The 59,357-nt window shown below is 39.3% G+C and overlaps 1 protein-coding gene across 1 annotated transcript; it reads right to left on the bottom strand.

Moving 5' to 3' along the window:
• Positions 1-323: 323 nt before the first annotated feature.
• LOC149807911 (E3 ubiquitin-protein ligase TRIM56-like) lies at positions 324-25,830 on the bottom strand. The gene is made up of 3 exons (XM_089971911.1): positions 25,682-25,830; positions 12,055-14,708; positions 324-8,865 (listed from the first exon to the last, which is right to left on the bottom strand). Exons 2-3 carry the CDS (start codon positions 14,666-14,668, stop codon positions 8,621-8,623), a joined length of 2,859 nt encoding a protein of 952 aa, XP_089828037.1. The 5' UTR covers positions 14,669-14,708; positions 25,682-25,830; the 3' UTR covers positions 324-8,620.
• Between the last annotated feature and the right edge of the window lie 33,527 nt (positions 25,831-59,357).

Here is a 59,357-nt window from a genome sequence, read left to right as displayed (position 1 = left end):
TCATGAAAAATATAACAGTAAGTTTGCCATCCAATGAAAGTGTCAACCTACATGTACATGAATCTGCCAGTGATGAATAAAAATCATTATGATGTTAAAACGTCCTTTCTCAATTAGCTAGATGATGATGTCAACAATTAAAGCACCCAATGCCACCTTTACATGCAAAAAAGTTGTCTATGCCAAATCATCTGAATAATACTGAATCTTGAAATATGTTGGTCTTAAACATCGTTGAGTCCCATAAAAATCTCGAAGTCCTATTTTACTATTCATCCATTCAGACTTGCTGAGAATAAAGAGGGTAAATGACGAGACACCAATCTTTATATCAAAGTTTTATTCTAAATGGAATGAGAGGTCAGACAGTTACTCAGTTATGGAGGGAACAAATTACAAGAGCCAATGAACTATATACTAATAAATTATTAAACATTTCAATTTCATGAAGATATTAGTTACAGAAACTTTTCATTGACATGATTGTCAGCTTGAATTCCAAAATGTGACAGCAGGGTTCCATGTTTAGCATCCAGTCTGCCTGACTGTATGTGTGTATAAGTCTGTATGAATTTATGCATGTAAGTATATATGAATGGATGCATGCATCAAGGTAGATGGGTTGCTATGCATGTGTTTATGTATACAAGGCAGAGATCTCGGAAACGCTTAATTACGCGTATTTGGATGCCAATTTTTGATCTGGGACGCAGAAAATCACTGAGGCGGGAGTCCTCCATACGCATGTAATAGGTGTGCGGTAAAATTCAAACACTTGCCAGTCCTGCTTCAGCCACCTGCTTTGTGGGAAAATGTGTTGATCAATTAGCTGTGCTGATATTTACAATGACAGAATTCAGTGACAGAAAGACCCCTTGATACATACATGTTGCCATTTTATAAGAGTACATAAAAAAGAACATGATGCAATAGCTGGCGGTAAGTTCAAAGGCTTTGACTGGCGACCGGGTGGGAAAATGCACTGATATTTACAGTAATTGAATTCAGAGGCAGAAAGGCCCAGAGATGTACGTGTGGTCATTTATAAAAGTACATCAAATTAACAACATTAGCATTCGTTATTGTGTTCATTTCCGAATGTAGCGGAATAAGCAGTGCACGTGACCTCAGAATCAGGACATGTTGAGACTTAGACAAAATGCCATTCGTAAGTGGGTGGCAAGTCGCTAGAAAACGTAAACTTCGCCCTCTTCTGTTAGGAAAGCGATAACGACTTCGCCCTGTGATTATTTAAGCGGTACATTGACTGACCATACCATTTTTTTTTTAAATGCCCCTTGCCTTAGCCTGGTTAGTTCCAGTGTTGTTGCGAAATGTATTCATCAAGGTATCAGTAGTTAGGCCTAGTTTTTATATCAATTATGTTGACAAACAAACTCTAGCCCATTCACAAGTATATGTTTTGATAGTTGATTGTCCATTAACCCTTTTCTGAGTAAGGTAGCAACCATCAATTTCCTGCATGATATCCTTTGATGATAAGACATACAAACTTGTGTTTTAAGATCAGAATAGGTGATCTGGATATATATTAACTGCCTCTTGCACACTATTTCGTCATAAAATTAGTTTTAAACTTAAGTGAATCAATAGGCCTAACGGGAAATAATGGCGGACTTCTCTAAGTCTAGAATGTACCAGTTTATTAGATCGTCTGTTTTCTTAAATCATGGGGCAAATATATTCAGGAAAAAAAATAAAATCATTGAAACCAAAGCCTAGATATTATTTTATTAAAGATTTAACTTTAAAATGCAAATTATGTAGGTCAAAAACGTATGGGACAATGCTATGTTGTGGAATTCGCGAGATGCGCTTTAAAGTCTAAGATGTTTTGTGACTTTACACGTATTTGCGAAAATACGGGAAAAGACCGCAAATCAAATACTATTTATCTGCCTAAAATTACTACAAGAACGTATACAAATAAACCATAAGTTTGCGATCATGTCAACGGACTGTTGTAATGAAGCTACATTATAGTGAGTGATTACATTACGAAAACCTCTCCATCTAAAAATAGATGCACTCCGTCTGTGTTGATTCTACAGGTAAGAAGGTACTGCAACTTTTGATGGTGGGACTACTTTTTTTACCAAAATGGGAGTCATGGACTCCTAGTTTTAAAATCCTATCCAGATCTCTGCAAGGGGAAACCATGGTATCTCACTTGTTACAGTTTCAGACACTCGTAATCGAAGGGTTGTGGGTTTAATACTCAACCAGGTCAGCCTGGTGTATTTATCAAATTTATCCCCCTTTGAAAGTTTCCCCAGGGAAAGAATGGGCTAGCCATTTCCCAGGAGGGAAAGAATCAGCTAGCAAATTCTTTCCCTGGGGAAACTTTTGGCCGGAGGTAAAGAATTCGCTGTTACACCGGATTGGCTGCCTCTGCCTCTTTGGGAAAGGCAACACGCTCCCATTTCCTCTGTATGATACGACCAATAATGTGTCATAAAACCCACTAAAACAAAACCATACATGTATGTACAACTGTATGGATGTATACATATTTCAACAGACTGATGCACAGCATGGAACGTGTAATGTTTTAGCCACTAATAAACATGAAGATTGACAAACTGAGAGATAAATTTAAAGATTGTGAGAAATATTAAGGCATCTTGTAAACTGACATATTAATATTGAGCATTTACCATAGTTATAACATAGTTATATCAATACCATAATGGTCATTAGTTTTACTGCTGCTATCACAATGACAACCTTCTGGGCTACCTCTGTTCAAGGACCAGCCCACCTACCAACCAACCTATCTGCTTTGTATTTTATGTGCATGTATGTCAGAGATGAGAGAGAGAGAGAGAGAGAGAGAGAGTGTAGTAAGCACAAATAAGTAAACCACACCCGGCTGACATCTGCCTAATAACCAAATGCAGAACAGTTATCCATAAAATGCAGGATGCTTTTTACTTAATTTTCTTCCAAGACTACCGATTTCTTATTTTATAAAGACACAAGTTTCATGGTTTCTGTTTTTTGGGCATCTTCATTATTTCAGTGCATATCAGCATCATTTGTCCCATACTAAAAGGCCTTTATGCCAAGATACTTTCTGTTTAAATTGGTCAAATGTTACTGAGAGGTTTTTGAACAGAAGGATTTCCTGAAAATTGAACAAGCCAAACTGGATGATATAGTGGAGTAAAGGTGCTACAAAGAACAAGCTTGTAAGATTTGCTATAAATTGATTTTGGAATGTGTGTGTGTGTGATTTAGATTTTTAATGGACCTTTAAAAAAATTCCAGTAATATTGCTAGGATATCTGCAGTGTGTCAGTTTATAGTAATGTCTAGCACTGGGGCATCATGCCGCAGACATTTAGCACGATATCTCACCCAATCCGATTATCCTGACACCAGGCTGACCAGTCCTAACATTAACCACTTAATGCTGAGCGCCAAGTAAGGTAGCTGATAGTATCATTTTATAAGCTTTTCGTATGACTTGGCCGGAATTCGAAACCGTTACCTCCCGCAACCGAGGCAGTCACTCTAACCACTTAGTCAACCGGCGTGGTCTGGTTTTTAGATAGTGTTTTAAATGTTTGTCTATTCTTAGTTACATGACCAAATTTGAAGGAGGATTGGCATAATTTGTATAAAATTTGAAGCCCTTAGTGAGTTCTGTATAATTTCCTGAAGTCCTGTTCAGCACATTTTGAAAAGAAGCCCTTAAATTATCTTTTATTTTCAATAAGTCACCATATTTGACTGTGGATTGGAAATGTGAATAAATGTGAAAGACTTCATGCCAGGATGCTTTTTGTCAAATTTGATAGAATTTTCTAAAGAAGCTTTTTTAAAAGGTTGTTTTCAATTTTTCTATTTATGGCTACAGCATAATTTATACAAACCTTAAATATTTCATGTCAAAATACATTCCGTATAATTTGGTCAGTTTCTGTTAAGCAGAAGAAATTATTTAAAGATTTTATATTTTGAGGGACTGTAGCCATACCTGATGGCAGAGTGGTATCATTGGTAATAATCTGAAAGAACTCTATGCCATGATTTTAAAATGTGACAGTAGTTTTTGAGTTGTTTGAATCTTTTTCTATTTTTAATACTAGCAGCCATATTGAATGGCAGATTGGCATAATTTTTATTAACCTGGAATGCTTTTATGCCTCGATGCTGCCTGCAAAATCTGGCTGAAGCTGGCTAAATGGTGAGAAGTTGAAATTATCAATTAATGATAGACTGACAACACAAAATAAATGACGGATGATGCACTATGGGTGCAGGCTATATCATTACCTCATATGTGAGCTGAGTTTAAAAAAAGAAAGGAAGGAAAAAAAGCAACAATTTTCATGGATTTCACAACTATTTCAAAGCATTAATTTAAATACCTAAAGTAATTATGTCCTATTCATATCTACAAATTTACATACCATAAGCACACACTTGTAAGTTGGGTCCAACTGCAAACACCAGAGACCCTGTCACATAATGTAGTGATAAATTTGAGTCATATACAGATCAGTCTAGCATAGAGCTAGATTTCTTGGTGCAATATATAATGGCAAATCTGGGCCTATGCAATTTGTAGTTGGATCCAACTAATAAGTGTGTATGATAAGTGAGTAAATACATTATCGATAAAAAATTCAACATTTTTTGCTAAACCATGAATTTGATGTTGGCAACAAATAAATTCAAAGTACATTAATAACTTGATTCAAGCACTAAATGTATTCTTGATGGCATCCAAGCATTTACTATAAATAATAATTCTCATTACAGTCTCCTGGATACAATTTGCAAAAGTTACATGCTCATGAGTTTTTAACTTTTAACCTATCCCCCATTTTCAAACAATTTACCTCTTTCATATTATAGCAAATGTATAATAAATAATATATGTAATTAGCATATTATAATTCTTGTTTGGATACTGGAATTGATTATAAGCGAGTTGGCATGGCAAAAGAATAGACAAATTTTAAAAACTGATGGCATCAAGGATTTAAAAATAAAATGCACAAATTTCATTCACTGATTTACAAGTTCTAATCCGATTCCTGCCAGGGGTTCCCAAACTTTATACTGAATAACAAGCAAATCATGTACAATATCTTAATGTTCAGTAACAGAAACAATAAGCACATATCATATAAAGCCAATATGATACTCACTAAATCATAAAATATATAAATTGACAGGTGCACATTTTACTTTCCATATTCTTTTAGTAACCGATGTACATGTACATGAGTAAAAAGCACCTACTGTTAAGCAATTCAAGACACCTATGGCACAGGCTGAGATCTCTGGACAAATATACACGATGTTGAATTTGGACAAATATACACAATATATACTTTTAATTTAAATGACAATGAAATTATCTCACAATCTATCACATAAAGACCCCATTATGTTCTTTCACAACAAAGTAAATACATTTGATACCAATTAGCTGAATACACAATTGGCTGAATACACATTTATCCATAGCTAGCTTAGAAGGCAATTCATATTGTAAAATGGTTTTGTTTTTGCCAGATAGAAATGCTACATGGGTCTAATCCGATATGACTTTCAGTACAGTATCGGAGTAGGAGTAATAATGACATGATTTTCAGACAGCTGAGCTGCCATCGTGGCCATATCAGACATCAGGCTAGTACCATTTCCATTGTGGACCAACTAGACATCATAATAAGTTTTCTTCTGAAAACAAAATGTCAATATGATCAGTCATCTAGGAAAAGTAGCAGTGATAAGAGTAGTTTCCTAATGTCAATGTGGTCAGGTAAAGTATTTGTTGGAGAAACAATTGTGGGACAATGGAGTCACATAGTGTATAGGCAATCAATATATTGCCATCCCCATGTGCTTTCCTTGGTATAGTGCCCATCAGAGTACCATGTTTTTACAATTTGTACAAACAAGTTTAATGTCGCTAATTCATCGCTTGTTCACCAATCTTTTATCCCTATCCCCCATTTCAAAACAATTTACCTCTTTCATATTCTAGCAAATGTATAATAAACAATATATGTAATTAGCATATTATAATTCTTGCTTGGATACTGGAATTGATTATAAGCGAGTTGGCATGGCAAAAGAATAGACAAATTTTAAAAACTGATGGCATCAAGGATTTGAAAATAAAATGCACAAATTTCATTCACAGATTTACAAGTTCTAATCCTATTGTTGCCAGGGGTTCCCAAACGCTGTCAACTTGTTGGTGTCTCTTTAGCAACACTGTTGCCACATTTACTTGGGCCAGTCTGTTCTGAAGCAGCCATGTCTGCTGTTATCCACTGTCTTTGAAAATATTAATAATACCATAAATTTAGGATTTATGTCTCTTTGAATACATGTATACAATAGTTCCTCTTATTTATTCGTTCAATGTTTTAGAAATGTTAAAACCAGTCACTGAAAATATTAGATTATGACAATACAATTTTTACTGAAGCAGTCTATTCTAGAAGCCAGAAATCATGAACAGTATGTTTGCTTGCTTACAATGGGAGCTTCCGTTTGCACTGAAATGCCAATAATTTGACAGTATTGGGGACCCCTTGCGAGACAGGTTAGAAATTACAAACCAATGAATGAAATGAAAATTTTTTGTACTTGTTTATACCCTTGAATCTTTTCATTTTTAAAATCGGTAGAGGTGTACAAACAAACTGGAAGGCATGCAAATACTATTTTTGAATGATCATTTCATCAATTACTCACTAAGGAACAAGTGGATGATAACGTTAATATAGACAGAGCAACTAAAAACTTAACACTAATTCACACTGGGTATATGTCAAATAAAATACTTTGATTTAGACATGCTAGTGAGAAGGGTAAGCTCTGGTGATAGGTCAAATGTCAAGGAGAAAAATTATGAAACACCAGTTACAAATTTGGTAATGTTGTTGGTGTTATTGTTATTATTATTATTTCAGTTTCACAAGGAATTAATTTGGTATACTTGCACCACTGTCACAATAGCCCCTTTCACCTATTTGCAGTCCCTTTCCAGATGCAATGTTTACATAATTATACGGTATAGTTTACTACAAATTGCTAACTATGTAAACCATATTGTACCTGGTTTTGCAGAAAGGGTGTGGTTCAGGTTCCAACAGATATTTACACAATCAACTAGTATCATGATCCTAGCATAACACAACCTAGAAATTAATGTAAGACACTTAATGTTACCAATTTTAGTGAAGAATGAAATGTTTAAGTTACAGTGACCTACTTTTATGAGAAAGATGTGGTACTCATCAAGATTCATCCCCTCACCAAGTGTCATGAATCTAGGTATAACACTGTAAAAAACCCATCTGGTTATGAGCTAAATGCAAAACCTCAACCCAAGCCAGTAAAATGTGAAATGCATGCCACGCTGACCTTCTTTTGTGCCGAGGGTGTGATTCAACCATATAGTTTCATGATTCTGTGATGAACAGAGATTGAGAAAGAAATATTAAACCTCAAAAACCCATGCAAGCACTTAAACAAGAATGTACAACTAATGTACACGTATATACAAGTTAGGGGCCATCCATTTAGTATGCACACAAAAATCTGGCAAAGCTTGACCCCTACCCCCTCCCTGTACACATGCATACTTTTTTACACACCCCACCTGTGTACATATGCTTGATGCAAACCCCCCAATTCTATAGACTGGCCTATATTTAGTCCATGCAGAAATGATATGGGATTAATAATATTAACATGTTTAATAAAACAGTCCACCAATGTTGAATGTCTGGCTGCATCAAAGAAATAAGCTGTGTAACTTTAAAAAGTTTGTCTAGTGTCCACTAAAATTCAAACGATGAATTAACCCAGGTGAACAGGATAATTAGACAAATTATTATCAAAGTTTAACCTCCCATTTTCTATGCATACGTACATTATCAGTAGCCCCCCACCCATATGCAAGCATATGCATTTGGGTTACCCCCTTCCATGTATATGTACTAAATGGATGTCCTCTAAGCCCTCTCCCCTCTATGAAATCTTCTCCAAACTGTTGCCTTGGACTGTGACAGAAAGAACAGCAGACACTCAATGTGGATGTACATTATGCTTTATCTGTGTCAATGAAGATGCCAATGTAGGGTGTAATACAACAACTTGCCTCTACGAAGCTGAGCTAAACATTGCCAAATTGTTTAGAAGAAAAACACTTGAAAAAAAATGTGAACATGTAGTCTTATAAGATAAAGATGCAAGGTAACTTTCAGCACACTTTTACTCATGTTCTTCCTAAAACAGGCAAATGAAATGGCACTTTTATGCAATTTGCTTCACATGTTGACATAGTCTGCTTGAAATATCCTAAACAATTGGAGAGTTATACTCCAGAAATGAAAACGTTTACAGACAGACGGACAAAAGATAGTTATACTCCACTGTAATACATAACGGGATAGTAACTGAGACAAAAAAGAAGCCAAAGCACCAGCATTTGAACAGGCCTCAAACTATAAAGCTTAAGAAGTATATCAGAACAGTGAGCTGAAATCATTAAGAAGTAAAGGATGATAAACTAATTCAATTCTGCTGGAATGTAGAGCGTCCAGGCTGCAGAATACATAGCTCATTGGAAAGAATACTGGTACAAATTGAGTCTCCCTTTCCCACTGACAAGCAAATTCCCTTTGTTATTGCAGGTGATGCAGCTGATGCATTCGAGAAGAGTTGTCCACTCTTGGATATGTTCGCCTCGGTGGTTGCACATTAGGATCTTGTTATGCAATGTGTCAGTGACAAAAACGTTGTTCTTTGGATCAACGCACACATCACCAGGTAACCAGTCAGAAGCTCCAGGGGGTAAGTATTCTCCTGTACAAAGAATGTGAAGATTTTAAACTACTGTACCAAAATCAGCATAATCCGTTAAATCGGCTTCATATTTTATACATATTTTCAACACATAAAAATGAAATGAAAAATTATGTGCAGTATCATTATATCACTGTTAGGGAATGACAATAAAAAAAGCATGATAAGACAATCTCTGTTGTGCATAGGTGAGAAAACTCCAACTGTGACAAATGCTGTGTTTTACTTGGCTTAAATGAAGCATTAAAGTTAATCACTATACTGGGTGTGATCATTGAGCTGTAATCAAACCAGTGCTGACTGCTTCTGTTTATTTTACCAACAGAATTCTTGGACTTGTGTAATTAAATGCCATTTGGAAGCAGTGAACGAACCAGATATGAGATCATATTATGAACATCTTTCGAAAATCGTATGACTGGGACAACGATTTCCAAACAAAACTAGCCCAAACAACTAAAATCAGTTAGACAAGTGAAATTTCATTCAAGTAGCCAAATGTTTCCATGACACAGAAAGAAAAATTCTGATTTTTAAATCATTTGCACCAAATCATCTTTGCTAGGTTACTAGGTCAAAATGGGAACTGCCACACCTATTAATGAATTTCACAAGTAAAAATTAAATTTTTGAAAATATTATAGTGCTTTTAATTAATTTCTGTTTTCCAACTGCACAATGTATGAAAAATAAAATGCACTGCAAAATTGAAGTGAGCAAAATATCTAAGTTAAAAATTTGTGCAAGCCAAAATAGCTCAGTAAAAATATTAATATTTAAATTATATTATGATAAGATCGGCAATTATTCTCTGTCCTTGTAGTAACTGACATTTACTTGAGATTTAATACTACTACTTCTACTACCAATACTAATAATAATGGCCTCTTTAACTAAAGTCATTATTGTTATCAAATCTACTGTAAATGCCAATTACTACATGACAAAGAATTGCGGAAAATTCTAACCAAAGTTAGACATCAGTATCTACTGTTTCACAAATGATACATTTTTCATAGAATGCTTGTTAACTCATGAAATGATGATACGAAAAAAGATCGGATGGACCTTTAAATGTTGTGTACTGAAATACCATACCTGACATTTTTGTGATTTATATTTATAAAACATCCCTCACCAACTTCTTCAATTTATTCTTTTGATCTCCAATAGTTAAAGCTGTCAAAAGTTTTAGGAAACTTTTACTAGTGACCCATCGATCCTGACCAATGGTTACCTGGATACCCAATCAAAGGGAAATTGTATTAAATGTGAAGCTGAACTGCTTTGCTGTAGGTTCCAACATGCCAAGAGAGGTAAAAGCACAATTTTTCTTATATGATTTGTCCTTTTCCTGATGCAATATTTTTTAAAGTTTAACAAAATACCTCTCTGCTAACATTAATCAGTCATATAACATTATGAGTTACAATGATAAAGCCCATTTCTCTTAATATCTGGCGACATTTTTTTGTAATTTAGACTGGTCCACTACGTATGTGTGTATCAAAATATAATGAATCTGTGACATGTGGTTTCACATTCAAGAAACCCGTCAGTTTTCCTGGAACTGTCTTATGTACAGTTACTTTAAATAGAAAATAAGGAAATTAGACGGATGTCAAACAACAGATAAATGTGCAGCAGCCAATAGTCACATGACATGAATCTTGAACTGTAATCATTGTTCTGTGTCTCACTTGCTTCTGGTATCTTTGATCTGAACTTGGCAACACGTCTTTGTATTTATTTAATTTTTAATGGGTACTGGTTGCTCATTTTATTACCTGGATTATTATCAACGGGCATGTACCAGAATATCTGGGTACCTGTTTACAGCTTTACTGATAAGACCTTGTATTGGCGGAATTCTGTCACACAATACATGGTCATCATTAGCTTTTTCCTATGAATGATCTTGACCTTGGAATGAGTGACTTCATTATATGTGGACCTGGGTAAGGGGGTTAAAAAGTGAGTGTAGATTAAAGGGTTAACAAGTGAGTGTAGATATAGAAATAGGGCATTGACTAGCATTATCCCTTGTTGTGATAAAAGTTTTTGATGCAGACAATATGACTGAATAATAAAAGAAACTGTCAAATCAAAACATATAGGCTAAAGTTTCATTAAAATATCTTCTTTGAACAAGTTATAGCCCATGGATTCAAAAATATATGTCTGAAAATTAAACGTATCCATTCCATGACCCTGAACTTGTGTTGGAAGAAGGGGGCATGGTAATAATATGCAAAACATAATTTCTGAGACACAAATATTCACGCTATAAGTTTGGTTTCATTAAAATTTCTTGTATGGTTTAAAAGTTATACTCTGGACGAAGATACAAGTCACAGAAACATATTTCCCTTCCTGCGACATTGATCTCAAGACAGAATGGTACACAGGACAAACCATCTGGTTATGATAAACACTAAGGCAAAGTTTCATGAAAATCTCTCCATTAAAAACATGTACGTAACGAGCAAAATGTTTCCCAATAAATGACTAGAATACGCAACCTTTATTGCTTTTGTATACATCAAGCATCAAACTTTTTCTTTGGCACCATACAAAAAAATGTTCATGAAAAATAAAACAGCACAAGTCCCAAAAACGCAAATAAAGAAATCAACAACACCCAATTAAAAAATGCAAAAAATCTCTTAAACAGCACAAGGTTCTACCCTGATTATCAGCAAAACCCAGCTCTCAATGCCATATGGACATACAAGTGAAAGCCATAAAAAATGGATATAAAGATAATAATGGTATAAAAATGTTGACAGCCAAATAATGAAATGAGCAAATATTAGTTTGCATCAATCAATACTCACAAGAATATGTAACAATTAAATCCATTAAAAATTCAATTAATCAAATAATTACTAAAATTAATCAAACATTTCAACTTAACAAAGCTGGAAATGGGCTTGTATAACACATATGTCCCTCGAACACTGTCCAAACCCTGACAGAAATTTGCAAGGTTAACATAACCTTGACTGCAAACTTTTATGACAAATTGGTAAAAATCAAACTAAAAAGAAAGCTGGTTTACATACTCCATGAAGTCCTTTTAAAAGTTGTGGAATGAAGAAAAAAAATGTATGGCTGGCAGATTAACTGGCTAGATGCCAGATCACAACCCTATCATATCTACAGCAAAAGTATCCAAGATTTACCCACCTAAATGCATACCATCCATATTAGTGATTATCACTCTCTTCAAATGTGTGTCAGCCAGAGCAACTAGGTTGTTATTGCTGGTTGCAATGCTGATGACATGCTGCAGGTTTAGTCCACCAGATGTAGTTGGAACAAAATCTGAAACTTTTCTTCCTTCCACATCATATCTTGCAACCATGTTCTTCTTCACATTGGCTATAAGAATGAATTGATTTTTGTAACAGGCTATCGGGTGTGGAATGCTAGCCTGAAACTGAAGTCGTTTAACCTGTGGATTAGTGTGCTCTTTGATGTAAACATTGGCATTATCACTGTTCCAAGCTATGCAATCATTCCATCCTGTCAATGACATTGGTGCAGGATCATGAAAAAAATCAACAAAAGCGCCATCTATCCTGAACATCTTTATTTTTTTGTTTCCATTATCACTTAGGAGGAATGTGTCATTATTGATAAAAGCAATACCAGAAATTGCAGGTTCCTTGACATCCGAGGTCATCTTTACATCCAGGCATGTGACAAGCCGAAGAGCTACATTTTTTTGAACCGATTTCTTCATTCCATGAGCTAAACTTAGTTCTGGCTGTGGCTTTTGGGGCTCAAAAGCTGAACTTTGTTCAGGGAGAAAACTTGCAGCTTGATTAAACAAAGCACTTGTATACTGCTGAGCTTGATGTTTATTAAGACTTGCACTGTTTTGTTGTCCTTCATCTACTCCAATCTTCTGCTGAAAAGGGACTCTCGTATAACACTGCTGTCGTCCTCTATGTGCATAATCACCACCCACTGCCTCAACACTTCGTTTCTGTATTGTTCCTGGAAGTGACTGAACCAAAGTTGGTGGTATGTCTGAGCCACTACTGTAATATTCCATAAACATCGGCACCGAGTAGGCTGAATAAAAGTCCTGATATTGATCCAGCATACCTGAAGGAAGAGTTTTCTTTCTTTTTTGTTTAGAAATTTTCTTCTCCTGACCCTGCTTGTCTGATGTTTTCTCTGCTTTGCTTTTTTTTCCTTGATCTTTCTTTGCTGCTTTCTTTTTGGGGGGGCTGGAAATGCTAAATGGTGACCATTTTTCAAAATCAATGCCATCAGTATTGACTATTACAAATGGACAAGGGCAGTTTCTGGGAGATGCAGGGGAAACATTTTTCTCCTTTAACTCCGCCAGACTGGATTCTATTACTGGATGCAAAGTTAAAATGTCCACATCTAACCCTTCATTGAGGAAAAAATTCACAATGCTGGATCTTTCTTCAATTCTTAAAGCTATTCCTTTAGCATTTGCTTTCCTATCTTTAGCCAATTTTCTCTGAGCTCGAAACATTTTCCTCAAAAGTTTTACTGCATCATCTCTTTTTTTCTTGATGACTTGGACATACTGCTCAACAACTTTCTCCATAATTTCTATTTGCTTCTTCTCCTCTTTATCCAGGTCAACCAGAAAACCATCCATATCATCATCATCTATTTGTGCATGCTTTTTCTCAAGGTCATTCAGAAGGGACTGTATCACCGACCGTCTTGAATCTATAGCTTCTGTGAAAATAATACAGTGATGCTTGGAATGACCCAATAATATACAGTCACGACAAACCAGCTCATTACAATTTTCACAGAAAAATTTTAAATCTTCACCTGTGTGCTGCTCACAGCGTACTCCTTTTACAGGAATTAACTGCTGTTTTCCTACCAATTTCAAATCATCTTTGGACACAACTCTATGGTGTACAGTTTGACTAGAGAAAGTGTGCTTAGCAAAACAGTCATTGCACAATATATCCCCACAGTCTATACACTTCCCATACCCTTCATTAGTTTGGTCGTGTAGTAGACAAACAGCACAGTTAAAAACAGGATCAAAATCACCCTTCTGAGCCGCTATTAAATTCATGACAAGCTTGTTGGAAACAAACCCATCTTTTCCTTTACTTGGAATGGTGTGCCTACCCTTACATTTTGGACACCTGATCTTGTTCTTTTTCACATGAAGGCTGTCAAGACAAACATAACAGACAGAATGTAGACAAGGAAGCAGCCGTGGATCAGAAAGAGAGTTCTCACATGCTGGACAAATCAATGGATCCTGGGATTGTGAATTTGCCCTCTTGACCCCTGACATATCAGAATCATTGGTATCAGATTTGGAAACATGATCTTCACTGTCCTTCTCCTGCCTTTCCTTGCCAGTGTCCCCATTGCCCACCTCCTCTTCACCTTCCTCCTCTTTATTCTCCTCCTCCTCTTGTTCCTCCTCACTTGTAGAAGTCCAATCTGATGAATCAACCTGGCTGATGGAGGCAGATTTCCCAGTCTCTCCAAAAGTCTGATCTTTACATGTTTCAAAAACCGTATCTTCATCTACAGCTTCTGCTCCAATTGAAATTAGACCATGATCTTTCAAACCTGCACCTACTCCTGTACCACCTGCATTTTCACTATGAACGGGTAGAATTCCTGGAATTTCTTCATTACTGTAACCATCCAAAGGATTATCAGGGCTTGATACTAAAGGATCTGTGGTTTGAAATTCTGTCACATTCTGATGGTTCACACCAACATCTGATGATTGTTGCTCTGTCTCTGTTACTGCACCCTCCACGGATTCCATCTTTGCACTTTTTTGGCAAAGTAAAAATTATTGTGTTTCTCTGAAATAAAAATGACAACAGTTTCAATTTTTTGAGCTGGAAATCATAATCTACTTAAGCGTTTACAAATAGTACTTTACCAATATAACACTGACATAAGGCGTTTCAAGAGAAAAGATAATCTGATTGCAAATGCACTTTCACATGTGTAGAAGTACTATATATTGTTGTGCATATTTAATTCAATTGTTTGTTTGTTAGTTTTAATTTTTTTATTTCATTACATGCTATTGTAATGTAACATTGTATGCTGGACTTGACCTTGTCCAAAACTCAGTTAATTTCTGCTTGACCTGTTTGACCTATTTTTTTCTTCATTTTGTGTAAACAACTAATACATGGCTAAATTATTCTCTCTGTGTATGACCTTAATATCAGGATCATTATTAATAGAAGTAAATATTTTTATTTGGGTCAAAGTTTTGGAATTTCCTAAGTGAATTATACATAATTGAGGTTATTGTTTTGTATACATCAGGATAATTCTAGAAGGTTATTATCCATTAAGTAATGGGTTTTTTTATTACAGAAAATGCTAATTGTGACCAGATGTCAAGAAGAGAACTATATATTGTAACTGTGTGGACTTGGTCATTTATGCTTTAACATCTATCACTTTCAAGTTGTATTATGTTGTGTCTAGTTGGGATGAATCTTTGTCTTCAAATTATTGAATTCAAGTGATTATTTTCTCTGGAAATACAAATGTACTCTGATAAAATTCTTTGATAAAGACATTCAATGGAGTTTATACTAAATTCAAACCTGGAATTATATTACTGTGATTCAACAAAAGACTGTTGACACATCAACACTCTATAAGCTATAACTGATATGTCATTACCTTCAGTTCTTGGATTTATTTAGGACTTTAAATTTCTAGGACTTGTCTGTAATTCTTGGACCAGTTTTGGATTTAATTCGCAATAACCTAAGTTCTTTTTTCTCACTTTCACTTTGCATTCTAGGGAAATAAATTATGTTAAATTTTACAAAGCTTGCTTATTTTAAGAGCACTGACATGTAACAACTTATCAAAAGCCTCTTAACCAATGAAATTTGGTTTTCTTGCTTAACAAATTTGTCAGAGGTTCAGCAATTATGGAAAAATTGGAACAAAATTTTCGATAGTATCCAGCCATACCCAAAAATCACATCAGTCACTTTTAGACAATTGTCAAATCTGCATCAGTGCATCAGTGAGTCAGTGGAATTTGCCAAAATACTTTCAGAGGGTCTCGGATTCGGCCAATGTGGGTATGACAGAAAGCTTGCCAGTAGCTTCTCGTGGGTCGGTGGTTCTTTCTGGGGTTTTCCCTCCACCATTAATACTGGCCACCATGTATAGCCTATTGTGTGCTGAAAAATGGCGTTAAACCCCACAACAACAACAACTTTCAGAGAGTCAAATTTGGTGACATACTTTGCATTTCCAATTTTATCAATGCAGTCATCGTTTCTTGGTAAAATAAATGAATCTGTTTTAGTCACACTGCTCAACTTTCTATAATCAGTACACATGTGGAAAGTATTATCTGGTTTCGGAACAAGTATACATGGAGAACTCCAGTCACTTTTACTTGGTTCTATAAAATCATTCTCCAACAATACTGGATTTCTTTTTTCAAACATTCCTGTTTGAGAAAGGTCATCCTGTATGAGTGTTGTTTCACAGGTGTGGAATTTACAATTTCAGCATCATGGTAGATTTTATTTGTTCTTGTAGGAGCATCTGTAAATAAGTGCTCATATTCAAGTAATAACTGTTTTAGTTCATTCTTTTTGTTGTTGCTGCAGATGTGAAAGTTTCTGGTCCAGATTGTTCATAATTTCTGAATTTTGAAGATTTGTTACTCCAAAATCAATACAGTCCAATTGCATTCCTTCACTTATATCTGCAGTGTGTGGGACAGGTACAACTAAATTAACTGCATGATTAACCTGGCTATCTCTCTCAACATACTCCATTAACATATTTATATGGTAAAGTTTTTTTTGCTTATGCCTTCCATGAGTATTTATGATATAATTAAAAATCATGTACTTTCTTTTCCACTGTGTAAGGACCATAATACTTGGCCAGAAGAGGATTTTGTGGTATGATCATGAGAGCCAGAACTCTATCACCAGGCTGAAAACTCCTTTTCTTTGTATTTTTTCATACCTTAATATCATTTTTGACAGAGTAGAGTGCAGATTAGTTCTTGCAACCTCACAAGCCTTTGACAACTTATACTTAAAATTTGAAACAAAATCAAGAAGATTAATTTTGGTATCTTCATTAGAAAGAAGTTTCTCTTTTAACAATTTCAATGGTCCATGCACAGTATGTCCAAAAACTAGATCAAAGGGACTGAATCCTTCAGATTCTTGAACTGATTTCCTAACAGCAAACAATAGTACATGAAAGCCTTCATCGCAATCTTTACTCGTATCAAAATAATATGACCAAATCATATTTTTCAAAGTTTGATGAAATCTTTCTCCTTTGCTCTCAGGTCGATAGAAGACTTGAATTGTTGGATGCCTAATTCGTACATAACTTGCTGGAAAATTCCAGACATAAAATCTGACCCTTGATCAGACTGAACTGATTTGTAAAGACCAAATTGAGTAAAAAAAAACATTATCAAAGCTTTTATTATTTTTTTAGACAATAGTTTTAATATTCCTCAAAGGAATTGCCTCTGGGAATCTTGTTGATGCACACGTTATGGTCAACAAGTTTTGGTTACCTAACTTGGTCTTAGCTAAGGTTATATTCCATTAGGTATTTTTTTAATATAGAAAATGCTAATTATAACCTCAGGCCAAACAGAGAACTATATATATATTGCAGCTGTGAGGATTTTATGATTCGTGCTTTGACATCGAGCACTTTTAAGACTTATTATATGTTGTGACCAGGAATTTTGGACTGGAATCTTTTTTTGTTCAAATTATTGAATTCAAGCAATTATTTTCTATGGAAATACAAATGTGCTCTGATAAAATTCTTGGATAGAGACATTCACTGGAATTTATAGTCTATTCAAACCTGGAATTATATTTCTGTGATTCAACAAAAGACTGTAGACACATCAACAACTACCACAGACATGTCACTGACTTCCGTTTGGTATATTTTCTGGACTTTTACTGAATAGTGATAAGATTTCCAATGTTTCTGATGTGGCAGGCAATACTGAATGAATGGCCCCATTAGGACCAGCTATACAAGAAGTTGTTTAGTACAAACCCGATGTTGCCATCCATTCAGGAGTAGTGGCGATGACAATTTTGGGCCAAATACACATTATGACAAAGTCTTCTGGTGAGAACCCCTTGGCAATATTATTTACATTCAGTATTAACGATATTACTTTTCATTTGGGAGGTATAGCAGTAAAAAGATTTTCAAGATGGACCCTCTGGTGGCCATATCAGACAAAAAATAAGCACTATTTTCACCAGACATCACCAGCCAGTAAGACTTTCCATTCGGGAGGGGTAGCAATAACAAGATTTTGAAGATGGCTGCTATTAGGAACAATCTGACATCACAAGAAGTCTTTTAGTGAAAAGCCCATGCTAATAACAACATTCAATATGGAAGAGTAATGATAACAAGATTTTCAAGATGGCAACTAAGGAGGCCTTATCAGATTGACACCTTTCATCATAAAGGACCAACTGGAAAAAGTCTTCGTGAAAACCCCATATTGAGAAGTGATAACAAGATTTTAAAGATGGCTACCAAGGCTTCTGGGTCAAATACATGTATAATTCTTAAAGAACATATCGTTTCTCCCCAGAGACCATTCTCAGAATGTATTCATTTGACCCTGGGTCAACAAATCCAGAATGAGGCTAAGCTAGGCACCAGCTTCATTTTACCTCGCAACCATGGCTGCTACAATTGATACTGGCAAGGGAAATAATCATGATGAATATTGCTGTGTTCCGTTGTGCAATGGCAATGCTAGAATTCATGTAGATTTAAGCTTCTGCCATATTCCTTCAGTGAAGATGGAGCTTGGTAGAAAATGGATTTTTGCAATATGCTGTGATGAGGGGCCAAATTTTAAGATAAGAAACTGGATGATTATTGGTGTGCTTGTAACATATAAAGAGAAAATCCAAACGCAACATAAGTTCAGTCGATGTGTGTATGTGTGTTTTATAATGGTCGGTTTCTAAAAATGTTACCCCTAGTCACAATCCACAAAATGGGGTCATCAAAATCTCCGAGTACCTCCATGCAGCGCATTCATATCAGCAATTATGAATTGATGTACAAGTAGTAATTACAAAAATAGTGAACTTTACTATCTCGTTGAAAAAATGAAAGGAAACAGTAGAATGAACATTACCATGATAGAGAAGAGAGGTAGAACCAGTAAAATGAAAATGATGGGAGGACAAGTTGAATGAAATTACGAGATAGAGAGTATATGTGTGTTTGTGTGTGCATGATTTGGATTTTTAACATAGCTTTAACAATTTTTCAGTCATATCGCTACGATGTCTGCATAGAGAGAGAGAGAGAGAGAGAGAGAGAGAGAGAATGCGACTCGATACGAATTAATGAAACTTTTGATAAAACCTATTGATGTGTGTAAACGTAAGGAAAAATGCACACTTAAATCACAGGCCATTGAAATTCTATCATTGTAGTAAGTTAATGTCAGAGAATTCCCCCCGAAAGGGAAGTATATATATATATATATATATATATATATATATATATATATATATGATTTTTACCTCCCTTTTTTCTTGCATATTCTGGGTTTTTTAAAACTATAGTGATATAATTTCAATGGCCTGCACTGAAATAATTTTGATTTTTTTTTGACAACTAATTATTGCAACTAACTCATGTTTTTTTTTTTTTTTTGGAGACACCCGTGATGAAATTCACAATGAATGCAAAATAAATATCTGGCAAACAGCTCAGATCGTTACTCGATGTACAGTAGGACGCCATATTTTTTCTTGATCTGCCTAGCTTAGCCTCGTTTTCATGATACATTAATATTCATGAGGCTATCATTAAGAATGATCTATAGCACCTCATTTCCCCCAAGGATGCTCCCCTTTTCTTTATTTTGATCAGCCATGGCTTATCTGTACTAAAGCTAAAGGCCAGACTAAGTAAATGGACATGAAGCCAATGTGACCAATTAACAGTTAATCCTTATCATTGTTATTTTTATGTTGAAAAATCTTGTCCCCTCACCCCAAGGCCACTTAGATCTATGGTGTATGTTAGCACCTGTGAATGACTGACAAATAAATGATGCCCTGTTCTGCTGCTATGGTCAATATATCAATACAAATATAAATCATAAAAGTAATCAAAGTTTCCTCAGAGTTTAGTTTGGACAATATGTTAAATCATCATATGCCATAATAACTGCTATTTAAGTATGTATGATTTCTAAAGGCACTATAGTATCAGTTGATAGTTTTTAAAGAAGTGCAGAAAAGTATACTGTCTTGTTTTTATGGTAAAATCTGTTTTCATTTTTCTGGAAATGGACTTGTGATAATGATGATGACATTGCCAACAAAAGAATAAAAGCAAAATTTCCACTAAACTGATGAGATTTGAGTTTCAGTACCTAAAGCTTGTGTGAATTCATTCTAACAGTTAAATTCTGGGTTGTCAAGCTATTATGTATTTAGGTACTGTACATGTACCAAGCTATAAGTATTTAGGTATACTGTATGTACCAAGCTACATGTATTTAGGTATATTGTACATGTACCAAGCTATATGTATTTAGGTACTGTAAATGTACCAAGCTATATGTATTTAGGTATACTGCAAATGTACCAAGCTATATGTATTTAGGTGTTGTACATGTACCAAGCTATATGTATTTAGGGTATTGTACATTTACCAAGCTATATGTATTTAGGTATTGTAAATGTACCAAGCTACATGTATTTAGGTATTGTAAATGTACCAAGCTACATGTCTTTAGGTTTTGTAAATGTACGATGTTTAATTCATCTTTCCTATAGAGTCCACATTAATTATAAGTTAATTCCTCTCAGCTAAATGTTAGGATATTTAACACAGTTTACGAACATTTATTTTGAATTTGTTTCGTTTTTGCTGCTTGATATATTTGTTTATTCCTTCATTTCATTTAATGTTGGCAATTTTATGTTTACATATATGGTAGTGTAATGCCAGCTGTTTACTCATGTTAGTTCCCTTGGTTAAAATGGAGATGATATTCTACTTGCAGAGAAACCTATACAGCATTATAAATGATTATTCTTGGGACTGAAACTAACTAGTGCTGATTTTATTGTTGTGGTTTATGTCTTATGTTTTAGTTTTATTGTAGAGACACAATTTAAAAAAAATAAATGTAACATGTATCACGTTTAAATTTGGCATTCTATTTACTGAAAATTTTCTTTTTAAGAGTAATATAAATGGCTAAGAAATCGATCTTGATATAATTTAAAATAATGATCATGTAGTTTTTCAGTTTCCTTTATATTCTTCTTAAAATGAGGTACTTATGTGTTTTATGCAAGGGACTTTCAGAAATAGGATGGAGACTCCTAGTTACGTGAGTGAAGAGTCCAGGACTTCTCATTCTGAAATTCTGCTGTGAGCCTTGGCTGCCATACTAGATGTCAAAGTGGCACTATTTTCATTTAGCTGCTATGTTTAGGGTATTTTGAAATATTTGTCTCCCAAGAGTAATGTATATGTTTTGGGATTTATTGCAGCCTTATCTTTTGCATATGTATTTCATATGTATTTCACACACACACACCCATATCCTTTAGCACATTAAAGCAAAAAGAACCCCAAATTTACATATGAAGTTTTCTCATTTGCAATGGGGCAATTTCAAACAACTCTAATATAAAAACATTTTTAAAAAAATACACTGTACCTTAAAAAAAAGAATGTATGTGATATTTGAAATGTGCATTAAAAGTTAACAAAATGGTTTCTCCTATGTAAAGCCATTCGTTCTCAGTTGTAAATAAGAGTCAGTAACATTACTCCAATACATAAGCATACTTCAAAAGAATTAAAATCTTAAAACATGTTGCAATGTTAACTGTTACAATTATAAGTGTTACCACCCCCAATTATAAGTGTTACCACCCCTGCAAACAGCATACTAAATTAAAAATGGCAAAAATACTCCACAGCACTTGCTGAAAATGGCACATGGGTGATTCTATATTCGAAAAACATTGTAGTTGACACTAGCAATCTTAAAATTTGCCAATGTAAGCAGCCAAAACATTTACCATTATTAAGCGGCAAATTATATCTATCAAAACAATGTATTTGGCAACCCAAAAGTTGTGAATGTGTACTGTTGTCTTTCATGTGAAGTCTGAGATTTGACCAACCTTTCTCTTGCTGCCAATGCTGTGTGCCATAAGAAGAAATGACCCACTTAATCCAAAGCTTAACTTCAGGCAAGGTACATCAGTTGGAATTTTAAAAAATATCTTAAAAAAGGTTCCCAATGGTTCCCTTTCTAAACATGTGTCTTCTGAACACATATTTTGCAGATTAAGAGGAACAGTTATAATTTGGACACATCATCTTACCTTTACTTAACTAAAAATGATGCTCAAATTACAAGGCCAGATACACAATTTTTTGGAGTTTTCACTTTGCATATACATGTATATCCATAATTTCATGAAAGAAGTGATTTTATGACTACAAACTATGGTTCATTTCCAATTTCTAGCCATTGCAAATACTGGATGCTGACAAAACAGTCTGTACTGAAATAAACAATTCTCAAAACCACAAATGGACACCGAGCAGTCAATTTGCTTGCTTACACTGATTGGACAGCAAGCAGTCATTTTGCTTGCTTACACTGGTTGGACAGCGAGCAGTTTGTTTGCTTACATTGGTATCTTCTATTTGCATTGAAATGCCCATAATTTGACAGTGTTAGGAACCCCTATGTGACAACCAGGTTAGAAATGATAATTCAATGATTGAATTCACTAGATTTTGTGCATTTTTTGTTATATCCCTGACGCTTTTCAATTTTTAAATTGGTCGGGAGTACGAGAAAGTGATATAATGATGTGTGATCTCCCACTCCTTATGATGCTTTGGTTATTGTTATCGAGGAGATGATCAAAAACAGTGTCATTGCCCAGACTGAATAAACAATAACACAGAATATGAAAATAATAGATGGAATAACTGAGATCTGAGCAGAGATAAAACAGAACAACAAGAGCCCCGTATGTAAAATATTAAATTTAATCAATTTACATAAACAAAATGAAACTGAACATGAAATTTGAATGATTTATTTTCTCTTGAAAATAAATATACCAAATTTATACGAAATTCAATTAGCCATTATCTTACACCAATAAAAAAATTTCATCGAGTGACAGACTCAACTCAAATTGACAGGATGTTAGCATCATCTAATTGCTTCCTGTCTTTAAAAATCACATTGCCATATTTTTTAGCCATTTCTCTTTCTGGCCTACTTGGGTCATCAGCTGTCTTGTTTGAAGACTATCCTCTTTTTCAATGTGCAGTACAGGTAAGGGGCTATTTTGTTCAAATACAATATAATAACCAACCTAAATATGTGTCAAGTTTTTTCTTCTCCTTGGATCAAATCATATTTTCACTCTTTTTATGTCAGATACTATCTATAATAATTCAACACAATTAACCTAAGGTCAGTTTACAACCTAATACTAATACACAATCCTCCGAACTGGAATTAATGTATTTTTAGCTGTTACATTCCTACTGGAACCATGACATAATTAGACCTCTTAGATACCACTACACCCCACTATGATGCTGTAAATTAATAGCTATGTCAGTAGGCACATGTTCCTGATGCTAACACCACTGATTCCAGTTTGAAAAGAATTCACAACTTAATTACACAAATGAATTGATGGACTTCACTCCTTTTCCTAGCCATGTTACTTAGCTAATTAATGATTCACTGACAAACATTTCCAGACATAGAAAAATCAATTCTTAGCATACATGATACAAATCATTCAAGACAGGTAATTTAATTTTCACAACCTGTAACACTAACAGAAGAAATGCATGAAGTTTTAATTATACACGACTGCTATTAAACACAAAACCAATAAATCTGAACTCATTCATACCAATGAAATATTGTATGACATTCTTACAATACATGGATCATATAACATTCCAGACCATGAATGCATGATTATTTTCTGCACTCAAGGAAAAAATGAAGTATGAATTTAAAATGAATAAATTCAACAAATACATCAATGAACATATTGTATGTGAATGAGACTATACCTTTGTGCTTATTGAGATCTGCCCTTACAATGCAGCTAAGTCTCTATCTATATATTTGACTGTCCGAGACAAGTTTCATGGACAATCACAAGAGGAGAAAAAACCTCCCAATTTTTGGGGTTGTTGCACACCTACTTCCCGATTATTAAATTATGTCTGTTAATTTTCATTTAATACCTACATAAATACATCTTATGCAATCCAAAGAAGCCATTTTCTATTTTATCACCCATGAATATTGTTGTGATAAAATAATTATTATCACACTACAAAGAATTTTTTCTTCAGTAAATAGAATGTTAAGTTCAAACATTATACTCATCAATTTACATTTTTTGTAACCCTACAATACAAAATCAGAAAATAAACCACAAAAAAACATAAACCGCACCAATAAAATTGTGAGTGTCAATCCTAAGAATGATCACTGTGAATGCTGCGGCATCTCCATTCCCATCAAAGAAATTTACACAAATGAACCATAGGTGCTTGACGCGAGCTTGATGTTTAAAATAAAAGCAATAATCTGAAGGAAAAAAATCATACTGAGTGACAAACATACCTCAGATTACCCCCCATGACTTGTTCCGACAGAATAAGAAAATAAGTTGGAATACCAAACGTTAGAAAAATAGTTGCTACATGTACGGTAGCTTCAAACTGCATATTTACAACAAAGTAGGGCATTGTTTCTTCCCCAATAAATTGCTGGTGCTTACAAAAGCACATACTGTAGAACATGGTTTCTTTTAATTATGTCTGAAGGCCAGTCCTTATCACATGATAATTGCAATGATAAGAATTAACTGTTAATTAGGCACACTAGCTTTCTTGCTTGTTTATTAAAGACTAACCTTAACTATTGTGCAGTTTGGCCACAGGTGACCAGAATACAAAACGAGGGCACATCCTGGGGATAGAAAATAAGGGGCATTATGGTGAAACAACAACTGTTTTAAGAGTTTTACATGTAAATGACCCAGAAGATCCATCAATATTTAGTGAAAACGAGGATTAAAAATGCAGTGAAAAACCTCAGGATTTCAGGTCCCATTCCCCCTTTTGTTTAAAATCTGTCTCATTACTTGGATTTTGCAAAATTGACAGGTATGACAAACACCCTTGTTTTGCTTATCCAATCATGATTACAATCTCTAACCACCCAAAAATGTTAACAGTCCAATCGAAGTCAGAATCTGGTGGTTAAAGAATCTTATAATGTTCAGTGAAATTAATGACCAGAATGGGCGTGAGATTCTATTGTTCTATTTGTCTGATGAATTTTCGCCGCCAGTCAAAAAAAAAAAAAAAAAGGTGGAGAACAACTTGTTGGTCTAGCACACAATCATGACCGCAGACGGCGCAGTATTGTAAATTTGTAATGTAGAATGACAAATTCTGGAACGGCCCTAGGGCAAAGCGAACGAGGCAGCCGCCTTGGGCCCTACGCTTTCAGGAAATCGACTCCGAATGCATTTTGTCTTTGCTGGGGGCCCCGCGCTCATCGCTTGCTAAGTTGCTGCCTTGGCTTGGGACCCCCACATCCTAGGGCCGGGCCTGGACCAATTTACATTTCCAGCCTAGAGAAAGTATTAATATTCAAAACGTCAAATAGTGAACATAAAGCGATTTTAACAAGAATAAACAGATTTACCAGATATATAGCAATATTCTCCAAAATGCCACTTTTTACGCAAGAAAATGAAATGAAACTGACGTCCTAGCGTCAAGCGGAAGTGATATATTAGACCCTGAGGCTGGTTCACGGTTCCCATATTACACACAGTGCGTTATCTCCCTTGGTTACGATAACTTGATGTAAATAATTTGTTAATATAATGCCACCTTAAAAAAACAAAAATTGTACGCTATGATAAATACGCATCCCTGCATTAAATTGGATTTGATGCGATTGCTTTCTTTATAATGACTTTAGTTCACAATGCGCAGATCTTGCCGAGTACATAGAAGGGAAATGTAAATAACTGTTTTACTCGTGGTAATGGAGTACAGGGTTGCGATCTTCATAATGTAGCGGAGACTCCCTCGGTTGCACCACACCGAGTCTCGCAGTTCCGGGTTCTTTAGGACATGTCTTTGTATTTGGAGTGATACCCCACTGTAACAGTCTGAGCAACAGATTTCTACCCCAGCGGGATTCCATCTTATTCCTGGCTTCTTGTCGCCGACTGAGACCACTGAATCGTCCTCCTGGGTCGCCGAATGGGTCGTCCTCTGGGTCACTGAGTCGTCGACGGTGTTTTCGACAAGGTCGTGGTCGCGTCGTTACTCGCTCAAGATCGAGATCTAGAGAGGAAAACTGCGAAATGATGATAGAAGAGAGATCTTCAGTTAAAACGTGCATTGTCGCAAGGTCGTGATTACAAGATTTTCGCGCTTCTTGGACTAGCTTTGTAGCGTCAGTATTTTGGTAACGAAAACCCTAGGCCCTACACTTGTTAAATTCCCCGGCCTGGCTCCTTTCCTGTTCGGCAAACCATAACCAAATGAGCTTGCTTCGGCGGGTGGTTGTGCCCTCCTTTTTTTATACTAAAACTACTGGCGACGACCATAGAACGGAAGAAGGTGAAATTATACCTTTCTTCTACATGCCGTTCATATGCTTCTCAATTTCTTGCTTGGCGTGAATGCGGCCTCTTCTTGGGGTAGTTTTATTGGGGTAGCTCCTTGTTTCAATTTTATTTCACGCCTTTGTACTCCTTCCAAGATCGGCATCAGATACAGCAAAGAGTGACTGATAGTCGCAGAGAAACAAACCAACCTTTCTTGCCTGTTCTTCAGAGAGTGGTTATTTTTATGCACGAGCCAGTTATTCCAAATGAGTCGGTAATCGAAGCTGAGACTCCATATTTTGAAGACAATAAACTGTCGAACTCCCTTCTAAGTTGACAAATTCTGCGACAACTTCTAAGACAGCAATGTTTGTCCGAGCAAAGAGCGTCTGGTTATCTGCAGTTGCATTCAGTATCCGTACTGGAAAATTCCCTTCCCCGGCCCTGACCAGCGTCCTCGCGCCTAAGATGTAGTGACGCTTTCCAAGCTTCTGATATTGCTCTATCACTTCGAATTCCAGCACTGCTTATTTCGTGCATTGCTGTGACGTTCACTGTTTCAACGACAATTATTCAGGAATGTTCTACTTGTCCTTTAAAAGTATAAGGTAAATTCTCCTTGCCGATGGAAGGGCGACTTTTATTAACATCGAGTCGATATGAGTTAAGTTTGACAAACCCTAATACAAGTATTCCCTCTGCCGAGATGTCAGCAACCAGCATGTCATGTCGTTGACGAACCCCAAGTAAGCTTGTTTCGAAAAGTCCCATCCCGTCTGCGAGACTGACTTTCCCTCTCACAGGAATTAGGCTTGACCTTTTCTCTGGTTTGATCATACGATAGACTTCTCCAGATAAGATAGTTACGGTAGCACTCGTATCAATCAGGAGATCGATACGAGTCCCTTCAATGGGGCCTGCCACATAGAACACGACATAAGCACCAAAACGATCGGTTTCCAAGTCGATAAGTTGCTTTGTTCCGCATGCGTCTTTGCCTTTCCTCCCTGTCGAATCTCATGCGACTTGTCGACTGCGGGGTTGGTTGAGAACTATTTTACATGAATTGGGGAAGGGAATTTGCCAGTACGGACACTGAATTAAATTGCAGATAACCAGACGCTCTATGCTGGGACAAACATCCCTGTCTTAGAAGTTCGTCAAGGCTTCTCTGTCGCTCTAGGACTGATAGTAGTGAAGGGGGACACTTTACGTATAATGGGAATTAGCATTAAAAACACCCTTGGGACACTTTACGTATAATGGAAATTTAACATGGAGAAAAATCGTGGGACACTTTACGTACAAGGGGAATTAACATGGGAATAAATCGTGGGATACTATACGTACAAGGGAATTTAACATGGGAATAAATCGTGGGATACTATACGTACAAGGGGAATTTAACATGGGATTTTTTTTTTTTAAAAGTTTTTTTAAAATTTAAATTTAAATTTAAATTAAAAAAAAAGGGTAGGCAATTCAAAGACTATCTCTTTTCGAGAAATATGGCTGGCCCTGAAAAGGGCCTTTGGGTTTATGTTAATATGCCCTTAACATAGAGGGCATTTGCGACATCTTCTTTTCCTCAAACTTCGTCTTACAGCAGGGCCATACATCAGAGTCCTCTTGAGGCAACCTTGTCTCTCTATATAGACTCTTCTTATCCACAGGCTGCTGTTGGTCCTGTAGACAACGGTCCACTTGGATCGGACATACATGAGCATGTCCGTCCTGAACATCATCGTTGACACAAGGGTTGAAGATTCAACGTCGGTCCACATGTTGAGGCTCCGAGAATAGGTGAATCAATGCAGTGAACTGCGCTTATTTATAGGGACAGAAAGGATTGAAACGGATTGAGTTCATTCACCAATCCGAACACGCGTTACAGAATTCAGTCAGCCCGCATCCAATCCGAAGAGAGCAGTCTGTGACGTCACGTAGTCAATATAGATTCGCTAACGCTTGTGTGCAGTCAATCTATGCGATAGTGATTCAACATGACGGAAACTCAGAAAACGATCCAGTGGGGTGCACCAGCAGGGGAGACCGCCCAAGGGAACCCTGACTTACTTTCAGAAGAGGTGAATTGGGATTTTGTGGATTTTCTCTCCTCGCAAGAATTTGTTCCGGAACCTTCGTTACCTTCTTCATTACCGCAAGTGGAGAATTTTAGACAGAGACAGAAAGAAGAATTGGAGAAATTTATACAACGACAAAAGGAAGCGGAACAGGCTTTTCTCCTACAGCAACAGCAACAGCAAGAAGAAGAGGTAAGAAAAAAACAACAGCAAGAAGAAGTAGCAGCAAAGAAACAAGAGGGTGAAAATCAAACGGTCACGGTACTGTTGGACATTTTAGCGGAGTTAAGAAGTCTGAAACAAATGTATCAGACTTCTTTATCACGACCGAAGAGAATACGACCTTCCCGAGCCAAACATGTCAACCCTGTGTCTAAGCCTACCGTACCACCCTTAGTGATTTCAACCCAATCATTATCATCATTACACAGTCCAGAAGTAGGCCTTGGCCGTGGCAAAGGCTTAAGGCAGTTAAAATTGATTGCTTAAACTCACCCCTGCACCATAAAGAAAAAAGGCCCTTTTCAGGGCCACCCACATTTCTCGAAAAGAAATACAATTTCAATTTGCCAATAACTCAAATAAAACTCACCCATGTTACCCTTATAGTACGTGTCTGTGTATGAGTGCGTGAGTGTAGCTTCTTATTTTAAAATCAAAACTCAAAGACTCTTACCTTATATCATTCATTTATTCTTTTCTCCATTTTTTACAATCCAATTCACAATTCACAACACAACACTTTAATCAAAAGTTCATTGATTTCTCCTTCTTTAGTCTCTCTGTTTTTTGAATTTCTTCACCGTCACACTCTTTTCCTCTTCTTCTTTCTCCTCGCTTTCTTCCCTTCTTCTTTTCTTCTCGTGTTTCTTTGCCTCATTTAAATAGAATTGTCTTTTTTCTTCCTCTTCTTCCTCTGAAGAATCCCTCTCTTCTTCTGAAGAATTCCTCTTTTCTTCTGACTCCTCTTGTTTCTTTTTGGGGCAATCTGGAGACCAATGTCCTTTTTCTTGACAATAATAACAGGTATCTTGACTTTTGTCTTTTTTATCCCCTGTTTTTTTTCTTTTTTGACGGTCTGGACACTCTGAAGACCAATGCCCTTTCTTCTGACAGATATAGCAAGTATCTTGACTTTTATCTCTAAAGGAAGGAGAGTAGTCCGTAGGCTGGTCTGAAGAGAATTTTCTAATGACCCCTCGCAAAGCTCTGACGAAACGTTCCATCTGGTCAGTCTCTTCCATCGTTGTGCTCGGCTTGAGAGTGAAATGAATAGTGAAAGGACAAGACACACACCCTTTTATATACGCTGGTCTGCCAGGACTATAAAGTAGTTTATGGTGTTTGAACTTGAGTCATTTGACTTTTTGCTTTCAAGATGAAACGATCCCATTCATTCGAGAAGAAAGAAGAAGAAGAAAGTAAGAGGCAGAAACGTGATCTATCGCCTCGTACCAGGGCTGAAATCTTGGCACAAATTCATGCCAGTGATTTTGAAGAGGACATGAGTGAACCAGAATCCAAACCCTCTAAACCAAGTTCGCCAGCCTTAGTTAACCCTGAAAAGTACTATTCCATTCGAGAGACGGAAAAGCGCTCCTCTAGAAAATTTAGAACCACGGCTTACAAATACACGGTGAAGTTTAAAGATTTCAAGGCTGAAGTGCCGTTAGAGAAAGCAGAAGTGTTCATCACTGAGGTGTGGGATTCTTTGCTCACTGCACTCAAGCGACAATGTCAACCCAAAGAAGACGATCGTTTGAGACTTTCCATACAACACGACGGTTTGAAATCCCCTGTTTGGATCGAGTTTAGCACCCCTGCAGAATTGACTGCTTCCAAAGTCATGGACAAGATTCAACACGTACAACAATCTAATGATCAGTTTGACATCACCGATGGTAAAGCCACACTGGACATGACCCACGTCTCTCCTCCTCAAGGGACTGGACGCAAAAAGATGTTATTGGTGGACGACCTTCGCAACACCAAAAAGAGTCTCGTCCGAATTAACAACTCTCATGACCAGATGTGTTTAGCCCGTGCCATCGTGGTGGGACGAACCTATGCCGACAAGAACGACACGGTAGAATGGAAAAGAACCTGGAACACTATTCAACGTTCCCATCTAGCCAAACAACGAAACGAAGCAGAACTCCTGTTACAACAAGCCGGACTGTCCAAAGACACACCCTGTGGCATTCCTGAGATGCAAAAATTGCAAGATACCCTAGCTCCACGCTACACCTTGAAAGTGCACCCTCAAGAAGTACGCGGACCTCTGTTGTTTCGAGGCCAAGACTTTAAGGACGGAAAATACATTCATCTTTATCATCACGATGAACATTTCGATACCATTACCAGTATCACCGGATTCCTGAAATACGGTTATTACTGTGAGAAATGTGACCATGGTTATAACAATCGAGAGCAACACAAGCATTGTGGATCGAAATGCACAGGATGTTTGGCCTCTTCACCCTGTCTGAGCGAAGAACCAGTGCCTTGTTCCACTTGTCTGCGCACGTTTGTCAGCCCTACCGGTTACCAACAACATCTGAAAACGCAAGGTTCACAGAAGAAATGCGCTTGTCAACTGCTGAGATTGTGCCCTACGTGTGAACAAGTCATACGTTCCAATAATACCAAGGCACACGTATGTCGAGGAAAGAAAAAATGTCACATTTGTCACCACATCGTGGACTTGGAACACCAATGTTACGTGCAAAAATACCAACCCCCACCTGAGAAAGAGGACGGTCACAAGAAGAAAGGCAATTTCATCTTTTTCGATTTCGAATGCATGCAAGAAACTGGCATTCACATTCCTAATTTCTGCGTGGCTCATCGAGCGTGCGAGAAGTGCATTCAAGAACCTATCTTCAGTCATTGCCCTCACTGCAGCAAGATACCCGGAGGGCGTGAAAAAATCTTTCGGGGACCAAACACGTTAGCCGATTTTGCCCAATGGGTCTTAGACCCCGTCGACAAGACGTGGAGCCAAGAGGACATCGAACGTTACGGAGATTGTCATCGTCATGCCACAGTGATGGCTCACAATTTCTCCGGATACGATGGACAGTTTCTTTTGAGGTACTATACGGAACAAGGCACCGAGCGTCCTAAAGTGACTTTGAACGGAGCCAAAATCATTTTCATGCAAGTGGGACAAGTGCAGTTTAAAGATTCGATGAGTTACTTGGCCATGCCTTTGAGTCGAATGCCTAAAACGTTTGGAATGACAGAAATGGCTAAAGGTTATTTTCCACACTTTTTCAATACGGAAGCCAATCAACATGCCGTTCTACCCCATTTGCCCGAGGCTCACTATTACGACCCCGACAACATGCGTACCGAACAACGAGAAGCTTTCTACGCTTGGTACCAGATTCACGCCTCGGACCCTTTCGACTTTCAGGAAGAAATGCTAAAGTATTGTCGTTCCGACGTGGACATTTTACGGCGTTGCTGTGGAAAATTTCGAGAACTGTTCATGGAACACGGAGGGGTCGATCCTTTGAAAGAAGCTTGCACCATTGCCAAAGCGTGTTCCTTAGTGTATCGACAACGATTCATGCCTGAAAAGACCGTGGCTGTCATCAGTCCTCAAACGACCCACTTTGTCAAACGTCAATACTCGGTCAAAGCCCTACGCTGGTTACATTACTTGTGCGACAAGGAAGACAAGTGGATTCAGCATGCCCGCAACGGAGGAGGCGAAAAGACCATCGGAACGTATTCGGTCGATGGCTGGGACTTAGAAAACCCCAAGATCGTGTACGAGTTTAACGGTTGTTTATTTCACGGATGTCCCGTCTGTTACCCTGACCGTGGCACTAAAAATCAGTTTTTGCAACGAACCATGGAAGACTTGTACCAGGACACTTGTCAGCGACGCCTAAAGTTAGAACAGCAAGGATACCAAGTGGTGGAAATGTGGGAACACGAGTACGATCACCGTATGAAAACCGATCCCGAGTTTAAACGCCTCGTGGAAAGTTACCAGTTCATGGACCCGCTGAACCCGAGGGATAGTTTGTACGGAGGAAGGACCAATGCCACCTGTTTGCTGTACCAAGTCGACGAAGAGAAAGGAGAATAAATCAAATACTTGGACGTGTGTTCGCTGTATCCCTACGTGTGCAAATATTGTCGCTTTCCTGTAGGGCACCCGCAATTGCTGACTGAACACATCGACCTGAAAAACATTCGACAATACGAAGGCTTGATCAAGTGCAAAGTTTTGCCTCCCACGAACCTATACCATCCCGTCTTACCTCACCATTGTCAAGGCAAACTGATGTTTCCCTTGTGTCGTACTTGTGCCGAAACGTGCAACCAAGACCAACCTTGCCATCACAGCCAGGAAGAACGGGCCTTGACGGGAACTTGGGTCAGCGTAGAATTGTTCAAAGCTCTGGACATGGGATACCAACTGTTAGAAGTGTACGAAATTTGCCACTTTTCCAAGACACAACAGTACTGCAAGGGTGACCCCACGCAGAAAGGCATTTTCGCAGACTACGTGGATGCCTTTTTGAAACTGAAGCAAGAAGCCAGCGGCTATCCTTCCTGGTGTCACACTCCCGAAGACCAAATACAATTCAAAGAGAAATACTACGAACAAGAAGGCATCACTTTAGACCACATCGAGAAAAACGAAGGCAGGCGATCGTTTGCCAAAGTGATGATAAATTGCTTGTGGGGTAAAATGGCACAACGACCGTGTTTACCCAAGACGGAATATTTGACAGAACCTTCCCGCTACTTCCAGATGATTCACGACAAAACCAAATACATGAAACACGTGGACGTCGTTCGAGAGAATTTGATCTTGGTCAATTACGAAGAAGATCTGGACTTTGTACAAGACGACCCTTTTGGAAATGTCATCATTGCGGCTTACGTGACAGCCCATGCTCGCTTAAAATTGTACGAAGCTTTAGAACTGTTAGAAGAACGCGTCCTGTACTTTGACACGGACAGTTGCATTTACATCCATCACCCGATTCAACATCACCCTAACATCGAAGGAGACCGTTTAGGAGCCTGGACAGACGAGCATCCCGACGACAAGATTCTAAGTTTCGTCAGTGGCGGTCCCAAAAATTACGGCTACGAATACCTGGACAAACAAGGAGAAGTGCACACGATGTGCAAAGTGAAAGGACTAACTCTGAATTATCGTACCAGTCGAGTGGTCAATTTTGGGGTATTGAAAGAAGCCTTGCAATCGGGAGAGGATGGAAACTTTAAAGTGACCACCTATCAACCGAACAAGATTGTACGTTTACCCACTCACCACATCGTCAGTCGACCCTTGGAAAAAGTCTATCAAATCGTGTACCAGAAGCGAGTTCGACTTCCCAATCATTTCACCTTACCGTATGGACACGTTGGTATAAAACATTGGTTGTAAGGGGATAGCCACCCACCAGAAAGATGACTTCGCCACAGCAAGAATCGAGTGAGAAACCCAATGAGAACTCCAAGTTCAAACCCTACCATTTTCCAGTCTTCTTACCTGACTATTGTGATTGTGCCCGTCGATTGGACACGTTTCAGAAATGGCCTACGGATAGGGAAGGATTACCTTCTTCGCATGTTTTAGCTAGAACAGGATTTGTCTACTTGGGACCTGAGTCAGGATTGGGATACGAGGTACAGTGTTTCGCTTGCGGACTGAAGTTACGAATGGATCTATGTATCTATAAAGATTCAGCTATTCTGGAACATACTCGATGGTCTCCGCACTGCCCTTACCTTTCTATGGCCTTTCCACCCATTACACTACGGTACAATGTTGACGGTACCTTAGAGACGGTACCTTCCGAAACAAGACATAAAAAACGTAAAAAAGGAAAGATGTACAAACTGGAGACTGCATTGCGACTAGTATAAAAAGGGGGCTATGGTCAAGATCGATAGTTCATTGTGACTACCAAGACCGAGCGAACAAGATGAATACTTTGAAAGAGACATCGTTCCAGTTTGGGGATTGTAAAAAAGTTGTATCTTCCTCTAGTGTGACTAATACTGGATGGATAAGACCCAGGCATTGCGACGGAAAATGTCCGGAAGGAAACTGCGATTGTCCATGTGGTTACCATTGTAATTGCGTAACGGAGTTTGCAGACGAGTGCGATTGTGAGCCTTGCGATGGATACGATGCTGTACCTTGTGACCTGAGCGATGCCGTAAAGCATCATGGGAACTTTAGTGCCCCTACCCCTGTCATGGAAAGTGATGCTGTGCGTGTCAAACCTGTGGGATGCGAAAGCGATGCTGCTCGTCCTCTTGGACATTTTACTGGGTTTCGTTTTAAAGGGGAATGTCGACCTTCACGTTTACCTCCCTACGGATGTCATCCAGCCCTGAGCAAACTCCTGCCCATTTCACTCAACCCTCATCGAAACGAACCTGTGAAAGACGAATATTCGTTTCCTGTGCGTTCGTCGGAATACTGCGACTTTGAAAATCGTCTTCAATCGTTCAAAGGAAAATGGCCTAAGTATCTGGGAGGACCGACCCCCGAAGAATTAGCCAGAGCCGGATTTTTCTACTTGGGCGAAGGAGATAAAGTCAAGTGCTTCAGTTGCAGTGTGTCACTTCACCACTGGGAACCGCAAGATTCGGCCTTCGTTGAACATGCTCGATGGTCACCGAATTGTCATTACTTACCTTTAGTGGGACCGAGACATTGAAGTAACTTCTTACCATAATCATCTGTTCATGGATACTTTACAAGAGAACATTCGTGCTTTGCCTGTGGAATTGAGAGAACGCATTTACCGAGAGCTGGTCAAAATACAAGTGAAACGTAAAGAACAATTGCATCCGTTACGTCACCGGTGTTTGAACCACTGGTACCTGAAGGCTATACAAGGACTGATTCAATTGAAAGTGTTCCATCGGACAGACATTGATCAACGATCCTCTAGTTTTAAAAAGGATTGGTTTGGTATGGACGATTGTAGTTACATCATTGTAAACGTACTGCATCGAATTCCAGAGGAAGAGTTAACGAATTACCAACATCTTTCACACAATGTCAACTTGGTGAAAGAGGAAACTTCTGAACGAATTGTAATGTGTAGATTAGTGACTCAACGATTTAAATTCGACACTGAAGTGAAACCATGTTTGTGCAAAGAGTACATTTCTTGTGTCAGACCGAAGAGGATTTAGTATGACCTATTCATGGATACTTTGCTAGAGAACATTCGTGCTTTGCCTGTGGAGTTGAGAGAACGCATTTACCGAGAGCTGGTGAAAATACAAGTCAAACGTAAAGAACAATTGCATCCGTTACGTCACCAGATCTTTAACCACTGGTACCTGAATGGTATAAGAGAACTGATTCGTCAGAAATTGTTTCAGTGGTCAGACCTTGTTCAACACTTTGAGTTAGTGAATGATCGAAACGTTCATTATTTTGGTTACTTCGAGATTCACCTACAGCAATACATTGAGGAAGACAAGTTAAAGGATTATCAACATATTTTACGTGGAATCTACTTAGAGGAAGAGGAAACTTCTAAACGAACTCTGAAGTTTCGGTTACAGTATGCAAGATTTAGATTCCCTACTGGAGAACGAAGATCTCTGGCTAGAAAGTACGTGTATTGTTTCCGAAACAAAGAGACTATAAAAACAGGCTGCCATGCCACGACTTATGTCACATGTCATCCAACAGATTCCGTGGAAGGAACTCAATGACCATATTCAAACCGTGGATCATTACCATCAATTATTACAAGAACTTTATCCATTCAATTTGGGACGACAAGTGGTGTGTGTCTTAGTGACTTGTTTTTTGGGATTTCGTTTACTAGCCGATTCTTTGTGGACTCTTTACGATCAGTACTTACCACCTCCATGGCCTTAAATGGTCACGAAAAACTCCTTTTGCTCAAAGCCTTGCGATTTCATCTGGATACTTCTCGACCTCAACAGGAAAAAAAGATTCGTCAACTTTTAGCTACCCAAGACGTGTATGACGATGTGTGTGTAGCTTGTGACTTACATCCCCATTGGACAGATGTCCGTGCCTGGAAAGAATGGGGTTTTGAGGCTTGGACCCAAGAAGTGGCCCAGTATGCACGAGAGTTGTTCAAGGAAAAAAGTTACTTTTCATCCCGTGTTAGTGACGGTGCCAGAAGAACCCGTCACCCAGGACAGGACTGTCGTGGACAGGCCTGAAAGACCCTTTCGGGAGGACACTTGTGTGACCTTACCCCCTGTTGAACTGGTTAGAACATTACCCAAAACATGTGGTTGTTGTACAGACACTTGTGTTTATTCCACATTCATCGTTATCATGTGCCTTTTATTCTTGTACTTAAGCCTTTGGCTTTTATGTATTTTTGTCTTTCGTATTCATGTTTGAAAAAAAAACATTCAATAAACGTGTTCTGAAAAAAGTATATAAACTCTTGTCTTGTTTGTTTTTTCGTGTCACAAGTGACATTTCTCACACCATGGCTACCTCTACTGTCTCTGCTCCCTCTTCTTCTACTGTCAAAGTCATCGACGAACACTTAGATCGTGCCAGTTGGGAGGCTTTGTATCTTCGCCATCCCTTTAACATGCTCATTGCTGGACCTAGTGGTTCAGGCAAAACCGAATTCGTCAAACGTTTGATCGAACATAAACATCATTTGATCGATCGGCCCCCTCAACGAATCGTGTGGTGTTACAAAGAGTGGCAATCGGCATACAGCCTCTTGCGAGAAAGTCAAGGCGATTCCATCGTGTTTGTGGAAGGCATTCCTAAAGAAGACGACGGCATCGTCTCTGACTCCCGTCTAACCCATTTGGTCATTTTCGACGACATGTTAGGAGAAGACGAAGAAGAAATTAAATTGTGGTTCACGCGCAAAGGGCATCACCGTAATGCCAGTGTCATTTACATCACCCAAAATTTGTTTCAACAAAGTAAAGCCCATCGCACCATCAGTCTCAATGCGCATTACGTGGTCTTGTTTAAAAGCCCTCGAGATAAATCGCAAGTGCAAGTCTTAGCCAAACAGTTAGGAACGCCTTGGCTGACTCAGGCGTACGACGATGCCACTCAAACTCCACACGCCTATTTACTCGTCGATTTGAAACCTACAACCGCCGAGGATTTGCGATTTCGTACCCACTTGTTTCACCACTGGTGCCAAGACGGAGGGCCTGTCCTGTACACGTCTCCGTCCTCGACTTCATTTCACTCCCCATGAAAAAAATCTATAAAAACCTCAGACCCTTTTCGTCTGTCTCACACAACGTCAACATGACGTCCCTTCAGTCGCATCTTCCCGTCAAATTGATTCGTGCCTTGTATGGCATCAGTCGAGAAAAAGATCCACAAACACGAGCCCGTGTCTTAGAAGCTAGTCTCAAAGAAGTCTTACGATGGTTCACGGTGACGGCACGTCAATTACTCCAAGGAATCATTCAGATTCCTCATCAAACTCAACGCTTTTTCGATCGAAACAAAGTCGCTTTGGTCCAACTGGCCGATCCCCGCATCGACACTCAAACCAAAAAACAAATCATTTTGAAACCTGGAGGGAGCGGTACTCTAGGAGGGGTCATCATTCGCTCACTCTTAAGATGGGATCCTAATGCCCCCAAAGTTATCCCCAAGACAAAAGTTCAACGAAGCCCCAAGAAGAAAAAGAAAAAGACCAAGTCCCCAAGAAGAACTTCTCCAGTGGCGGGACCCTCCTCTTACCAGACACCACCACCATCACCCCGGAAAAAGAAAAGAAGCCCAAAGAAAAAGAAACAGAGAAAAAGTCCTCAAAAAAAGAAAAGTCCACAGAAGAAAACTAGTCGCAAGAGAGGCACTTCGGCCAGGACGCAACCTTACACTCGCAAGCCACGACCTGCCACAACGTCTCCGGCAGTCTCACGTTTGTCCACTTCTCCGTTGATGTCACCAGGAACTGAAGAGTACTTGGAGACGTTGATTACACCAAGAACTTCTCCGTTGATGACCCCCAAAAGAACTTCCCCAGTGGCAGGACCTTCCAATTTAGCGGCAGTGGCTGCTGCTCACAAAGTACCTTCTCCCAAAATCAAAGTTCAAGAAAGATCGGGCATGTTACAAAGTTTACTGGATTTGTCCAAGCAAGAACTGGCTCGATTTAGTCCGTTACGTACCCCTGCACGACGTGTCATGCCTGTCCTCAAACTGATAAAACGTAAAGACAATCAGTGGCGACGCGTTCCAGTATAAAAAAGGCCTGTGACCGAGTAGGGTATCAGTGTTTTTAGGTGCTCCTAAAGACTCAAAGATGTCACCCTCCAGAAAACCCCAAGGAAAGAAAAGAAAAGGACTACCACCACGTTTAGCCAAACATGGGGACCTGTTATCTGTCCTGTCCAAAGCTTCTCCACCCCTACGAAAAAAACTCATTCACACGGCCTCCAAAGAGGTCATCGATACCGTGTGCGAATGTTGTTTGAACGTTTTGAAAGGCACGATCCCTTTGTCCAAACACCAGAAACAATGCTTAGGCAAACATCGTCACGTTCTTCGGAAAATGGTTCAAAAGAAAATTCCCATTCGTCAAAAAAAGAAGATGTTGGTCCAACGTGGAGGCATTTTACCTCTCTTGTTAGGCCCCATACTGAAAGGAGTCTTGGGAACCATGTTGGGAGGACTGATGGGAGCAAGATAAAAAGGCCTTCGGAAGTCCCAAGATCTCAGAATTCACCCCTGACAACCCCATGGAAGGACGAAAACTAGCTTTAGTGCCTTACAAACGATGGATGGAATACCATCGGTGGCAAGAACAACGCACCCCGCATTTACCTCCCAATCCCAATTTGAGCGAGATGTCCCAGTTACAACACAAATTGCAATCCTTGCTGGATCGCCAAGATTTGTCCGAAACAGAAAAATCTCAAAAGTACGGTCAACTCTTGCAACGACTGCAACTCTTTCACCAGAAAGCTTTAGACGAAACAGCTTTACCCACTCTGAAAGATTTTAAGACCTTGATGAAAAGTCCAGCACCATCATCATCATTACCACCACTACTGTCATCCCCAACCGTCACCAGAGATGCTACCCCACAAAGACCTGAGGAAGAAGAGACGCGCGAAGTGTTTCAAACACCGTCAGCAGCTCCCATTTCGAGTAAGATTGCAGCATCCTTGTTGACCCCGTCCCCCACACCCCAACGAGAAGAAATGAAAGCTTGGGTTAAAAAGATGATGTCCACACCTCCTTCGACAGAAGTGAAAAAGAAAGAAGGGAAACCAGAAGCGAAAAAAGAAAAGAAAACCAAAGCCATTCCATTGCCACCTCCACCACCACTACCTTCGACTTCTACTCCCGTAGCCCATCGGACACGTAAATCCGTTTCCAAACCACCCTTTCGACCCACCCAAAGTAGCATCACCGAAGAGTGGGTGACTTATTAACACACCAACACAAAAAATGGAAAAAGTCTTAGCTAGCATTTACTACGATCCCTCGCATCCTGCAGGTTACGCAGGAGTTCAAAAATTGTATCGTGCTGCCAAAACGCGACTGAAAAGTCTCCGTTTACCTCAAGTGCAACGATGGTTACAAGAACAAGCTACCTACACTTTACACAAACCCATTCGACGCAAGTTTGCCAGAAGTCGCACCCTTGTGGAAGGCATCGATCATCAATGGCAAGCCGATTTAGCCGATGTCTCTCATTTGGCCAGCTACAATCGTGGTTACAAATATTTGTTTTGTGTCATCGACGTCTTTTCCAAATTTGCCTGGGTCGTACCCTTGACTTCCAAATCCAGCAGCGAGTTAGTGCGAGCCCTGCAACGGGTGTTGAAACAAAGCGGTCGTCGCCCTCTTCGATGGCAAACGGACAAAGGCACCGAATTTCTGAACCAAGCTTTCCAAAAAGAATTAAAGAAACGTGACATTCATTTTTTTACCACCGAGAATCCCGAAACCAAAGCCAGCATCGTGGAGCGTTTTCAACGCACTTTGAAAGAACGCATGTGGAAATATTTTACGCATCACCACACTCTGAAGTACATCGACATCTTACCACACCTGGTGCAAGCGTACAACCAATCTTACCATCGAAGCATCGGACGTGCCCCGCAAGACGTGACTCCCGACAACGAAGTGCTGGTGTTCGAGCGCCTGTTCGGTACGTCCCCGACGAGGGCTGTCCCCAAGAAAAGTGGAGAGTTGACCGTAGGAGATTGGGTGCGCATTGGCAAAACCAAACGCACTTTCGACAAAGGTTACTTACCTAACTGGACGACCGAACTGTTTCGCGTCACTGGACGAGTACATGGCCGTCATCCTGCCGTCTATAAATTGGAAGACATGAACGGAGAAGTACTCAAAGGAACGTTTTATTTGCCCGAGTTACAACGTGTCACCAAAAAAGAAGACGACGTGTACGACATCGAAAGCATTCTCGAACGCAGAACCCGTAAAGTGGGCAAACGACGTGTCAAAGAAGTCAAAGTACGTTGGAAAGGATATCCACCCAGTTTCGATTCTTGGATCGACGCTTCGCAAGTCATCGACTATAAAAAGAAGAAGTGACCATCATGCCCTTTCACACAGCAGCAGACGCAGCTACGTCGACCAGTCCTTCTTCCCCTAGTTCTTCTGTGCAAGATTTACAAAAACAACCCTTGTGGGTGTGGTGTGGAGAACGTGTGCCTAAAACGCAAATCGTCTTTTTCTGCCAAATCTTCGTGGTGTATTGTGTCATCGGGGCAGCCATCGCCAATTTGAGTTTGCAACAAGGAGACAAACAATTGTGGACCATTTTATTGAGCAGTTGCATCGGTTACCTGCTTCCCAATCCCTCCCTGAAATTCTCCTCGAACGGGAACGTTGTGTCCAGTGCCAGTGCCAGTCACCACTCCAACAACAAGAACCACAACCAGAACCCCATTTTGGGCGGAGACACGCCTCTGACATCCACTAACCCCTCGGACAGCCACAGAACTCTAGAATTATGAGTCACCAAAACCAATTTTACTTAACCTTACCCAGTGACAGTTCCATGGAGGTGTTTCCCAACAACACGTTGTGCTGTTACACGGCCAAATTACCTCAAGCCATCCAGTTAGATCACGAAGCCCATTGGGAAGTGGCTTTAGTGGAAATGATTCACCCGACCCAAGTCCACAATGTCATTCCCAATCAAAATACTTTTAAGGTGGAAGTTCATGACAAACCATTGCAAGAGGAGTTGGATAAGACTAGCACATATACCAATAAAACCTATGATGAGAAAACTAAAACGTGGACCTACAACTTGTCCATTCTCCCAGGCTATTATTTCAGTGGTCATCATTTGGTCAGCGCCATAGCCTCCAAGTTTAATGGTGTGTTTGGGGAAGTTTTTAAGAAGGACAATTTCAGGAACAAAAGTGTCACCATGGAGTACCACAAAGTAGCTCGTCGCTTCTTGATGAAATTTGAGCGAAGTAAAATCGTGTCCATTGAATTTTGTCCTGAATTGTTTGACATGTTGGGCGGTGACATGGAACTGAGGAAGAACTTAGAACAAAAAACACCACCCGAATTACCCATCATTTACGACAACGTGACTTTTGGCCAGTATTTTCGTACCCCAGTAGAACTGAACCAAGGACTGAATTTGATCTTTGTGTACTCCGATGTAGTGGAATACAACGTGGTGGGACACACCTCCGTACCGTTACTGCGTGTCATTCCTTTCAAAGTGGATTCTGCCACGAACGCTGACGAGGAAGGTGGAAACACTTACCACGTCCACCGCGAATTTGTCCATCCTCACTATTTGCCGGTCAGCAAGTCGTATTTGGACACGGTCAACATTACTATAAAAGGAGATTTGGGACAAAATATTCCATTCACCAAAGGAAAAGTCACGGTGAAACTCCATTTTCGAAAACGGTTCTCTCACGATTCGTAAGTCATGTATCCAGTGTACCAAGGGGTGGCTCGACAGCGAGGACACGGTTTAGGAGACATGTTAAAATCGGCCTTTCGTTCGGTGGCCCCAGTGTTGAAACCGATGGTGACACGCGGATTGCACGCCTTGAAAGATGCGGCACTGACACAAGGCAAAGAATTTCTCCAAAATGTCATCATCGACAAACAAAACCCTAAAGAAGCCTTCATGAGGGCAGGTAAAAATGTCTTGCTGCACACGGGCAAAGACATTTTGGGCCGACGAGACACACCTATAAATGCCCTGCACGCTACCGAGTCAAGCATTCAGCAAGGACAAGGCAGAAAGAGACGACGAAGAAGAAAACACCCTTTCACCAGACTTCAAGCGAGAAAGGCCAAGAAAAGAAGAACCGTTCGAGACTTAGACGTTTTCGATTATTGAAACACAGCAACAACAAAAAATGATGCACCGAGAGTCTTGCGCTTGTTCCAAGACGGAACTGGATCTGTTTGCCATGCCCCCCACCATGATGACCATGCAAGAATCCCAATGGGTGGAATTTAATCCCATCTCCTCATTGACCGATTCCGCTCCCATCGAGTTTGAAATCAAGGGGCAGCCCGAAGATTACATCGATCTGAATAGCAGTTACTTGTACTTGAAAGTCCAAGTTCTAGATAAGGATGGTAATGGAGTAAAAGACGATGACGAAATAGGTCCCGTCAACAATTTCATGCATTCCTTGTTCAGCTCAGTGGATTTGTACTTGAATAACAAACTAGTCAGCAGCAGCATGGATACATACCCTTACCGTGCCTACTTGGAAAATCTCTTGACGTACGGAATAGATGCCAAGGATAGTCATCTCAATGCCTGTGTGCTGTGGGCAGCTGACGAAGCGGGCAACTTAGAAAAAACAGATAAATCCAATTCCAGCTTTGAGACAAGAGCAGACAAAATCATAAACAAGAACATTTTAGAACTGATGGATCGTTTGCATTTGGACATGTGGTTGCAAGAGAAATATTTGCTGAACGGAGTCAATGTCCGCTTGAGACTGAATCGCAGCAGTACCACTTTCCATTTGATGGCTGCTGATGCTACTAAGCCTCCTAAAAGCACAATTTTAGAGGCCAAACTGTACGTACGACGCGTAGAAGTGTTACCTAAAGTGGCAAACGACATCAGTCAGACGTTGAGCAGAACGACCGCCAAGTATCCCATCCGACGCGTGGAAGTGAAAACGTTCACCATTTCTGCTGGACTGCAATCCATAACCGAAGATCATCTGTTCCAAGGACAGTTACCCAAACGTTTGATCCTTGGTATGGTCACGAATTCAGCCTTCAACGGAGCCTTCGATCAAAATCCTTTCAACTTTCAACACTTTTTAGTGAAGAAAGTCGAAGTCAGTCGTGATGGCAAGACCTTGTGTACCCGACCTTTCGAAACTGACTTTGCCAACAAAAATTACTTGAGATCGTACTTGTCCCTGTACGAAGCCACCGGTCAGTTAGGAACCAACACCAGTCACGGCATTGAGTATGACGATTATGCAGGAGGCTATGCTTTGTGGGCTTTCGATTTCACTCCAGACCAAGGCAGCGACGAGGGACATTTCCACCCTATAAAATCTGGCCAGATTCGTGTGGAACTTCAGTTTGCAGATAAACTATCAGCGACAGTGAACGTCATCCTGTATGCAGAATTCGATAATACCATAGAAATCAACAGTTTGAGAGAAGTCATTCTAGATTATTAGAAAGCCATGGAAGACTGTTATCCCTCTTTACCTAGTGGAGAAACTTTGGAGATGGAATGTAAGGAGACCGTGAAAGGAGAAGAATCTCAAGACAAAGACGAAGAAGATATCATGATGAAGTCGAGATGGCCAGAACAAGAAGCCCATTTAGTCTCCTGTTTTGCCAAACACTTGGTCGACAAAATGACGGAATTGATCAAGAAAAATTGCTATGGATGTCAAAACGATCATCCCAGTCAAATTCAACACGATAAATGCCTGATGTTAAGTCAAGAAGAAAAATTGGACGAGTATCTGGACGAAGCTTGGAGTCTCATCTCGAACAAAGACGTGTTGCACCAGTGGTATAAAGACTTGCGTGAACATTCTTGTCCAGCATTAACCACTCAAGAGATCCATCGTATCGAAGCTCTCCTGAATCAGAGTGAGGAAACAGAACGAATAACCGTTTATTCGTCAGACATTTTCAAGCAAAAAGTCAGGATCGAATTGACGACGTATTATTACCTGTGAAGAAGAAAACAAACACAAAACAATGGATACCTGGGAACTTTATTACCTTTTGAACCACAGTTCGTATACGTCTTCTTGGAATCCCGTCGTCTGTGCTAAAGATGAACTCCCTCATCGCAAACCTAAAGACCATCAAGCTTACGTGATCAACACGGACGACAGTCATCTCCCAGGAACCCACTGGGTAGCCGTCTACTTTCCTCAAGAAGGATGTGTGGAATATTTCGATTCGTATGGATTGTCCCCTTTGGAAGACGATATCATCGACTTTATGAGAAGAAATGCTCAAACCACCCGATTCAATAACGTGAAATTACAAGGCACAGATTCCTTGGTGTGTGGACAATACTGTGTGTATTTTCTGCATCATCGCAGCCTGGGCTATTCCTTAGAACATTTAGTGACTCATTTTGATCCTCGTTCTTCTGCTAGAAACGATGTGAAAGTAGATCGATGGTTTTGTGACCATTATGCTTATCTTTTGTCTCAAGCTAGGAAACGTAGTGTCCATCAATGGCCTAATGATTTCCAACAGTGGAAATCACAATTTCATTCACAACGTTGTCAGCCTTGTTTAAAGTAGATTGTATTTGAAGAAAAAAATGGTTTGATGTTATAGTGTTGGTTTATTGTTAAAAATGTTGTTGTTTAGTGTTAAGTGATTTTTTGAATAAAAAATGTTGTCTTTAGAAAAAAATGCCTTTGTCTTTTGTTTAGCTATAAGAATGTTGGATTGATGCTCTTTCATTTCTTACTATCCCTCTCATGAACGTTGCGGCTCAAAAACCGTGTGGGGGATGTTTTCCTTCACGTCCGCGCTTTAACTTTAAGAACCGGGTTGTTCCCAGTCTAGCCATCCATTGTCGACTCATCCTCCTAAGAAGATGTGCTCCAAACTAGCTAAGCTCAACGAAGCCTACGTGAATTTGCATAGGGTCAGACACAGTCTGATACCGAAACCAGAAGAAATAGAGAATGTGAGAATGTTAAAAATCACTGAAGACCTGATAGAAGAGCTCTTCAGAGAAGAAATGAACAGGGAGAAAGAAGAATGGACAGAGAAGTACAGACTTCAGAGACAGCAGCAACAGCAGCAACAACAGCAACAGCATCAGCAACCTGAAGCTGACAGAGGCTTTGTCGATTGTCGTATCGACACCAAAGAATTCTTCTTCTCTTTCCGAAGAAGCAGACCTATTGCCAGAAAGTCTATCCTCAGAGGACATCGCATTCTTAGAAACTGAAAAAAGAATGCCATAGCAAAACAAAAAACAGCCCTTTTCAGGGCTACCCAATACTCTAGAAAAGAAATAACTATTAATTTGCCAATGTGTAGGTAGAGTAGTGTGAAAATAAACACTAACTCTTTCTTTAAAATATGAGGGTATGTGTTTGTGTGTTTGTGTTTGTAAGTGATAAAGTAGGTTGGTGTGAATAGTAGATTAAAATGATGTTAGTTTTTTGGGCTGTTTGAGGTGTATATTTGGGGTTAGATTGGATTGCTTTGCGTATGTGGATAGTCTATTGAAGTGATGGGTAGCATAAAAAAAGTGAGTGAGTGTTTCTTTTAGGTCCGCGCGTTGTTCTGGTTAATGATCTAGGTAAGATGAATTTTATGTTTTTAGGGGGGATGTTTTCCTTCACGTCCGCGCTTTCAGTATAAATTGAAACTCGTTCGGCAGTCCAGCTACCCTTGTTGATTGATCAACACAGCCAGAAGAATGACTAGCAGAATAGTGAAACTGTTAGAACTCCAGATGCACCTGGAATATGCCAGGCGGATAGTAAACGAACTATCAGCGGAGGCTATAGTAGAAGAAGCAAGAGTAAAGAAGGAAGAAGAGGAGAGAAGACAGAGGGAAGAGGAGGAAAAGAAAAGAGAAGAGATGATGTCGTTTAATATTCCTGAAACAGAGGATTGGGGTGCTGAAGCGAATCATCCTCCCTCTGCGCTCCCCAGAAGAAAGGTGAAAGAAGACTGGGGAAGAAGATGCGTGTGCGGCGCCAGGCCAGGACGGTGCAACCATTAGATAGGTGCATCAGGAGTTCAAAAAACAGCCCTTTTCAGGGCTACCCAATACTCTAGAAAAGAAATAAGGATCAATTTGCCAATGTGTGTAGGTAGAGTAGTGTAAAAATAAACACTAACTCTTTATTAATAGTGGAAGTGTATGTGTTTGTAAGAGCTCAGGTACGTTTGTGTGGATAGTAGATTATGGGTTTCTTAGCAAATGTGAAGAGTATAGTTAGGGTTATATTATATGAAATGAGAAAGTAGGGGGATGTTTTCCTTCACGTCCGCGCGATGTTTGGTCATCATCTAGGTAAGATCCATTTTATGTTTTAGGGGGATGTTTTCCTTCACGTTCGCGCTTTTCGTATAAGAACCCACAGTATTAGTTGTTCAAACCATTCTGCAAAGAATACAAAGAAGATGGCGTCAAACCAAATGGACAAATTACAAACCTTGCAAGACGTTTTAGACAACTTAGGAATAATGGAACAGATGCTATTAAGACTCGTTGAAGACCATTATTCCTATAGTCCCCATCGTGTAAAGATGGAAATTAACAATTTAAGGAAAGCAAAGGACAAGATTAGTGGTGTCATGAAAGAGATCAAGGAGGAGAAGGAGGATGAAGAGGAAAAGATAAGAATAAGAACATGGAACGAAAAAATTGAAAAAGAAGAGGAAAATGAGAAGAGGAAGAAAGAAGAAGAGGAGGAAGAGAAGGAGAAAAAAAAGAAGAGAAAGAGTGTTGGAGATAAAATAAGAAGTTGGTGGAGGAAAAGAAGAAATTAGAAGAAGAAGAAGAAGAAGAAGAAAACCCAAAGGCCCTTTTCAGGGCCAGCCATATTTCTCGAAAAGAGATAGTCTTTGAATTGCCTACCCCTTTTTTTTAAATTTAAATTTAAATTTAAATTTAAAAAAAACTTTTTAAAAAAAAAATCCCATGTTAAATTCCCCTTGTACGTATAGTATCCCACGATTTATTCCCATGTTAAATTCCCTTGTACGTATAGTATCCCACGATTTATTCCCATGTTAATTCCCCTTGTACGTAAAGTGTCCCACGATTTTTCTCCATGTTAAATTTCCATTATACGTAAAGTGTCCCAAGGGTGTTTTTAATGCTAATTCCCATTATACGTAAAGTGTCCCCCTTCACTACTACTGATCTCGATTCTTGGTATTCCTTACTTCAGTCCAAAGTTCAGCGACGAATTCAGTCAGCTCCAAAATGTGCATACATTTCTCTGATTGCTGACCCTTGTTCTTTTTTTCTGTGCCGACACGCCACGGACATGCATTTTCCTCCCTGTCGACCGCTCCGATGGCCTAGTGGTTAGAGCGTCCGCCTTGGATGCGGTAAGTCGTGGGTTCGATCCCCGGCCGAGTCATACCAAAGACTTAAATAAATGGTACTAACAGCTGCCTTGCTTGGTGCTCAGCATTAAGAGGTTAAGGTTAGTACTGGTCGGCCTGGTGTCAGGATAACGTGACCGGGTGGGACATCATACTACATGTCTGCCGAATGATGCCCCAGTGCTAGACATTACTATAAACTGCCAACTGCAGACATCGTAGTGATATGACTGAAAAATTGTTAAAGCTACGTTAAAAAATCCAAATCTCTCTCTACCTGTACTGCATTGTTTATCGTAGTGGGTTTCTCCTGTTGTACCTTCAAGCGCAACACTTAAATAAAGTTTATTTTCTTCTTCTCCCCAATAATTTAGGGTTGAACACATCTCGAAGTGAACGATACAATTCATCAAGGGTACAGTCTTGTCGTACGACATCGGAGTATCGACCGGCCTCTCAGATCTCGAACTGTCTTTGAGAGCTGCCTTTACTGCATTCCTTGTGGACGTGGCCTCGGCTGTCTTCTTCATCTTCGGTGATTCTTTTTCTCGACTACTCTCCGGCCTTTTTGGTCGTCTTCACACTCTTATCCATAGTCTCCTTCTTCGCAGTTAGTCTTTTCTCCATATCTTCGGAATCATTCGTTAAGCGCCGAAACTCATCTTCGAAATGAATTGCTGTTTTTACTTCCGTTTCTAGGAGTAAACATCCAGTCGCCGAATTTTGACTCTCCTTAAGCCACAATGATTAAGTCTTCTACTACATAACCTATCTCACTGTTGCCCTCCACTTTGTAGCGGAATCTTCCTCAGCTGCACTATCCCGAGTCTGGCTATCTCGGGTTACTTGGGATAGATCTTTGTATTTGGGGTGATACCCCACTGTATCTGTTTGAGTACTGGCACTCAAGAGTGCAACAGATTTTTACCCCAGTGGGATACCGTCTTATTCTTGGCTTCTTTTCGCTGATCGTCGACTGAGTCACTGTGTCGTCAGACTGGGCCGTCCTCGGTCTTCGACTGGGCTGCTGTATCGTCGACTGGGTCGTCCTGTGGTCACTGACTGTTTTGTCGAGTCGTAGACTCGGTCACTGACTGGGTTGTCGACTGAGTCGTCCTTGTATTGTCGCAAGGTCTCGATGCAAGTATGGTGTCAAGTGTGTGTGATTCCCAAGAAATCAGGGGTCCATAATTTGTTAAACTGGTTTTGTGGGTGAAATGTTGATCATCGAGGTAACGCTCTTGGCTCAATTACAACAATCTGATGCAATGAAGCATATATTTTACATATCACATGAACCGTCTCAAACGTTTCAGAACTCATCATCGGTGTCGTATTAATATTCATTGTAAATATCTTTATTAAGTTCATGCATCTGTGTACGATATGTGATGTAAAGTGGTGTGATTTGGATTTTTTAACGTAGCTTTAACAAGTTTTCAGTCAGCAATGTGGCAGTTTATAGTGATGTCTAGCACTGGGGTATTATACCGCAGACATGTAGCACTATGTCCCACCCTATCACATTAATCTAACACCAGGCCGATCAGTCCTAACACTTACCTCTTAATGCTCCAAGCGAGGCATCTGTTAGTACCATTTTTATATAAGTCTTTGGTATGACTCGGCCGGGGATCGAACCCACTACATGGCGCATACGAGGCGGACGTTCTAACCACTAAGCCACCGGAGCGGTCATGTACGATATATATCTCTGTCATTATATCATTAGTGAGCGATCTCCGACAAATCGATGAAGCTTTATGATTGATTTAGTGTGCGTTGTTGCCCGAACGAACTGACTCCACAAGTCTTTCCAATCGATTAGCAAGATCCTTAGGATCACACAAATCTATCATTCGCTTCCCTTCTTTTCTTGTTCATCCATCCACCTCTGCATTTCCTCTTTCTCTCTGGGTGCAGGTGTGATTTGAGGTGCAGGTGGTACAAGTTCGTTGTCGGCTTCATTGTTGACTTAGTTCCTCATCCTCTGAGAATGTACATGGCTATCTTTCCTCAGTCAGTGATATAGGAGATCGTTCAAGCGGTATGTATGGTATATGTCTTGGTGGTGGTGGTCTCGGAGTTTCAAAATGTGGTAGATCATACTGGCCAAATGACACTTTTGTTTGGGTTGGTGTTATCGATTTTACAGGTTCGGTTAGATCGTTTCCCGTTTTTTGGTGAACACAGTAAGAGCAATATTTGTGTAAAGTGTTTCAAATTTGTTAAATGTGGCTTTAGTAACCTGCATGGGAAATTCAATATCACCAACGGTGAGTTCACTAAGGTATTTTCGAGACGTATCTTGGTGATCAGTAGCAGGATATGACGCCGATAAAACTGCTCATTCAAATCATATGTTGTCAAAATCTTTCACATTTATCACTGACTTTGGCGGTATCCAGTTTGGTGTCGCTATGTAACATGTACCACGAAACGGTAAATACGGTGAGAGAGGTACCTCGCCTTCGGAACTTCTTTCGGGAGTCCATCAGGATCCTAAGTTGATGTATGTCCCCAGTGTTTCGAGAATCTTTCATTGCTTCTGTCAGTTTCATTTCATCATGATGGCGCTGTTATCTTGGCGGTTCAGGATTACGCGGACACCACTATTCATCCATAGTGTAGCAGTTTTCATTCGATCCTTACCAAGATTAAGCAGCATAACCGAATGCCTGCTAAGGACAATGTCTGCTTTAACCCCAGCATGAATAACGTTTTGTATATCCGTTACGATTACAGCAATCATATTTGTCAATAGTTGTCTTGTGTCTTTATTTGGTTTGTATGTGAAGGATAATTGCCACGTGATTTCTAATTCATCACTACGTTTTTTGAATTTGAATTCTGGTACTTGTGATTTCCGTATTTTTGTACTTATATACTCAGCCTCTTAAGTAGCGATGACAAATGCGAGACGACGACGACGGTTTTGTTCATACACGTCTATAACCGCAAGGATGTAAGTTTTTCTTTCACCTCTTGGAATTCGGATATTAACCCGACATGCAAATTGTCTCAGTTGCTGGACCATTGTTTTGTTTGTGTTTGTTGTATTGTTGTTGTTGTTATTGTGGCAATCAGTGGCAACCAGTGGTGGTGAATTCAATGCAGTTATGACTCTCAATAATTTAAGCATGTTAGCCTTTCTCATACGAGTTGTTGTGTATATTCCATGCTGCCATGCGACCTGTTTTAGCCGTGGCACAGTAGGCCTGCTTATACTAAGGGGAGGGTGAATTTTCCTACTAACTGGGAAATTCTGTCGATGACTTCTTTTAGTTTCTGGTGTATTTTATCAGAATCAAAAACTTCAATCGCTTCAATCCTGGTTATTATTTTATTTATTTCTGTTTTATTGTTTTTTGTTGTATCCGTCTGTGCTCGTGTAGCAAGATGTGGTTTTTTTTGTTGTTGTATTTCTGCACGCTTTATAGTATTCTCGAACAAATACACACGGCTGGCAAAGGTGAATATACGTTTAGACGCCAAAGCCACATTTAAAATAGGACCATGTCCTTGGACCATCACCTAACACCTGCGTATGTGTTTTAGTTACTATAATGGCGTGGTCTGCCACAAAATGCACATTTTCTCAGGCAGACAGCTTTGCATTTGTTGTTTCAGAACGCCAAGGAACTTTTTATCTTATTGGTGAAATAATTGCTTCATTTCAGTTGACCCGTCGCTGCTGTTTTATTTCCTCCTCCGCATCAGGTGGTACACGAATTTCGAGGCTTTGCGATTCCATTGCGCAAATTTATGGTAATTCGAAATTTTAAATCTCAGATAAATAATTATTATTGGCATCAAGTTCATGTGCAAACGAGGATAAGATAAATTCCACCGAATCATAATCCCAAATGCGTTCGAATGACCAGTCCCAACAGAATTCTACTCCAGCCGGAGTACACTGCGTTGGGATCCAATAACATCAAATTTCTTACAGCGCATATACACTTCCGCAATCGTGTTTGCCATGTTCTTGCTTTTACTATTAGCGTCTTGAAATTGTTGTTGATACTTGCGTTTCTATTCTTCTGCGTCCTCATAATAGCTATCGTATGTCGACTGAAGATTGATGAGTTGGCGGATGATATTCTTATATTTAAGGCCCAAAATCATTTGTTTAATTGGCTTGCTCTTGAACATTCTTGTCAATGACCGCATTAAAAACCGTCACTCGCTTAAAACGCAGTGTTCGAGTTAATTTTTTGGCGGGTGTAAAATTTCATGCACAATATTCTGCAGATTCTTTTTATTTTATTTGTAACCTAAATTTGCCCAAGTTTATTTCATTCTATTTCTAAGATAACTCTCAGGTTAACCAACTTATCAATGTATGCCGATTATGTTTCTGAAAATGCTTAGAAGATTTGTTGTGCTTCCTGAATATACTTGTATGATGCATTCAAACCATACAATTATCTCAGATATGCGTCACAATGTTTGAGATTATTGCCGTTATTAGATACCTCCAACCTCCATAAATTCTTTCAGTATACTTTGGGCGTCGATCAACATTTGCATTTTTTAAATACGAAAATATTCACAACTCTGTATTTCTCATTTGCCAGCACAAAATCATTATTAGCCATGCCACATAACCTGTGCCGCACTGTGTAGGCATTCCTGTGCAAAATCAATACAGAGCTTCTAACGATATAGGATAGTTACAATCATTAATGCAAGAATGGCTGGATACAGTACGATCGAAACAGCAGCCGCCATTGTGAGTTGTCTATGCAGTATCGATCAGTGCCGCATGCAACTAAATCCATTTGACAAAGTAGTATGAAAGGTTGGTGTGTTTTCCCCACTGGAGCTCTTGTGGCGATCCCATCCATTCGAGACTCTACCCGATGACTGGCAAACGTGAGCGCAAAATTAAGTGATAAACATGCAACGGTCACATACAGGCTAAATATGTCGTGGGGTAGAGTCGACGACAGGTGGCAGTGTCCCAAAATATGTCAGTGGGGCAAAACGTCCACTTTATACTATAATTGGACATTTCCAAAAACCAGATAAGGGCAGTGGGCAGTCTATCTGAATACAGAATGATCGAAACAGTATCGACTGGTGCCGCATGCAACTCAATCCATTTGACAAAGTAGTACGAAAGGCCGCATACTTTATTTATGTCCACTGCCCTTATCTGGTTTTTGGAAATGTCCAATTACAGTATAAAGTGGACGTTTTGCCCCACTGACCTATATTTAGTGAATGTATGAAAAGAAAACTAGTTATTGGTTATAATAATAGTCTTCGTTTTCTATTAGGTCTTCCTAGGTGGAACAATGCCTCCAACATGTTTGTAAATTATAATGTATTCAGTTTTGATGAAGTAATGAGAAAGTTATGTTTTCTCAATGATGACAAGAATATCTAATAGTAAGAACTGCATATTGAAATCTCTTTGGAACTACGACATTCATTTAAATTCTCATATTATTAGTAGATGGAACAAATTACTCTTAAATGTACCATTTAATTTCATTCTTAACAATGCATGGCACAGTTAATTGTTGTAGGTGTATCTGTATACTTGTATGTATGATATATATGTTCTTTTATGTTTACAATATTTTTACTTTATAATTATATTTTAATTTAGAGGTATGGACTTTGTAGTCTGAAATAAAGATTTATTCTCTTATCTGCTTGATTATATTGAGAACTTCCGTTTAGTTTGAAATGCGAATAAGTTGACAGTGTTAATGACACCCTGGCGACAGTCAGGTCAGAAATTCTAAATTGATTAATGAAATGACTAAATTTTGTGCATTTTTTAAGTGCTTGATGCATTTCTTCTTTAAAATAGGTATTGGAGGAGGGCGTTTACAAACAAATGAATGGTCTATCAGAGAAAGAGTTGCATTTCATTTTGGGGAGAGTTATCATTCCTAGCGATTTGTTCCATATGACGCGTGTCACTTTCAGAAATTTAAAAGCAGTTATTTAGTTCGTGAACCACAAGGTCAGCAGGGCATGACCTCATATAGGTATTCATTAGATCTCCGCGTAGCACTACGGAGATCTGAATTTAGTCACATTGTATTGTCCATCAAACGATAAAACATAACAGAAGCAGTTTTCAAGTCGAATGGGTAACTTTGAATTCAAAGAATGTGTCGTGATTGAGAACCATACAGGAATTATGATTACGCCTTAGGTTAACATGCACTGTTTTCTGTTACTTATTTTAAGAGCATAGACTCGGAACAATATGATGACATCGCCATTGTAAACATCAGAAGTCAACATCATGCTATGTCGGATTGTCTTCTGCTTAAGTTTGCTTTCCAAACTCTTTCATCGCAAAAGCTGATGACCAATATTCATCCGAGTCTTTTTTTAATCATATGCAATATTTTTCCTTCTTATATAAGTTTAATAAAAGCTGGTTTGCCTCTCTTTATTCCCTCTTGAATCAATTTGTGCAACAGGTGTGAATGTTGTTGTTTTTTTTTAAATAGTCATTAACGAAATTTGTCGAATGTATCTGGTCACTACTTTTGGAGCAGTCCCTAAATAAAACGGAACTAACTTATTGATTATATCAAAGAACGGTTTATGTCAGATAGTTTATTTTAGGAATTCATTTCCTGTCTTCCAAATTTAGATTTGATGGGAAGAATGATGAGATTTGTGATAAACGGCGGCATTGTGGCTTTAAAAGGGTACATGGTTTCTACATGGGGAATGGTATTATGAGGCTAATTTTATTTAGAGGTTAATATCGTCGTAGGTTTACGTTTTTGTTCTGTTTAGAGAGTCGCACGAGAATTTAACATTGCCGTACGTTTACATTTGGGTTCTGTAGAACCGTAGAATGCATCACTTTGGAACACTTGATCAGGAAAGAAGGAAGCTGATCGTTTGCCTTAGCAATGTTGAATTGCTTTTGGGGAAAATTGGGGAAAGGTTTGGTATTGCCCAAGGGGCCGCTCACCAGTTATTATATCCTTTTGAGAGAGTGACGTATGTAATGTGAAGTTGTTTGCATATAAGACATGCACAGTGGAGTCAATGTTGGCATATCTATGCTACATTAATGTAATGTAGATGATATTTCTTTGGATATTGTACTTTTGGAAATTGTGCATGATCTAAGCAAACTGCTAACTAAAAACGACTGCTCCCTTGTGCTAAAAACATCAGCCTGAATTAGTCTAAGGTACACTATCCATAGCAGCTATTACAATAGGGAAAATTAATTTTGCCAGACTAGACAATATCAGCTTCCGAAAGTGCAATGAATGAATTACCAAATATATAAAATGTTAAAACGTTATCGCTCGTTTTTTAAATACAATTTACCTCTGAAGTTCAGGAAGTGAAAATGACAAAGTGGAGCTAGCACTTTTTCATAAGGTGTATATCTGGAGCAAGGCCAAGTTGTATACACTATAACCCATATTACACCCATGAATCATACACCAATATAAAGGGAATTAAAGGTTCTTTGAACTATACCAAAGATATGCAAGGTCTTTTTTTAAATAGCCAGTATAACCAGTGAGGAAAGCTGGGAAAATTATTTTTCTTTAAAATTCTACCCTATGCAAAATACGAAACTGTAGAGCACCACCCAAAACGGAATGCTTGGCAGATCCAAGCCACTTCTTAACTGGTGGACGATAAGGCACAACCCATGAAACGCATGGAGATCGTCCACGTAGATCTGATCTTGGTCAATTGGTCAAGAAAGCAACACAGTTTGCTCCCTTTCTCCGCCTCGGCCACTTCTAAATATGATTATTTGTGAAGTGTCCCACAACAAATGAAACACTTTACATAATCTCTTTCTCCCAAATAGACAAATCTGGTTCTGGCTAACTGTTTTTGAGTAGGTCTGTTAAGATTTTTTAGGCCATTTCCTTTTGAAATTATGGAATCGACTTTGTTCCTTTAAACGGTGTGTTGCCCCAACGACCGAGTTCAACAGCGAGTCTGTGATTGAAAGTGCTGAACTTTTTCAATGGCAAATACTGATTCCTAGATAATAGTAATAACTAGTTTTCCATATTCAGGTCATCTTTTAAACAATGGCAGATTGGAAAATAAGGTTATCGACGATTGCCATAGTAGTATAGGGAAATGACGACTCTGGACCAAACGTAGAAGAGTCTTTTTATGTGACCGTGAAAAAAGTATGTCAGCTTAGAGGTATTGTGTGAGATGGTGGTTCTGGACTAAATAATTGAGGTGGAGATGTTAAAGGCCTGTGTGAATCTGTGTGACCAGACGCTGATGGGAAAAAAGAAGTTTGTATACCTCGCAGAAAAGGTGGATGATGTATTAGAGGATTATGAACAGTATAAGAGATGATGGACGATGAATCTTTGTTTCCTCCTTTGCCAAAGATGTTTGTGTGTTTTCCTGGAGGATCTGCCCCCCCCCCCTTCCTAGTGTGTGTGTGTGTGTGTGTGTGGAAGAGTTGAGAGAGAGAGAGAGAGAGAGAGAGAGAGAGATCTGCTGAAAGGTTTTGATGCGGCGGTGGCGATAGTTTTAGTAATGATTCGAGATGCGGTAATGTGAGGTGGATCCGGACGGGTACGGGGATCACCAGTGGAGAAGACATTGTCACAGATATCAGAGGCCCACCCGAAGGTATAAGCAGTAATGCCACAGCTGAATCGTTTTAACCTGACCGTGTTAAAGCGAGAGCGATTTTGTCATTTAATAAGTCTGGTAACTCGTACTCCACTTCCAGGTCTCTTGAAATTTATTAAGTTTGAATACGTGTTTAAGCGTATTTTTGAAGGAATGGTTTTAGTAGATCATGCTACAAAATGCAAGCCACTTTCTGGTTATAAAACGTGTCCTCACCTCCACTGCAGTTTTCCTGCCTGTTCTAGCTCTACACTTGAGACACCACGAGTTCATGATCGTACTATACTTAATAAAATGTACTATTTCGCAGAGATAATATGAATTCTACAGGCGGCATTCCGTTGTCTCTCTGCTGAATGTAGCGAATGATGTAACATTCACACGTGGTGTCGTCGAAAACCCGAATCTGTAACGAATTACCCTTGGATTGTTGACAGAAAACCCCGTTTCCCTAGCCCGTTTTATGTACACAGTCATCTCGTCGGGAGAGGGAAAACTGAAAGATTCAAAGTACTCGAAGTCGCTACGGCGAGCAAGTGAGTTTCAGATCTATCATAATAATTTTGGAGGTTAATAACGCAGCTCTTGCCGGGTCTAATCTGATCTGGCAGCTCGTCCTTATAAAACACACCTCTGAAATGGTGGTCGCTCTGCGTCTACTCTCATGATGTCAAATGTGTACAGAGGTAACTGAGTTTCCTGCATCTGTGACACCATAGCTGTCCACACAGGAGACTCTGGCGTCACCAGTGCTCTCCACATTTTAGCTAACTTTAATCTGTTTGCGATCGGCAAATACCCTTATCTCGTGTGGTCTCGGGAAGATCAAGTCCTCTTCATACGCCATGCAATCCTGAAATGTCCAGCGATACCGACTAACAGTGGCGTGATGAAATCTCCTTGTTTAGGAATGCTATATAGAAGTGTTTTTTGTTTTTTTTAAATTACATAATTATTCTGTTTAACACGTGTAACATCATGAATCAGTCTGACTTCACTAGTGTGTAACACACTATTAGGATCGCCAATAAACCGGATTTTGATGTATCTTTGCGAAGTAGGAAAGTTTGAACAGATTGAAATGGAAAACTCAACCCTTAACCCTAATACATACAACCTTATTACATACTACGAGATGAACTGATACGTCGTCTTAGAGAGTACAAGGCGCTCACGGGAAAATCCACGGTCTATCCCAGAACGAGGGCGGCATTGCTAGAACTTCAAAACAAGATCGTGAGTCGACAGAGATTCCCTGACATTGATAAGTTTCCACGGATCGACCTTCAACGCGTCATGGTCATCCTGGATTACTGGCACCACGACGGACCGAAAAGGTATCAACAAGTACCGGTGAAAGCTTTGTTTGCGATAATCTGCACGTGCTCACGCGTCATGTCAGTCTACCCATGCTCGAAGCCACCGTCGATCGAAAACTACAAACACACACGGCTATCAAACTTGGAGTTGCTTTTAACGTTAATTTTACGCGGAAAGAAACAAACATCGGAATATGACTGAGATCGAAATAGGTCATCGTTTCTTCAGGAGACGTTGATATCGTCCGTACATTTATCCTTCTCCGCATCGAGGATTATCAGCAGAATTGATCGGGTTGGATCTTCGCCGGAATGAACTCGATCACTTTTCAAACATCCAAGTATACGCCGGTGCGTGGAGATAAAAGTGGTTCATCGAACAAAGCGTGCGTAAACGTTAAAAACAACGATGACCGCTGCTTGGTCTGGGCTGTGCTGTCCGCGTACAGCCAGCAAAGGATGAAGTCGAACGAGTCTCCAGCTACAAGCCATTTTTCAAGACGATCAAAACCAATAACATCCAGTTTTCACGGAAATCAAAGATGTGCCCAAACTGGAAGCACAAAACGATATGTCGATAAATGTCTTCTGGCTCCAAGATTACAAATCAAGAAAAGAAAATCCACCTGCTGGTTTGAAATTTGGTCAACCCACACATAATCAATTGACTTTACTACCAGTCGGATTTCCTTTGGATCAAAGATGTTAGTTGTCTGTTCTGGTCGCAGTAAACGCATCACAGTCTCCCAAGCACATTTCTGCTACAAGTGTGGAAGAGTTTGTCCCGATGGGAAAAGCTGGACGAACACATCGCGTCGGTAGTAATGCCAGGAAACACATGCTGTTCATATACTTGTCGATGGAAAAATTATTTTACACTTTGAACATTCTAGCAGAAAATACGCACAGACGTTTCATATCGTGTTACTAGTAAATAGGGGCACTAGGGCCTCAATGGGACTTAGCATTAAAAACACCCCCTGGGCAAATATAGCCTCAAGGGGAATTGAACATGGAGAAAAATCGTGTGCAAACCTAGCCTCAAGGGGAATTTAACATGGGAATAAATCGTGGGCCACTCTAGCGTCAAGGGCAATTGAACATGGGAATAAATCGTGGGACTGTCTAGCGTCAAGGGGAATTTAACATATGGAAATTGAACATGGTGGGTCTGTATAGCGTCAAGGGGAAT

This window comes from Sinohyriopsis cumingii, chromosome 1, assembly GCF_028554795.1.
Source record: "Sinohyriopsis cumingii isolate HCF-2022 chromosome 1, ASM2855479v2, whole genome shotgun sequence".
In the NCBI taxonomy this organism is placed as follows: domain Eukaryota; kingdom Metazoa; phylum Mollusca; class Bivalvia; order Unionida; family Unionidae; genus Sinohyriopsis; species Sinohyriopsis cumingii.
Note: the sequence above shows the minus strand (reverse complement) of the source record. Positions and strands in the feature narration are given on the sequence as shown.

Coding starts and splice junctions, on each gene's coding strand:
- LOC149807911 (XM_089971911.1), bottom strand. CDS start 14,668: ATGGAATCCGTGGAGGGTGCAGTAACAGAGACAGAGCAACAATCATCA. Junction 8,866..12,054: donor TATGGATGGTATGCATTTAG/GTGGGTAAATCT, acceptor TTCTTTGTACAG/GAGAATACTTACCCCCTGGA.